The 72,089-nt window shown below is 45.5% G+C and overlaps 2 protein-coding genes and 1 pseudogene across 7 annotated transcripts in view; all 3 read right to left on the bottom strand.

Annotated features, from left to right (window-relative positions):
* Positions 1-5,629: 5,629 nt before the first annotated feature.
* On the bottom strand, positions 5,630-43,803 carry LOC123131639 (receptor kinase-like protein Xa21; annotated as a pseudogene).
* Positions 17,968-23,410, bottom strand: LOC123131640 (transcription termination factor MTERF15, mitochondrial). 6 transcript variants are annotated; one of them, XR_006464257.1, is made up of 4 exons: positions 22,567-23,410; positions 22,272-22,421; positions 20,949-21,062; positions 19,695-20,006 (listed from the first exon to the last, which is right to left on the bottom strand). XR_006464257.1 is itself a non-coding variant. In XM_044551308.1 (3 exons), exons 1-3 carry the CDS (start codon positions 23,020-23,022, stop codon positions 21,021-21,023), a joined length of 648 nt encoding a protein of 215 aa, XP_044407243.1. In that variant the 5' UTR covers positions 23,023-23,410; the 3' UTR covers positions 20,742-21,020. The 6 variants fall into 6 exon arrangements, 3 of the variants coding, with proteins under 3 accessions (XP_044407243.1, XP_044407242.1, XP_044407241.1); XR_006464258.1 differs by adding an exon at positions 17,968-19,330 and having other exon boundaries at positions 19,963-20,006; positions 20,949-23,410; XM_044551308.1 differs by lacking the exon at positions 19,695-20,006 and having other exon boundaries at positions 20,742-21,062.
* Positions 43,804-69,421: 25,618 nt separating the features above from the next.
* LOC123131641 (U-box domain-containing protein 52) overlaps positions 69,422-72,089 on the bottom strand; it is a 4,543-nt gene continuing 1,875 nt past the window's right edge. The window contains exons 6-9 of the mRNA XM_044551310.1: positions 71,758-71,957; positions 71,087-71,386; positions 70,114-70,860; positions 69,422-69,964 (exon numbers count right to left, since the gene is read on the bottom strand). Coding sequence (XP_044407245.1) covers positions 69,767-69,964; positions 70,114-70,860; positions 71,087-71,386; positions 71,758-71,957 — 1,445 coding nt within the window. The 3' untranslated portion in view covers positions 69,422-69,766. The remainder of the gene's footprint in view (positions 69,965-70,113; positions 70,861-71,086; positions 71,387-71,757; positions 71,958-72,089) is intronic.

Here is a 72,089-nt window from a genome sequence, read left to right on the forward strand (position 1 = left end):
TTAGAAGATGCCACCTTCAGCTTCAGCTTCACGTGGTTGCAGGACGCCCTGGAGCCTTACATGAGCAGGAAGGCGGTGGAGCTGCACTGGGGCAAGAACCAGTAGGACTACATGGACGGGCTCATCAAGCAGCTCGCCATCAGCCCGCTGTATGGCCACACCCTCGAGGACCTCATCAAGGAGGCTTACAACAACAGCAACCCGCTATCCGAGAGCAACGATGCGACCGAGGTAGTTTCAGCGTCCTATTTGCGCACACTCAGATTTCATCTTCTGGTAGCTCCAGCTTCATTGACTGTTGCAGGGAGATGAAACAGGGGGGTCCTGCTGTATTTTGGTTGCTGCAATTATCTGTATCATGTGGTGTGTTGGTCTGGAACCATCACGTCTTCTAGGAATCGATGCAGCCGGAAGGCGGTGGCTCTCCCGAGGCAGGTGCGCTGCAGCAGATCGAGAAGGATTTCGGCTCCTTTAAATTTAGGGAGGAGTTCATGCGCTCGGCATTGTCATTGTTGGGGTCCGGTTGGATTTGGCTTGTCTGTAAGTCTCCCTTAACTATTTCAAAGTGTATTCACAATAATAATTATTCAAAGTACATGCTATTTCTGTCCAAGAGCCCAGTTAATATTCTCACATAACTGAATCCTTTGCTTATTGCAGTGAAGAGAAGCGAGAGGAAACTCATAGTGGTTCAGGCACAAAATGCTATCAACCCACTTGCTTGAAAATTATTTGCATTTTGCCTACATCCCAGCAGAACTTGCTATTTATTTTCCCTCTTTGCAAGCAAGAAGCTTTGCCAACCACTTTCAGGTAAACCTCATAAATCCCCAATAGCTTTCCACCTAGTTTTTTCTGCATCCCCAGTAGCTGGATGTTAGCCTTTTTTTGTTCCAGCAAATAAAGTGACTTGTCTGAAACTTATATGTAAATTGCCTACATCACAACAGGACTTGCTCTCTAGCTCCAACTTATTCGCAAGCAAAAAATGTTTCACTGACAACTTCCAGGTAAACTTCACACAACCCCCAGAGCTTTCCAACATGTGTTTTTATGCATCCCCAGTAGGTGGTTGTTAGTTTTTTTGTTCAACAAAAAAGAGGAATTGCCTAAAACTTATATGCAAATTGCCTACATTACAAGAAGACTTGCTTTTGATTTCCCGTTCTCCTTTTTTTGGCGACAAACTAATAAGCTGGCTGCAAAAATAAGTTTTGACTCACAAAATTTGCATAACTGCAAGCACAACTTGATCCTTTTTGTGTCTGGTGAGTTGATGGCGATCGATAATTTTTTCTGGGTGCGACAAACCATTGCTCTACCTTGAAGTCAGACATTTATCTTGGCGATGTTTGAGAGGGGCACGGGTGGGAAGTTGTGAAGCAGAGGCTACGAGTTGCCAGATCTGCGGGCGTGAGTTGCCATATGTGCAGTACGAGTTGCGAGATCAATAGTTTTTTGAACTTGGCACTAGTGTGGTTCCCCCCTTTTCACAAAACTTGCATAACAATTGATAAGTAGTTGCTTGTTTTTGCTTTTTTGCCCAATGGTTGTCGTTTAAACATCAACCTGGACTAAAAATGAGGGATTAGGCAAGTCCACACTACTAGACCAGGCAAGTCAGAGTGCATTACATAGTGCATTGCAACTAGTGATGAGTAGGACTTGCTTGACGTTTGGGCCTCACTTGCTAGTATTAAGTATGTGACTTGTTTGACATTTGGAAAACCTTTTGTTCCTCTTAGACTGTGTATTTGTGTGTGATATCCATCCTATTTCTTATAATGAAACTTGAGTTCCTCTTTATTGCGTTTTGCAGAGAAGCAAGCATGATCACTTCTTTCTCTTCAAGAATTATCTTTTTTTACAGGTTACTACATCATCTCAGACAACTGTGTTCAGATTTATTTCCTTTTCTCAAGCATGTTTTTAAATTTTCTATGCAGTTTTTAATAACCAGCATGTATGTATTTGCATGTTTTACAACAGAGATTGCATGTTACAAAGCATAGGAGACTCGGGTGTTCTTCATGGTGCAGGATCACCTGCACAGGTATATGACTTTCCTTCTGGGCAAAATTTTCTGTTTTTTACCAGTTTTGTAGGCAGGCTGGAAGATACATGCATGCAATTCTTGGGAGTTTTTCCTGTATTTGTTCTCCTCCTTTTGTTGTTTTAGGTACTGGTGGTTTTTTGGGGGTGTTTATGTCAAGTAGTAACCATGCTCTGCACATATTCACACACTTTACTTTCTGCATCACCACTTAGTTGCCCGCAAAATCCACTTAGTTGCCTCCTGCATCACCACAAGTTGCCTAAAAACGCAGGGGGGGAGCGGCGGATGTCTTCAGGTTAACTTATCACCAGTTTTGCCTACAGATGCACACATACTTGCCCGCAGTTTATGTGCCAAGTTGCCTAGATGGCGTAACAATTATGGTTTAGGGTAAAAATGAACACAAAGCCACATGTTGCGTACAGACATTCATATACTTGCCCGCAACTCTTACGACAAGTTGCCTTAACAAATATGCTCCAAGGAATAGAAACACAGACCCACGGGTTGCCAACAGACATTCACACGCTCGCTTCCACCAAATGTGACAATTTTCCTAGCAAGAGACACAAATCGCGCTTGTGTCCACTGTTTTATGGAAGAAAAGCTCCTTCTTGAGTTGCCTATTCATTTACCACAAGTTGCCTAAATCTCATCAATGTTTTGTAGGCCAGAGGAGGAGGAAGAACTAACCCGTCGGCTGGAGAAGATGGGGCAGAGGTGGTTGCTGCAGGAGTGGCGACACTGCTGCTGCTGGATTTAGTCCTTGTAGGAACTTTGAAGAGTTAGATCCATGGATTTAGAACCATGGAGAAAAAGGGGGAGGAAGAAGGAGGGGAACGGGAGGTAGGGAGAGGGGTTCGCGTGGGACGCACGCTGGGCAGGTGTGTGGGAGCGGTTACAATCACAGGAGATTCGTTGTCGGCCATGTGCGGGAGCGGTTATACCCCTTTCCTTTTCTGTCGTGCCAACTGTTCAGGGGTTTTCACTTTCCTTTTTTGGGTGTGTGCCCTATAATACTAACTAGCCAACAGGTGCTCCCTAGTCACGTCCATATATAAATGCATGGAAAATCAGCACCCCTAACAATACTTTGAGGATGAGAAAATTGACGTCAATGAAATAATCTAATAGTCTTCCATTAATGGTGATCAGAATCATCAGCGTTGTTACTCCTAGACCCAGTCCGAGAACAAGCGACATAGGATTAAATGTTTGACCTAGACGCCATTCCTTAACAATTGAGAAAAATAGATAAATAGATTCCCTCGTTCTTCCCTAAATCCTAATCCAAAGCATGGAGGTAAAACAACACAGAGAGCCGCGAGGAATAGATTGAAGCTTGCTTGCGTACAGATTCTTTAGATGGACAACTGACGAAGACTTGAAGATGAGCCGCGAGGCGCTGCTGGCGGCGCCTAGACGGAGTTTAGATGCGTCGCAGAGACTTCTTTTTTTTTTTTTGAACTGGCGTCGCAGAGACTTCTATTCCTCGTGATGTGGCAACTGCCAGGAGACGGCGAGAGGATTACAGGCGATTAGGATGTTTTGTCATCCATCGAGCAGGCCTTTCGATGGGCTGTAACAGGCCCGTACGTATGGCTCATGTAACAGAACAGATTGTGGAGCAAAATTCAAGGCTGGGTCGAAAGAACTATGTATTCCGCAGGCAAGGAGGTGTTAGTAAAGGCAGTGGCACAGGCCATACCAGTATTTTCCATGTCCTGTTTTAAAATGCCAAGGGGCCTATGTGAGCATTTGAACACGTTGATAAGAAAATTCTGGTGGGTGGGCAAGAACGGCCAGCGCAAACTGCATTGGGTATCGTGGAAGGCAATGACTCAGTCAAAAAGCATGGAAGGTTTGGGGTTTAAAGACTTCGAGTTATTCAACCTAGCCATGTTAGCTAGGCAGGTCTGGCGCATGCTACAGGATCCTACTTCTCTTAGTGCGCGAATTATGAAGAGCATTTACTTTCCAAATAACAATATTCTAAAAGCTTCGCTTGGGAGTCATCCAAGCCAGATATGCACTAGTAGAAAAGGCCTATTTGCCCCGGTTCATAAGGCCCATCTGTCCCGGTTGGAGAACCAGGACTAAAGGGTCGTTACTAATGCCCTAGGCCTTTAGTCCCGGTTCTTATACAAACCAGGACAGATGGGTCTCCACGTGGCCGCCCCGGCGAGTCCAGGCAGGAGGGCCTTTGGTCCCGGTTGATAGCACCAACCGAGACCAATAAGCTTCTACGCGTCAGCATTTTAGCGGCTGGTTTTTTTAAAGGAGGTGGTTTAGGGGTTTTGGGGGTTTAGGGGTTAATTTAGGTTCGTACAGGTAGCTAATAGAGAGATGTGTCCTTTCTTATCTCCGTGCTACTGCTACTGCTATGCCTAAACATGACTTAGATTGAAGGGAGGCAACATGTGGTGCATGTCGAAAGTAATACTAATCCTAACTTCATCAAGTTTGGATTGTACTACTTTCGACATGCACCACATGCATGTTGCCTTCACTTCAATCCAATCCATATTCATTTCACCCACAGAATATAATAACTCTTCATGCTCGCATCATGCATCATCATAATAACAAGTCCTACTAATCATCATCATACAACTTCTACTCGTTATTAATAACAAGTCATACAATCATCATCCTCATAGTCATCGAACCAACCCTACTTAATTGTTCTTAGCACATGATCATCAGTATAAGGTAGGACCTAAATACTCTCTTTAAGGTAAAATAGCATAAAACAAAATAGACCCTGACTCTCCATTATGGAGAATGGAGATCATCCTGTCTCCAATTCTTGCGCTTCGCTTCCTTTTACTTCCAAGAACCTCCTTACGACTGTCCATATATTTTTTTCCATCATTTGATTTGCATGTCTCCACTTCTTTTAGAAATCTGGTATGGACAGTTGAGATTCGTAGGATGACCTGGCCGTATGTTCAAAACATTAAGGCTACCTTTCCGATACATCAAATGAGGCACACAATTCTCTGGAATTATCTGTTGAAAAACATAGTAATAACTTCATAGTTAGCAATGATGTACTAGTTTTAGAAGTATGCAAAAAATGCACGGATGTAGTAATAATAAAAAATCTTACCAGGGTATCTCCATGGTAGTTACCGTAGTTGAACACATGCACTAGTGGCACGTATTGACCATAACGTTGAGGGGTTTGATTATAGATATTGTAATTCTCAATGTCATTACAAAATCCGATCAGATGATTTTTTTCCTTGTAAGTTAATTCGGAGCCATCGGTGTAGTGGGTTTTGTCTACCATCTCCCGCACATTCTTTGAAGAATGAAAATAAGCTGTCAATGGAAATAAGCTGTCAACTATTTTGAAATAAACAATATAAATTAGCTAATAACTATGTTTGAGAAACTCACATAGCAGTAGAATTGGAGGCGTATCAACAAGGACCCAAATGTCCATATTGTCTTGCTTGATTTCAGGATCACCAAGATCCATGGTGACAAGCATACCCTCATCAAAACCATACATCTTGCAAAGTGCTTCCATTTTTTGCAACCAAAATGGATTACGCTCTCAGAATTGTACAGCTTTACTTTAAAATCCACATCATGATGACTTCTTAGGTGAATTTTCTTTGTTTCGAAACTTTCATGATCTTCAAAACTCATCCTTTTCAAGACATAGTGTCTTGCATGGCATGGGATAAGCTGCTCGAGTTGTAAAAGATGAAAATTACACGTTGAAATAGTTGTAGTCATGCTTAATTACGAAAAAACACTTGTCGTCGTTGCGTACCGTTTCAACATCGAAGGTCTCCTCAAGCTTAATGCCGAAGCACCGATCATCATCCAAGTGAGGCATGTCGCACAGAACTCAATCATCGTGGCACCAGCTGCACTCCCCCGGGAGACTTTCGTCGTCTGATGACGACATTTCCTACGTTCATAATTCAAATATTAAACTTGTACAATTAAATATATGTACTACAAAAACTAAATTAGATCATTATTATTCATCACGGGTTGACTATCGGTCTGTCGAGTCTTTTCTTGAAAACTCTCAGCTCACGTGGTGTATATATTCGACTCTCGGTGATGGTCGCTCCTCACTTTGTCCCCGCGTGCATTACACCAAAATGTCTAGCACACGGGAACGAAGGAGAAGCGACCCCCACGACAACAGTCGGGATTCTTTGTCCTCTCATATATATATGGTGGAACTCTCCCTCACTGATTCCTCTCTGACATTTGCGACCGTCGGTGATGGTCATTACTCCTTCTTCCCCTAGTGCATAACAAAGGTCTAGCACCCGGAGAAGAGGAGAAACGACCCCCACGACAATAGTCGGGCTTCTTCGTCCTTTCATATATGGTGGAGACTCGACAGACTTAAAGTCAACTCAAAATATCGTTTAATTATCTTTCTAAAAAAAGGATTTGGCTGGTCTCACCTCGAGGTCGGAGGGGGTCGGTGACGGGGACGACGGCGGGGATGATGGAGGGGGGCTCCTAGATTTCTGCGAAAACAAAAACCCTATAAGCTATCAACTAATCATATGCATACACCTTGCATAGTGCTCTCCAATTTTAGCATTCGAAGTAGGAGTAGTTTTCCAGTTTAAGCATTCAATAAGCAAAATCAAATCGCAAAATAAAGTAGTATTCAAATTAGGATGCATTCAATTATAAGAAAAACTACATCATCTCTTGCGTCCATACATCGTCGAATATTATCACTAATACACCTCAAATACTATCATACATATAACATCGCCAGTACAGCTAGAACCGTAGCGCCCGACGGGTATCGGCACGGGCGGTGGACACCCAAAGAGAAGGAACCATCACAGGATCGCTCCATTGAGATCCCTGAAGAACCTGTCAGATATTGTCGAATCTGCGCTCCAACGCAACCATGTAGCGACGGACGTGCTCATCCTCCTCGCTGACACGATGACGTACCACCTCTGCGGTGTCCGGAATCCTAGGCACCATCACTGGCCCATACGACCGCCACCAAACAAGGATCGGGTCAACGACGGGCTGGCTCCTCACCAACCTACGCCCTCGGAAGGTAGCACCTCCCAATACCAGCCCGGCGGAGCCCAGTCCCGGACATGGCCCCTCTGATCAAGCCGGCCTCCTCCGCCGAGTCGACGACGAGGATGCGGGATAGGCATCGTCGACGTCGATGCGGGAATAATTGCTTGAACTAAAAAATAAACTAATTCTATTAATTTTCTTGCTAAAAATAAACTACTTCTATAGTAAAATAAAGTAGTTTTTATTAAATCAACTAGTTCAACTACTAATTAAGCACTTACTATAAATAAAATAAAGTAGTACTTACTAAAAATAAACTACTTCTATATATAGTAAAATAAAGTAGTTTTATTAAATCAACTAGTTCAACTACTAAACACTTACTAAAATAAAATAAAGTAGTACTTACTAAAAATAAACTACTTCTATATATAGTAAAATAAAGTAGTTTTTATTAATTAATCAACTAGTTCAACTAAAAATAAACTAACTTTAAATGCACTAACAGTAGAACTAATAACCTAAAATGCACTAAATCAACTAACCTTAAATGTAACTTTTGCAACACAATTTTTTCCTCTCCTCTTCTAACCATAAACATTGAACAAAAATAAAACTATACAACTTATAAAAATGCTATGAACAAAAAAAAACTATGAACACATACACATACATCCATCCATATACATGCATATCCATCCATACATACATACATACATACATCCATATACATGCATATCCATCCATCCATACATACATACATCCATACAGGGGGGTAGCGGCAGCGCACAAGGGCGGCGGCAGCCGCGGCAGCGCACGGATCGGGATGGGAAGGGGCTCACTGGGGGCTCGAGGCATGACGGCGACGAGGCCGGTGACGAGGACGACGACGAGGCCGGCGACGATGACGGCGACGAGGATGGCAGGCTCGTGGGGGAGGGGTTACACACACGGCGAGGGCTCGGGGAGGAGCGGCTCGGGGGCGGCAACGGCGAAGGCGAGGACGACGTCGACGGCGGGTCAGGGGCGGGGCGACGGTGTCGGGGCAGGGGCTCGGGGCGGCGACGACGACGAGGAGGAGGAATGGCCTGACGGCGTTGGGGGAATGGGAGCAGTTGGCGAAATTTTCACAAGTGCTACCTTATATAGCAAAACCAATGGTACCGGTTCGTGGCACCAACCGGTACCAATGCTCACCTATGGTCCCGGTTGGTGCCATGAATCGGGACCAAATGTCTCTTTTCAGCAGCCGAAAGGGCGGGAACCTGAGGCCTATGGTCCCGGTTTGTGTCACGAACCGGGACTAAAGGGGGGGGGCATTGGTACTGGTTGGTGCCACGAACCGGTACCAATGTATGCCTTTAGTACTGGTTGGTGGCACCAACGGGGACTAAAGGCCTTGTGCTGCCCGCATCGCGTCACGGAAGTTTAGTCCCATCTCGCTAGCTGAGAGAGCTCGAGAGTGGTTTATAAGCCCCACTCCCGCTTCCCTCTCGAGCTCCTCTCAAATGCAGGCTTTCGGGCCTAAACACACTATATCTATATTGGGCCTTCTACGGGCTTGAATCCTGACACATGGGTGGGTTTCTAGTCGTATTCAGGCCGTGGTGGCACAGTAGGTTGCTTTTTTCCAGTTTATTTCTTTTATTTTTTGCTCTAGTTATTTTATTTTGTTTCTAATTACTTACTTATTATGTAATTTTGCTATTAAAGTTTCTAACAAAAAAGGTCTTTATGAAAATTATTTTTGCTTTTAATGATTTTGAACAGAAAATACTTTGATAATTTTATTTTATTTTTTTTATTTTTCCTTTTTTCCGTGATTCTTTTTGTTTCTATTTTTATTTATTTTATTAAAGTTTATTTTGTTTTATTTTGTTTCTACTTATTTGTTAAAGTTTATTTTGTTTCTACTTATTTATTTTATTTTGTTTCTACTTATTTATTTTATTTTATTTTTGTTTTTTATTTATTTTATGAAAATTCTTTTTGCTTATAATGTTTTGAACAGAAAATATTTTGATAATTTTAATTTCAATAATACTAGAGGTTTATAAAAGTTTTATGAAAATTCTTTTAGCTTATTATTTTTCTATTAGAGTTTCATAACAGTTTTCCAGATCATTCTTTTTTATATTAGTTCATTATTTGAGCTAAATGACCCAAAAATTGAAAATGCACCATTCAAAGCCACATCATCAATTTTCAACCCTTTTGTGACTTCATTTGTCATTTTTCATGCATTTATTGATTTTTTTTGAGCTATATGACCCTGAAAATGAAAAGCACTACAAATGAACTCTGAAAAGGTTGAAAGTTGGCATGGTATCATCATTTCACCCACATAGCATGTGCTAAAAAGTTGAGAGGGTTACGGCAAAAACTGGATGCACTTCATGTACAAAATGGACAATATCTTTCTAAGTATTAGGGTTTCATACGGAAACTCGTCTGTTACAAAGGGATTTCATTTTTTGAACTTATTTGAACTCCAGACTTTTTGTGTGCTCAAAATGCACCATTAAAAGTCACATCATCAATTTTCAACCCTTTCCGACTTCAATTGTTATTTTTCATGCATATACTGATTTTTTTGAGCTATATGACCCTGAAAATGAAAAGCACTACAAATGAACTCTGAAAAGGTTGAAAGTTGGCATGTATCTTTTCCACCTCCAATCCTAGAGGACATACAACCTTCTTTACTGCGTACGTACTGTCGGGCAATTCGTTATCCTTTGGAAGCTTCTTCTTTAATATTTTCAGTAGCTTCTCAAATCCTTTGTCAGGCACAGCATTCTCTACCTTCCACTGCAGTAATTCCAGTACGGTACCGAGCTTTGTGTTGCCATCTTCGCAATTGAGGTACAACCCTTTTTTGTGATCCTCTAACATGCGATCGAACTTCAGCTTCTTCTTTTTCACTTTCGCACTTTTCCCTTGCATCAACAATGACCCGACGGAGATCATCATCGGGCACATCGTCTGGTTCTTCTTGATCTTCAGCTTCCCCCGTTGCAGCATCACTGTATTCAGGGGGCACATAGTTGTCATCCTCCTCTTCTTCTTCGTTGTCTTCCATCATAACCCCTATTTCTCCGTGCATCGTCCAAACATTATAGTGTGGCATGAAACCTTTATAAAGCAGGTGGGTGTGAAGGATTTTCTTGTCAGAGTAAGACCTCGTATTCCCACAATCAGGGCATGGACAACACATAAAACCATTCTGCTTGTTTTCCTTAGCCACTTTGAGAAATTTACGCACGCCCTTAATGTACTCGGAGGTGTGTTTGTCACCGTACATCCATTATCGGTTCATCTGCGTGCATTATATATAATTATGTGTGTCAAAAGTAAGAAAATTAGACAAGTATCTATCTAAAGTAAGTTTTTTTCTTTCAGAAAGAAGATAAGAACAAGAGGCTCACCACGGTGGTGCCAGCGATGAGATCGGCGCGGGAGATCAACGGCGAACGGGGCGTGACGGACCGCTAAACCTAGACAAATCTCGGAAAAAATGGAGCTCTGAGGTCGAGCTTCGAGAGGAGAAAGCTTAACTAATGTGGCTCGGGCATTTCATCGAACACCTCACATGCATAAGAGGTGAGCTAGAGCACCCAAATGCCCTTCCTCGCCGGCCAGCAAAAAACAGAGCACTGTGGAGTGCTCTGCTCGCCGTCGATGGGGTATATATAGGAAGCTCATTTGTCCCGGTTCGTGGCTGTAACCGGGACTAAAGCCTAGCCTTCTGTCCCGGTTCGAGCCAAGAACCGGGACCTATGTTTGTGAGCCAGGAGCGAGGCCCATTGATCCCGGTTCGTGCCTGGAACCGGGACAAATGGGTCCATACGAACCGGGACCAATGCCCACGAGGCCCCGGCCGGCCCCCTGGGCTCACGAACCGGGACGAATGCATTCATTGGTCCCGGTTCGTGGCAGAACCAGGACTAATGGGCTAGCCAGGCCCGAACGAAAGCCCCTTTTCCTACTAGTGATGGCGAGCACTTGTCGAAGGAAGATACACTTTGAAACTGGGCCTTATCAAGCAAATTGGCAACGGAGAAAGTACCGATATTTGGAATGACAATTGGCTCCCTCGTCGAGTGATGATGAGGCCATATGGTTGTCTTACAAGCACCCCGCCGGCCACAGTAGCGGAGTTGATAGATCACACGAGCGCCACATGGAATAAGCAAAAGATTGATGCCACTTTTCTGGCTTTTGATGCTAAGGTTGTGCTAAGTATCCCACTGTGCACGACTCCAATGCAGGATTATTGGAGCTGGGCACACGAAAGAACAGGCCAGTTTACGGTCCGTTCGGCCTACAACATGTTAGGGACAACGAGGCAAAGGAGAGAAGCTTGGCTAGAGGGTTCTCGGGGCTCTGCATCAACATATGAGTCGGCCTCGTGGAAAACTCTGTGGAAGACGGAAGTGCCATCGAAGGTACGTATGTTTCTGTGGAGGCTCATGAAGCAGTCGCTGCCGACGAAAGATGTCCGGGAACATCGCAACATGTCAACGACGATCTCCTGTGGGTTCTGCGGCGCAGCGGATTCATGGCGCCACTCTCTCCTTGAATGCACCATCTCCAGGTGTACATGGGCGTTGGTTGACGATGATCTTTGCGGCACTTTGTTGGCTACAACTAAAACCTGCGCCAAGAGCTGGCTTTTCAATATGATGTGTTCACTATCGCATGAGTAATTCACCTTGCTGGTGGTGACGATTTGGGCCATCTGGACATCTCGGCGAAAGGCCATACACGAGGCTATATTCCAGACCCCACATGCTATAAGGGCCTTTATAACACACTACATCCAAGACTTGGAAGTACTGAGGAAGCCGAGGAAACTGAACCATGCAGCGACGAGAACCACACCTGTGAACACTCGACCGAAGACCCCCCTGGCAGGTTATGCAAAGATCCATGTAGACGCAGGGGTTCATCCACAGAGAGGGGGTGCAGCAGTAGCTATCTGCAGAGATAGCCAAGGAGTATTCATGGGCAGTTCAGCTTTGGTGTTGATCGGAGTTAGTGATGCAGCCACTCTGGAAGCCATCGCATGCCGTGAAGCTATTGCATTGGCGGAGGATCTTAATCAACATCACTATATCGTCGCATCCGACTGCAAGCAGGTGATCGATGACATTGCTAAAGGTACTCAGGGAGATTATGGAGCCATTATCAGAGAGATCAGATCAAGGGCACCATCTTCTACTAGTAGATTTACTTTTGAAAGACGTGAGGCTAATGTAGAAGCTCACAAGTTAGCCAAACACACACTAGCTTTACTTCCTAGGCGTCATGTGTGGTTAGGCCAGCCACATGATCCAATTTGTATCCCACATTCTGTGGATTTTGAGTAATAAAAGGTCTTTTCCCTAAAAAAAGCCGTTTTTCTGATTTTTCTTTGCTCTTTATTTTAATTCGAAAAATGGGATACTTTGAGATACGCGTATCCTAGGCGTATCTGTGTGTATCCCCGTCCTGGTGCAGTATTGTGCAACGATGCGGCACCTCCTTGCCATATCCCTGCAACGTAGAGTGCAGTTGGGTCAGTGACATGTGGGCCTAACAAACTGTTGTCCTGCCCTGGGAGGTGGACGAGGCCTTTCGCGGCTCGCAGCGGCCGAGCTGCTCGTCGCTGGGGAGTCCCCGCCGTGAGGAAGCTCCAGCTCCGGAAGCTGTGCGCGCCGTGACGTACATCGCCTGCGTCGAGGAGCTGCACGTGGTTGCCGGCTTGATGGAAACAACATCGTGAGTTGCTTCTCTCTGAACCAATGCGGGCTTGATGGAAACGTACTAGTTGTATGATCGAAACAATGCATGGCAATTTTACCGTCACCAGCTGCCATCTTGTTTGCCCTTTGCAACTTAGAATTTTTTTGATGCTTTTATCCCTGTAATGTGTGCATCTTATATACATAAATGCATGGCAAATTTGCTGCTGATGATGGACGCCGGCATATCTCGATTTGGAGCATTTTATCCATCAATTTTTGGGCTTCCTTGTACTGTTCCTGTCATCTGCATCCATGTTTTTTATGTGTTCGGTGAACATTCTTCATCTTTGGTTGCTGAGCCAGGCCAGGGATTGGTGTCTTCATTAGTAGATGAACAAACAAATAACTTTTGAAAATTTAAAACTTGAGCTTGCATTCACTAGAGTTCAGTATTCCGGAGGGGAAAATGGCACTTCTTTCATGCAAGAATTAGTTGCATGAGTGTCTGGTTAAGCTCAACTGAAATTGAGAGACAATGTTCAAATTCATGGATTATTTGGCCCTACAATTTCTAGTGCATTGAGCATATAATGGAATAGTCACACGACAAATGTGTTGCAATTTGATCTTCGTACCATTTTTATCTATACAGAACATGGCAAATTTACTTGTATTGCCATGGGCAAAATTTTCAATTTTTTCCATGCCAATTTTCTACTTTTGTTTTGCCATGGCAAATTTGCATTCATCGACGTGGATTTTTTTTACTTTTTTTTGTCATGTCAATTTTTCACTCATTTCACATGGCAAAGTACATTTATTGCCATGCAAAATTATTTAACACACACGGCATAATTTTCCTTTCGATTTTTTCCATGGCAATTTTTACTTTCGTCGAATTATAGATGATTTTTTTTACCATTGCAAATTTGCAATGTTAGCCATATTACAAAATGTGTTGCTTTGCCATGGCAACTTTTAGAAAAAATGTCTACATGCCTTTTGTTTACAAGATTAATTATTTTTGGCCGTGGCAACTTTTTCTTTTTATGACCATGGCATTTCTATTTTTTTTCACTCATGACAAATTCATACTTCACACCATGGCAAAAAAAATCTTAAATCATGGCAAACTATTTTTGTTTTGCACCATGTCACCTTTTATTTTTATTGCCATGGCAAATTTACCCTTATTCGCATGGCAAATTTACCTATACTGCCATGGCAAATTTTAAACTTTTATTGCCATGGCATTTTTCACTTTTTTATTCGCCATGGCAAATTTTACTTCACATACATGGCAATTTTTACTTTCATCTTCAAGGCAAATTTATTTAGTTATATCATGGAAAATTTTAAATTTTTTATTCCATTGCAAGTTTCTAAAACAATGGCAAACTTGCCATGTTTCAAATAGTTTGCCACCATTTCGTCACATGTAAATTATTTTTTATTTCTCTAACATGCAATCTTACTATATGGATCATAGCATACTTAATTTATGGACCATGGCAAATTTAATTGGAGTACCATGGCAAAATTCTTTTGTCGTATCATGGCCAAATTATTGTTACATACATTGTTGGGGATATAATTATTAGTATAACCCACCCAGGAGCGGCCGAGTCATACCATTGACGACTTAAAGACGAAGATGGCGGGTCATGAAGGAAGCCTATTAAAGGCCCAATACCCAGAGGCGACTTAAGGCCCAAGAGGCTGAACCGCCATATGTGTAACTTGTATTGTAAGGCAAGCTTAGTTAGTCACCGAGTCGGCCACATTGTGTATGAGCCGGCCGGGACTCTGTAAGCCGCCAGGCATCAACCTATGTATATAAAGGGGTGACCCGGCGGCGGGTTAACTCAAGAAACAACAAGTCAAGAACTAGGTCAAGCGTATTCGCTCCCTGGTAATCGAAACCCAAGCAATACAACCCCAAACTGGAGTAAGCCTTTACCTCGTTGCGAGGGGCCGAACCAGTATAAACTCTTTTGTATCTTTGTCTCGATTAACCCCTTTAAGCTAACCTACCTGCGATGGCTCCGCACCTAAGTCCTTTCGCTAAAAAAAAGGAAAAAACAAAAAATGAAAGAAAAAAGATAAAAAATAGAAAAATAGAAAACTTGGTTCAGGAACCTTATGGAAGGTTCCCAAAACCGATAGAAATACTGTACAGAAATCAAAAAAGCTCGCGCAACCCTCTGCGAAGCTATTTCTCGGCTTCAGGTAGACCCAGGAAATATCTCGCAGAAGGGGTCTACAGTAATGGGCCGGCTCCAAACGCACACAGTAAATACAGTAAATGCGCACCTAGACACTAGGGGCTTGGCTCGTGTTCGTGATGTACTAGTAAGGCGGCCTTACTTCAGTCGAAACAAGTTGTTTTTCCGCTGTTTCTTCTCCTTTTTTCTACGTTTTCTTTTTCTTTTTCTTTTGCTTTGTCGCTGAATTTTCTCTATTTCCATTTTATTTTTTAGTTCTTTTTTCGTTGTTTTTCTTTATTTCTTTCCTTCTTATTTTGTTTTCTTCTCCAATTCATCATTCTTTTCTTTTTTCTTCTCTGAGTTGTTTCATTTTTCTTTTTTTTCTTCTCCGTTTCTTTTTGTTTTTTCATTCTCCATTCTTACATACATCATCAACATTTTTTAAATACTTGTTCGCTATTTTCGAAATACTTTCTCAACATTTTTCAAAAACTTGTTTAATATTTTTATATACATGATCAACACTTTCAAATACTTGTTCAACATGTTTTTTAAATATTTGTTCAACACTTTTCAAATATTGGTTCAATATTTTTTATATACATGCTATTTTTTTAAGTGCTCATTTTACATTTTTCAAATACTTGTTCAATATTTTTATATACGTGATCAACATTTCTTCAAACGTTTGTTCAACATTTTTCAAATACTTGTTCAACATTTTTTTATATAGATGATCAATATTTTTTCAAATACTTGCTCAACATTTCTTCAAATACTTGTTCAACATTTAAAAAATACTTGTTCAACATTTTCAAATACTTGGTTAACATATTTGAAATACTCATTCAACATTTTTTGAATACTCATTCAACATTTTAAAATACTTTTTCAACTTTTTTCAAATATTTTTATGGAGTGTTTTTTAAAATACTTGTTCAACATTAGAATATTTTAAAGTATAAACAAAAAAACGAAAACAAAAAATATAAAAAAACAGGCTATGGCTTCCGGGCGCGTGGGCCGGCCCACCTTGCTCAACCCCTTCAGCGAGTCTAGAAGTTAGACTCGCTGAATGCGAGGAATAGGGGCGCCAGGGGAAACGAGCGGCGGCGGCGAGCAAGACTATAGTTGCGTGTCTGGGCGAACCGGAAAATGTGAGCGTAGTGGGCCTTGAAAACCTTTTCTTTTAACTAAAGTGATACTCCTTCTCAAAAAGAAAACTAGAGTGATACTCTCTAGATATTTGACTTTGTCAATTCGGTTACAAAACCACGAACAATTACATTCCTCCCTCTCACTAGTGGCGGCTAGGGTGAAGGTCCGTTCCATCCACGCTCTGCTGCTCGTGGACTCTCCTCACTTGTGTCTGCCGCTCCGGCAACCCACGGCGAGGAGGGGGGCCCCGGTACCTCAGTCTAGTCCTTGTAGGGCCGATTTTTGTGGGCATGAGGTTAGAGTTTCATGCCGTGAGTGCAAGGCGACGAGTTATTTGTGTCAGTTCAGATCAAGAAAATAGTTCAATAATGACAATTGTGGCTCTGGAGTGATGGCCCTTAGAGGCACATGCATGAAGACTTTTTGACTATCATCGACAAGGTCAGCCCAGCTTCGGTAAGCGATTGGCAATAGCGGTGCGTCGGTGGCTCGTCCTAGCAGCATAGTGGTTGTTCGCTGGTTGAGGGACCTCAATGTAATTCTTATTATGTTCGGGATGCTTTGTACTGGTGATGAACCTTTATAATAGATAAGAGTCATTTAAAATATCTGGTTACAAAAATCCATGTAATAATCAGAAAATCATTTATTAAAACTGTACACTCGAACATAAGGAAAACACCTTCTCCTCTGTGTCGCCACTCCCGTGAAAATATCGATGGAAGAGGAATATTCAAAAATTCAATACATATGGACCTATCTTTTGAACTTTGCAAGTATCATACTTTGGAGTTTTAGAGTATTCAAATGCAAATGCGATATTCTCATGCAATTAATTTGAATAAAAATGAGTATACTTAAATCTAAAATTAAATTCTTATTTTTTAGGTGAATAGAATGAGTTTACTGATGGTGCAAATATTATCTTTCAAAAGAAAAAGAAAAACACAAGGTGACCTCTCGTCGTGTCAAATTTTACACACGGTATGATCGTATCTATTTTCCACAACCTTTGTATAAACACCTCTCAATAAGAGTAGCCTTTTTGTATAAACCCCATTTAAGAGCGACTTTGTGACACGACCGGTAACGGACATTCTCAATTCAAGATTTTGCACACGAGTATGCACTAGACCAGGGCCAAATATTTGCTACAAACAAAATCGACACCTCCCTAATCCGACTTGAAGTCGAACACCGGAACGCCATCATGATCGAAAATGGAAGGTGTTGCGGCTCTTACCTTGCTTACGATCGACTCGTTGGAGTTGGATCCGTTTTCATCTCTAATCTCTAATAATCTACGGAAATGTTAACGTCCACACGTGTGGGCGCTGTCCAACTCGCCCACACGCCTGAATCATCGTTCACTGTCTTTTGCACGAATCTTGACACGAAAAGATGGATTTGGTGTGCCATGTAGGACGGGGCTGGTGTGTGGGCGTTGGAGAGTTTGCCCACACACCCGCACCATGCTGTTTGCCAGCTGAGTTGTGTGGGCAAACTGCTTTTCACCCACACAGCCACCACCTAGGTCATGCGCGTTTGGACGACCTGCTTTTCACCCACACGACACTCCTACCTTGTGGATGGCAACTGCAGTTATGCGAACGTGGCAACTCGGTACACATATGGCAACTGAACTGCAGTTACGCGAACGTGGCAACTCGGTACACACACATGGCAACTGTGATTCTTTGCTACACGGCAACTGCAGTTGCGCGCACGTGGCAACCAGATAAATGCACATGGCAACTATGATTAACAATACATGGCAACTATGGTTGGACCACACGCGGCAACTAGGTAAACACACATGGCAACTACTGTTTTGACCATATATGGCAAGTAGCTAATCACACACGGCAACTACGGTTTGATTACACGCGGCAACTATCATAAATTAGACATGGCAACTATATTTAACCAAAACAGATAGAGTTGCCATGCTTTTATAACTACAGTTGCCATACCGGATAACTACATCTGCCAACCAGGATGGCAACTAAACCGTCATCCCGCGGAGTACTTAATGTAGCTGCGCTATGACGTGTGGGCATTTTTGCTTCGTGCCACACACACGGGGTGAAGATAAGTAGTACTTGTTGGACGTGTGGCACGAAATAGCCGCGCCCACACGTGTGGGCAATTCTAATGTCCGCCCACACACAATCCATGTGGGCTGCCTCCTACGTACACCACACATGGTGTGTGGGCGCATGTCGTATATGCCACACGTGTGGCAGTTAGCGCGACCCATAATCTATATATGCATACATCGCTTTGCCCTGCTGCTCAATCGATCAGAACCAGATCAGGCACAAACAAGAAACAATCAGCACCATGAGCGACGGCGACTGCCCTGCTGACTGCGGTGACGGCGACTGTTTTGTCTGCTGTTGCTGCTCCGACAACGGCTCTCGGGGCCACACTCCCCACCGCTGCCTCCTGATCCTCCTCCTCCTCCTTCTCCTGGTTGCCATCCTCGTCGCGGCCTACGCCTTCGTCCTTCCCGTCCGCGTCCCCGTTGAGGACGCCTCGCTCGCCCACCTGGCCCTCACCGGCCCCAACGGCACCATGCTCGCCTACGACATCTCCCTCGCCGTCGCCATGCACAACCGGAACTGGGCCATGCACGCCAGGGTTGGTGCGCCGCTCGATGCAGAGCTGCTCTTCGCCGGCGAGCGCTTCGCCAGCGTCAGGATGCGGGGGGGGGGGGGGGGGGCTCGCACGGGAACATCCGGCAGTGGAAGACGGAGGTGTACAACGTCGCGTCGTGTCGCGTCGTCGGGCGAGAGCGCCGCCCCTCTGGGAAGCGCCGGGGTGGCGGAGTTCGTGAAGGAGAGCGCGGCGGGAGGTGTGTTCCGGCTGCAGCTGAAGCTCGCCAGGGAGGTCAAGTACCCGCCACACGGCGACGCGCACAGGCTGGAGGTCACCTGCCCGCTCGAGCTGCCTCTGTCGTCGCCGGCCAGGTTCGAGAAGATCAAGTGCGTCTAACCAATCATGCGTAGCCCCAGTTTTGTCCAGCAGCCAGCCAACGGCAGGGATGGATGCAGCCTCTCGAGGAGCGTGCTGCATTAGCTTTTGCTTCATTAATTTTCTTCAAGTGCTGCTTCACCCTCTCCATACTTGTTGTTGACTGATGCCTGCAACAAGTTGCAGTAGGTTTATGAGAAGACAAAACATTTTTCATGTTTAGAAATGCAGTTAATCTCAATGGCAAAAATGTGTAAAAATGGTCAACTGTTTGTGACATCTGAGCTTGTAACCACGCGTTTAGTTTTCAATGCTGCTTTCAACCATGTTCAAATGTCACGCATGATATTCAGTAAATTGAAAACTTTGAGTTCAGGTGATTTGGATTAGAGAATGGGACAACAACTCCAGTGCCCTGCCATGTCTTACCTCTCTGCCTTCCAAGGAATAAAGTCTAGTAAACTTAATACATGGTGAAGGCAGAGAGGTAAAGTCATCAAGAGCTAGCAGCGACCAAAGTAGCATGCAACGGACTAAAAAAAAGCCACTAGTAAACTTAATACATGATGAAGGCAAGGTGCTGACAGTTGATGATAAAATACAACTCCTGTTTTAACCCCGAAAATTATAACAATTGTCTCTATGGAACAGAGATGAAAAACTTCAGATTCGTTCTATTGTCTCGCATTTGCACTATACGTGTAACTCCACTGGTGCTTTGCATTGTTAACCATGCAACAATAAGTAGGACCATATAGTGCTCAGAAGCGAGAGAGAAAAGAAATCAGTCATTCTTCCTCACCAATATGTCACCCTAAATTGTTCCTCTCATTTTCCGTGTCAGATCTGCACAACCAACATTTAGAGAAAATATTGGAGAAAGAATTTCAGAAATAAGAACGATAAAATCAGCTAGCATTTGCAATTGGTATTCATCACATGCCTTCAGTACATTAGATACTAAAAATGCACACTTTAAATTATAGGGTAAAACAATTTTATTCGCACTAAAAAATGATGTTTCTCTTTTGCTGAACCTGTATGAAAATATGCCCATTTTAATAGACTGAATTGGACATTTATGAAAACTACAGAATGGCTTTTTGCTCAGAATCCTCTAATCATTGATATTTTTTAAGACGAGAACATGATTTGTCAACATAATTAGTTAACCACAGTCATAGAACAAATGTCATAGAGATGCCGCTGTGATAATAGAAAAATACTGAGTTGTGGCTCTGAAGAGTCTGAAGTGAAGCGTCTATTAATGTTAGCCGTATTAGTTTCTGGCAGCCAAATATAGAACATGCCATGTTGGAGGGAAAAAGTACAGTCAAAAAACTTTGTTATAAGATTGGTGTTAACTTTCTGCTCTGATTCAAGTTAAGATTTTTAAAAAGTACTATAGCTTCACACTTACTTGGGTGTAACCCATGAAGTCTGAATGATTTAGAGTTAACAATCAACTCTGATTCAAATTCAGAATTCAGAATAGAAAATTTACATCACGCTTTCTGTTTACATGCATGCACGATTCATTCATTTTTTTCAAATATAAGCACACGGAGCTCCAAGTATGAATTGATTAAAGCACAAGATGCTGCTACTTTATTCGACTTGCTATTTTGTTCAGTTTGCCTCACTCAGCTGAGCTGATGAATCCGAGAGGCATGCGACAGCAACTCGTCAGCCACCATGTTATAATCTCTAGTATAATACTAGAAGGTTTACTTTAACTTGCAAAATTCAAAAAAGAGACAAGTAGGAGCTTCCCTGAATAAAACTTACGCCAGCATCAGGCCATACTTGTCACTAAATCTTCAGGGCATCATCAACTTACAGAGCCTTCAGAATCATGTATTAGTGCATCAAAGCCATTGCCGACATGTTTCGCGTCGTTTCCTGGAAGAAGAAGAAAGCACCATCAACATGCAGTTTCAGCACATCTTCAATTGCAAAAATTCAAATACATTCAATCAGTATGCTCCTATTGCCCAGCCACTTTTTGCTTGAGGAAGAACCCCATATCTTGTCACCTGGTGGTAAGTCACTTCATCAGCCAACCTGTTCACTTCTCCTACATTTCATTAATGTTGATTCTATAATTTCAACAAGCACCAGAGAAGGGCGACACAGAGCTGATCTTTAAATGCAAGGACGCACCTGAGATCTCATTTCCTACAACTTCTACAGCCTCACATCAGGAACAAACAAAATGTGCACCATCCTCACACAGGTTGGTTTGTAGACTGAGGTACCTAGTAATTCCTATGTCTGAAATTCTGCAAGATTCCAGACTACATGGCATCCTATTCCCATTCCAACTTTCCAGATAGAAATTTGCAAAAGTGATGGTACATAAGACCCACTTTACTATCCTAAACAAATATGCTACAGGATAAAGATGCCCTCACAATCTATATGGAATTATGGATAGTGCTTTTATGGAATAAAATTAGCTAAAAGATATAGCAGAAACTAACATGGTAATGCCATAACCCTTTTTCAGGTTACCATAACATAACTTCCCTTGTTGTATGAAATGCCCTCTGTTTGTCAGCACCATGCCATTACCATGCAAGCGGCAATTTGCTTCTCCAACAAAAGCAACGGGGCGTTAGAAATATCTGTTCACGTGGTGATGTACTCAACTATTCAGTTTCGAGATCAGATGCCCCTAGAAAAGTACCACCCAGAAGGTCATCCAAAACTACAAGAGACAAAAAAAAAACTGATATACAAACTACTAGTCAACAATGGCCTGCTTTCAGAACAGTTAATATCTTATAAAGAAAGCTACTAATAAAGCTACTCCAGGCAGAAGGAATATTTCAGCTTAGAAGAACTAAAGCAAGCAAGCAACCAACAAACTAGATCAAAACTGGATCCTCAACAGTGATCAGCACATCAACAAATCCAAAATTGTTTCCCAAGGAAAAAGAGGTTCAAAATTTCCATCCAAAGAAAAGTAGAGACTTCATATCATCTTTATGGCCAAAATGAGACCATTCTTTCATGGAAATATTGATTGAGGATTGCATTCAAAACTGAAATGGCCATTTCACAGCAGTGTGATGGTTTCTTCTCTACTGAATGACATAATGAACATACCAATTTTCTTATTAGTCTTGGTTCATGTAAAACTGAATCTAGCTGGAACCTCCCCTCTGCAAGCTGTTGCATAATCTTCAGCGAGATGCGGTGCAGCATCCTTATGAGGGCATATGAACTTCTCGACGAATACCTTCTCGCTGATCGTGACTGCACCAAAGTAGCCCCGGTCATGATCTAGCAATCCACTTTCCTTGAGAAATTTGACAACATAGTACCGGGGTCTGAGCCGACCCTCCAAGCTATACGTGAGCATTGCCGGATGACAAGCAATATATGCCGGTTCCAACCCCACCTTGGAGATGAGGAACTCAGACCTGCGCTGCAGCGATTCCTTGGACCTCGTCAGTATCAATGGGGCCTTAGAAACAGCAATGCCCACCTCAGCATCCGTCCACATGAACGTGTTCTTCAAGTAGTCCACCCTGGCCGCGATCTCCTCTTTGCTGAAACACGCAACAGCATGCAGCGCGTGGCTGAACATCCCAGAACCACAGGGCACACCTATGTTTTCGGCATATGCCACCATGTCCTGGAAGCGCTCTGGATTGATGACGAGCAGACCTGGTCGACTGATGCATAGCTTGGCAATATCACAAGCACCTAGCCCGCACTCGTGCAGATAAGCGACATTGGGCTTGACCACACCCTCAAGGTCAGACGAGAGAAGGTAGGGGTTCCTCTTGAAGGCCCGGAGGAGGTGCTCAGAGGACCCAAAGAGAGGCAAGTAGTATTGCAGCTTGGAGACCATGGATCTAGAGCGGAAGCGGCCACGTCGGCGCCGGAGAGGCCGAGGCCGGCGAGGAAGGCGAGGACGGCGTCGGGCTTGGCGGGGGATTTGAGGTGGGAGAGCTTGGCGGAGGCCTTGGCGGCCTGGGGTCGGATGAGGCCGCAGGTGGCGACGAGGTACTCCTCCACGGCGAAGCTGCTAGGGGTGGGGGAAACGGCGGGCGCGGCGGCGGAGATGAGGCGGCTGAGAGGGGAGATGGCGGAGGCGGAGGCGGAGGAAGAAGGTAGCAGTTGGGTGAGGACGTACTTGTGGAGGCGGAGCATGGCGTACTGCTGTCGTCGGCGGCGCGGTGGCGCCGGCGGCGAGGGAGAGAGAGAGTGATGGGGATGGATTTGCGTGGTCTGGTTGGACCTTGATGCTGGGCTATCAGTGTCTGTCGCATACTCGCATCTAATAATGGGCTGGGCTGGGCTGGGCTGGGCTGAAGCGACTCATATGCCAGAAAAAAAACATACTGCACCCTGTCTCCTAAAAATAACCATAGAAACTCCGTACATACGAGTTTTTGTTGTCGTAAAAAAATATTTGAGTTTTTTTCCTTTATCTTTCTTTATTTATGATTTATTTACATAGACTAAAAAGACACCCTTGATAATATGTTGTCCAATAGAGAATGAGCATTGATCCGGCCAAAGACGGCAGGCGATGTAATGCAATCGAGATCTAAAGCTCGTTCGTCGAGTGAAATAATGCCGAGCAAACACGATCGTAATGCGTAGGAAGCGTGGTGGCACCTGGTGCGCTGGGGGGCGCCGGGGAAAGCGATTTTTGCGCGAACGGGGATGGGCCCGCCGAGTCAGCGAGACACCGTTTCGTCGTCCTCATCGCCTCGGTTCCCGCGGGAATCAATGGCAAGGCTGCTACGCTGTCACCATGTATTTAAGAGAATTGACCATGTATTTGTAAAATGCTCATTGTATATTCGTAAATATACATCAAAGTAGATATATAATGCTCGTGTGTTTAAGAAAGAAAATCTGATAATAAAATGGAGAAAACGAAAAAGAAAAGAAAGAAAGAAAGAAAGAAAAAATTAATACGTAAATAAAAATGCCTAAGGAAAATGTAAATTAAAAATAAACAAAAAGGATATAAAATGATAATATAAATTACGGAAACATAAAATCAAAAGAGAAAAAAAGATCTAGACAGTAGAAAATTGACCATTGCCCGAAAGAGATTAACAGAAAAGCTTAAGTTTGTTATGCAAGTGGGCATGAATACAAAAAAAATCAGTTACTGGGCGCCCCGCATGAGACTAGAGGTGGTTTTTAGAATCATGAACATCTTTCAAACTTGTGAATATTTTCAAAAAAATCATGAAATCTAATTCAAATTCACAAATATCTTTTGACTTCGCAAAAGTTTTTTGAGTTTGTGGATATTTGTTCAACTTCGCAAACAATCTTCAAACTCATGAATTTTTTTAGAACACCTTTTAAATTTGCTAACATTTTTTGAGCTCATGAACATTTCTTTCATTTTATTGAGTTCCTGATCTTTTTTCAAATTCATGAACATTTTTTAATATTCAAAACATTTTTGGAGTTCACGATTTTTTTTCAAATGCAAGAAACCTTTTCAATTTTGCGAACAATTTTTTAGTTCGCGAACATTTTTCCAAACTCCTGAGGATTTTTCAAATTTAAGAATCTTTTTTATTTCCGATTTTTTTCAGATTTGCGAACATATTTTGTGCTCACGAAATTTTATCCAAACTCCTGAAGTTTTTTCGTGTTTAATAATATTTTTTAATTTCCGATTTTTTTTCAAAAGTCCCAAAGTTTTTCGTATTTAATAATATTTTTTAATTTCCGAACATTTTTTCTGATTTGCGAACATTTTTCAATATCATGCCTAATTTTTTAAATTCATAAAAAAGATTATGGATATTTTTCAGGCTGGCCGGCCCACTAAAGAAACGAACTGAGAAATGTAATCCCAGGATCACCGCTTTCCCGGTGCACCAAATAGCTCCAAGGTTTAATTTAGACCGGGATTGATAAGTTCAGCGTACCAACTATAGGGATTCCGAATTGAGGGTTTGATTTAGCTAAGCTCTATAAGTTCAAGGTTTATAATGGACGTTTTCCTCCATTTAATAACGAAACATCCTGAAACACTCCTGCGACGTGTCTAGAAAAAACGAGCACTAAACATGGCAGCTCGCTGCGTCCCTGCAGAACAGCGCACGACGCTTTCAAAGGGTCGCTCTTCCATCGGCCCGATCAAGATTCTCAAGTGCTTTTCGCCGGCACAATTGTGAATTTCATAGGTGCAATCTCGTTGCTTCGGGAACTGGGTAAGATTGCTATTTGAATCTCAATAACCTTTAGAGAAAGAACAGTACTGGTACATCAGTACTGATGAAATTGTTTTGGCTGCCATTAGAGAATAAAAATCAGACTTCGCCAATTAAGTTCAAGAGATTCAGAAACAACTTTCACCTACTATAGATAGCTTGTTCACTTAGGTTGTAGCTCAGGAAGGAAAGATTCAGAATACAAGACTTTCAGCTCCGACGTTGAACGCAGATCAAACATGTCTTCAGCAAGAGGAAGCATGGAGCTTAATGTGCGAAATAATCAAAGCAAGAGGAGCCAACAAAGAATCCGGTAGGCAACATCAACGCTTGTGTGCCTCCTTGCATGTCACACATTAACTGTAGTACATACATAGCAAGCAACCGATCACCAGGAAGGAAGAAGAAAGCAGAATGCATCTACACTACATCCAGTTTCAGCGCATCCTCGCCGTGTCTGTTTTCTGCAAGGTTCAAATGCAAAACATGCAAGAGCATGGAAAACCATGGTTACTAATTCGGATTAAACTCATGCATTTTGGTTCTTAGACCTCGCTCTAATAATTAAAACAATAACATTTTGAAGAACGAAATATCCAATAAACCGACTCACTGAGAAATTAGCGCTTAATGGTTTGTTGCTGTACATTGGTGCATCGGAGGGGATCAGTTTGTAGTAATGGGTATCATCAGTGTTTCCTCATACCAAATGATTTCGACAATTAAATCTGAAGTGATGGGTATCAGTATACAGGTTCTTGGCCTGAGTCAAGATTGGTATTTTTTTTATTTAAGTGTACAAAAAGGAAAAGGAATTAAAAGGATACGTATGCATCAGCCCCATCCAGGATACATGTACCATTTGGGTAAGCCTAGCTAGTACTTACTTCACAAAGTTTCTCTCGAGGTAGAAACTTTGGAAATTTTCTGAGAAAGATTTACCAGGAAAATGGAGCTGAATATTATCATGTGGCGATGATTTGGGTATGGAAGAGTGCTCAAAAAGTTTTAGGGTAATAGAAGGGGTCTAGATAGTACTTGCTTTGCAACGTGTCAATCTGGCCATAAAATATAAATTGAACTTGGGCTCACATAGATGATTTAAATGAGTTGCAATTTGGAGGAGGGTGATAATTTTGGCATATGAAGGAATTGTATAAATTTCATGTCATTTGGATATATAAAAATGATACTTCCTTCACAATGCTTCTAGGTGAACAAAAACTTTGGAAATTTGCCGAGGAAGATTTGCTAGGAAAATGGAGCTAAACTTTTTTATGAGGCAACGATTTGGATAGGAAAAAGTGCCCAAAAATTTCGAGGGTAATCAAGAATATATAACTAGTACTTCCTTCATAAAGTGTTGTTCTGAACAAAATAGGAAAATGAATATTTTTGAATTATTTTTGAACTAGGCAAGGAAGGTTTTTCTTTACATATTTGACGAAGATATGACCCAAAGAATTTATGAGATTTTTTTGAGAATTTTGGGAATGACAGAAATATAGGTTGCTTCACAACCTAGGGCAAAAACTGCCACATGGACATGACACGTAGGCAAAACTGATGAGGTGGCGCCTAGTCATAGCAACCCACCATAATTTACAAGGTTATGACCATCTATATTGGTCATGATCAGTTAGAAATAAGGCAGCGGACCAGTGCTATCTGCTTTATGACCATTTCGTGTAAGGAAATTACGACCTTTGTGACCAAAATGGTCGTTACAGTTTAGGGTTTGGAGCCCCCCGAACAGCTTTTGACCAATTGGTCTCAAATAGTCATAGATATATGACCAATTCTTCCAGGGTCACTGACAGAAGGTCACTAGTTGACATATTTCTTGTAGTGTCAGTGCTCCTCTGAGTGTTGGTCCAACCTGTCAGCCGCCGGTGGCCACCAGGGGCAACTCTAGGCTGGTATTTTGTAGTGATGATAGCAATAGCAACGGAAAAGTAAATAAGCGAAGAACAATATATGGAAAGCTCATAGGCAATGGATCGGTGATGGAGAATTATGCCGGATGTGGTTCATCATGTAACAGTCATAACCTAGGGTGACACAGAACTAGCTCCAGTTCATCAATGTAATGTAGGCATGTATTCCAAATATAGTCATACGTGCTAATGGAAAAGAACTTGCATGACATCTTTTGTCCTACCCTCCCGTGGCAGCGGGGTCCTTACGGAAACTAAGGGATATTAAGGCCTCCTTTTAATAGAGTACCGGAACAAAGCATTAACACATAGTGAATACATGAACTCCTCAAACTACGGTCATCGCCGGTAAGTATCCCGATTATTGTCACTTCGGGGTTAACGGATCATAACACATAATAGGTGACTATAGACTTGCAAGATAGGATCAAAAACTCTCATATATTGATGAAAACATAATAGGTTTAGATCTGAAATCATGGCACTCGGGCCCTAGTGACAAGCATTAAGCATAGCAAAGTCATAGCAACATCAATCTCAGAACATAGTGGATACTAGGGATCAAACCCTAACAAAACTAACTCGATTACATGATAGATCCCATCCAACCCATCACTGTCCAGCAAGCCTACGATGGAATTACTCACGCATGATGGTGAGCATCATGAAATTGGTGATGGAGGATGGTTGATGATGACGATGGCGATGGACTCCCCTCTCCGGAGCCCCGAATGGACTCCAGATCAGCCCTCCCAAGAGGTTTTAGGTCTTGGCGGCGGCTCCGTATCGTAAAACGCGATGAATTCTTCTCTCTGATTTTTCTCTCCCTGAAACACAATATATAGAGTTGGAGTCGGAGGAGCTCCAGGGATCCCACGAGGTAGGGGGCGTGCCCCCCACCCTCGTGGACAGGTGGTGGGCCCCCTGGCCTTCATCTTTTGCAAGTATTTTTTATATTTTCCAAAAAGTTGCTCCGTGAAGTTTCAGGTCATTCCGAGAACGTTTTGTTTCTGCACATAAATAACACCATGGTAATTCTGCTGAAAACAGCATCAGTCCGGGTTAGTTCCATTCAAATCATGCAAGTGAGAGTCCAAAATAAGGGCAAAAGTGTTTGGAAAAGTAGATACAATGGAGACGTATCACGGAGGCGCGAGTACAGGCGACGAGCGACGGACGGCGCCAGCAGCATGCGGCGGTGCTGCAGCTAAGCATTGTGGCCGGAGGCGGGAAGCGACGGCTAGAAGTGGCGGGAGCAGGCGACTGCGGCGGCAGCAACAGACAACGGCATAGGGCGGCAACGGCATGCAGCATGGCAGCGGGAGAACGAGGGCGCAGGGCGCGCATGGGCGTGGCCACTACGGCGGGCCCAGGGCGCGACTGGGGCCAGCCGGAGGCGTGACAGCGAGCGTGGGGACATCTACGACAACAAATCAAGACGAGGAACAAGAGGGAAATGGAGGGGATGCTCACGCAAGTCTGATGGCGAGGTCGGGAGCGCAGGGGTGGCCGGATGTGACGATCTCGACGACGAGATGCGACGATGGTGGCGGAGAAGACGACGCGATGGCGAGGCAGCAGGGCGTCCGAGCTCGAACCGATGCACGTAGTCGGTGGAGTCGATGGCACTAAAGCTCCAGGGCATGCTCTCAGGTGACGGGGATGCCGGTGGCCGCGGGATCGACACGGCAACGACGACCATGAGTTTCAGGTGATGAACAAACGAAAGAGAGAGAGCGCGAGGGGATAAGTGAGGATTAGGGTTTGTCTATGGGGTCGGGGGTCTTCTTATCCATCTCGAGGAGGTAGTGGATGCTTGACACGGCGACGATCGGTGGCGTGGACGGCGTGCACGCACTACCAGCGCCATGGATGAACAGGAGAGGAAGACAAAGGCACTGGTGGGCTGGGCCTGCGCCTTGTCGGTCTAAGGCCCACAGAAAGCGGGGGAGAGGGGTTCCCTTTCCTTTTTATTCTGCGTTTCATCTTTATTTATTTCTGTTTTACTTTTAGCTATTGTTTTGCTATTTCTATTGAAGGCAAAAGATTTTGGGTCCAACAAGTTACTTGACACATAAATACTATGCAATGTTATGAGCTAGCACAGCAAGTTTCAAGTTATTTTGAAACGTGCAAATATTTATTTAAATTGAAAAGGATCAATTAAAAGTTGTTGGTCCAATTTTAATTAGTTTAAGGGCATCTTAATTATTCATAAAATGTTGGTTTCTTTCAGGAAAATTGTTAGTGGACTTTTGCAACCCAGTGGACATTTTTGTTTTACCGTTTGAAGAAATAAAAATTTGACTTCGTTTTCAATTCGAATTCGTTTTGGATCAAAGTGAGATTTAGGAATTTAATTGCGATGACATGGCATCATTAGTGTGTGGTTACTGTAGCTTAACTACCGAGGTGTTACACCGTCGCCGCCCCGAGGTCGTCCCCGCGGCTGCACCGACTCGCGAACCGCCGTTGCGTCGCCCCTTCGGGCCGCAGGGTCGCGGCCCACGGTCCCCGCTGTCGCCCCGACCCGCCTGCCGCCGCTGCGTCACCCCTTTGGGCTGTAGCGCCGTGGTCCACTCCGCCGGCACCGCACGTCGACCTTCCGTGGTATGCGCCGCGCTGTCTCCCTTGGCGCGGGAATGCCACCGCCCGCGCCGGTCTTCGTCACGCTGTCAGGGTTCTTCGCCTACTTCGAGCACCGCCGCCGCACTCCTAACCTAGCCGCCGCCGCTGCTCTTCTTTGGCCGCTGCCGCCGCCCGTCCACCCCCTTCGTCTTCGTCCAAGCACCAGCCCGTCGCCAGCGTCGCCGTCATCTACCCCGACCACTTCGTCTACACCGACCACCGTTGGTGACATCGGCCCCGCGCCGATGGACGCTGCAATTGTCGTCGAGTTCTTCTCTGCTGGCCCCTCCGACATCTCCGACATGGCATACAGCTCGTGCAGGTCCCTCATCTACGCATGCCCGGTGCTGGTAACACCGATGTGTGCCTTCATCCACGACATGTCCCCGGGCCTGGCATGTCTGGTCGGCGCTTCGTCAAGTTCGTCTTCGTCCGTCTATGCATGCCCGGTGCTGGTAACACCGGTGCATGCCTTCGTCCACGATGTGTCCCCGGGCTTGGCAAACCCGCCACGACGCGTCGTCAACAACATTTTCTTCCCGGCGCACCCCTACTTCGACACCACTGCGCCCATGCTAACTCGGCGCCCCCTTGCACCCACGGTTCCACGGCGACTTCCTTGACACCGGCCACCACGACTCGACATCGACCGCGGCATTCTTCGCACAGCTACCTCGACAACGGCTCCACCACCCACGCTCTTGACTACATCGACAAATGGCACAAAGGGCTACCGCCTGCTTGAGCTGTTGGAAATATGCCCTAGAGGCAATAATAAATTGATTATTATTATATTTCCTTGTTCATGATAATCGTTTATTATCCATGCTAGAATTGTATTGATAGGAAACTCAGATACATGTGTGGATACATAGACAACACCATGTCCCTAGTAAGCCTCTAGTTGACTAGCTCGTTAATCAATAGATGGTTACGGTTTCCTGACCATGGACATTGGATGTCGTTGATAACGGGATCACATCATTAGGAGAATGATGTGATGGACAAGACCCAATCCTAAGCCTAGCACAAGATCATGTAGTTCGTATGCTAAAGCTTTTCTAATGTCAAGTATCATTTCCTTAGACCATGAGATTGTGCAACTCCCGGATACTGTAGGAGTGCTTTGGGTGTGCCAAACGTCACAACGTAACTGGGTGGCTATAAAGGTACACTACGGGTATCTCTGAAAGTGTCTGTTGGGTTGGCACGAATCGAGATTGGGATTTTGTCACTCCGTGTAAACGGAGAGGTATCTCTGGGCCCACTCGGTAGGACATCATCATAATGTGCACAATGTGACCAAGGGGTTGATCACAGGATGATGTGTTACGGAACGAGTAAAGAGACTTGCCGGTAACGAGATTGAACAAGGTATCGGTATACCGACGATCGAATCTCTGGCAAGTACCATACCGCTAGACAAAGGGAATTGTATACGGGATCGATTGAGTCCTTGACATCGTGGTTCATCCGATGAGATCATCGTGGAACATGTGGGAGCCAACATGGGTATCCAGATCCCGCTGTTGGTTATTGACCGGAGAACATCTCGGTCATGTCTGCATGTCTCCCGAACCCGTAGGGTCTACACACTTAAGGTTCGATGATGCTAGGGTTATAAAGGAAGTTTGTATGTGGTTACCGAATGTTGTTCGGAGTCCCGGATGAGATCCCGGACGTCACGAGGAGTTCCGGAATGGTCCGGAGGTAAAGATTTATATATAGGAAGTCCTGTTTCGGCCATCGGGACAAGTTTCGGGGTCATCGGTATTGTACCGGGACCACCGGAAGGGTCCCGGGGGCCCACCGGGTGGGGCCACCTGCCCCGGGGGGCCACATGGGCTGTAGGGGGTGCGCCTTGGCCTACATGGGCCAAGGGCACCAGCCCCAAGAGGCCCATGCGCCTAGGGAACCCTAGAGGGAAGAGTCCTCAAGGGGGAAGGCACCTCCGAGGTGCCTTGGGGAGGATGGACTCCTCCCCCCCTCTTGGCCGCACCCTTTTCTTGGAGTAGGGGGCAAGGCTGCGCCTCCCCCCTCTCCCTTGCCCCTATATATAGTGGAGGGGTGGGAGGGCATCCACACCTGAGCCCTTGGCGCCTCCCTCCCTCCCGTGACACCTCCTCCTCTCCCGTAGGTGCTTGGCGAAGCCCTGCAGGATTGCCACGCTCCTCCATCACCACCACGCCGTTGTGCTGCTGCTGGATGGAGTCTTCCTCAACCTCTCCCTCTCTCCTTGCTGGATCAAGGCGTGGGAGACATCGTCGAGCTGTACGTGTGTTGAACGCGGAGGTGCCGTCCGTTCGGCACTAGATCATCGGTGATTTGAATCACGACGAGTATGACTCCATCAACCCCGTTCACTTGAACGCTTCCGCTTAGCGATCTACAAGGGTATGTAGATGCACTCTCCTTTCTACTCGTTGCTGGTCTCTCCATAGATAGATCTTGGTGTTACGTAGGAAAATTTTTGAATTTCTGCTACGTTCCCCAACAGTGGCATCATGAGCTAGGTCTATTGCGTAGATTCTTTGCACGAGTAGAACACAAAGTAGTTGTGGGCGTCGATATTGTTCAATATGCTTGCCGTTACTAGTCTTATCTTGATTCGGCGGCATCGTGGGATGAAGCGGCCCGGACCAACCTTACACGTACGCTTACGTGAGACCGGTTCCACCGACAAACATGCACTAGTTGCATAAGGTGGCTGGCGGGTGTCTGTCTCTCCCACTTTAGTCGGATCGGATTCGATGAAAAGGGTCCTTATGAAGGGTAAATAGCAATTGGCATATCACGTTGTGGTTCATGCGTAGGTAAGAAACGTTCTTGCTAGAAACCCATAGCAGCCACGTAAAACATGCAAACAACAATTAGAGGACGTCTAACTTGTTTTTGCAGGGTATGCTATGTGATGTGATATGGCCAAAGGATGTGATGAATGATATATGTGATGTATGAGATTGATCATGTTCTTGTAATAGGATTCACGACTTGCATGTCGATGAGTATGACAACCGACAGGAGCCATAGAAGTTGTCTTTATTTATTTGTGACCTGCGTGTCAACTTAAACGTCATGTAATTACTTTACTTTATTGCTAACCGTTAGCCATAGTAGTAGAAGTAATAGTTGGCGAGGCAACTTCATGAAGACACGATGATGGAGATCATGATGATGGAGATCATGGTGTCATGCCGGTGACGATGATGATCATGGAGCCCCGAAGATGGAGATCAAAAGGAGAAAAGTGATGATGGCCATATCATGTCACTATTTGATTGCATGTGATGTTTATCATGTTTATACATCTTATTTGCTTAGAACGACGGTAGTAAATAAGATGATCCCTTACAACAATTTCAAGAAGTGTTCTCCCCTAACTGTGCACCGTTGCGACAGTTTGCTGTTTCAAAACATCACGTGATGATCGGGTGTTTTATTCAGACGTTCAAATACAACGGGTGTTGACGAGCCTAGCATGTACAGACATGGCCTCGGAACACACGCGAAACACTTAGGGTTAACTTGACGAGCCTAGCATGTACAGACATGGCCTCGGAACACGGAGACCGAAAGGTCGAGCATGAGTCGTATAGAAGATACGATCAACATGAAGATGTTCACCGATGATGACTAGTCCGTCTCACGTGATGATCGGACACGGCCTAGTTTGACTCGGATCATGTAATCACTTAGATGACTAGAGGGATGTCTATCTAAGTGGGAGTTCATAAGATGAACTTAATTATCCTGAACATAGTCAAAAGGTTTTTGCAAATTATGTCGTAGCTCACGCTATAGTTCTACTGTTTAGATATGTTCCTAGAGAAAAATTAGTTGAAAGTTGATAGTAGCAATTATGCGGACTAGGTCCGTAAACTGAGGATTGTCCTCATTGCTTCATAGAAGGCTTATGTCCTTAATGCACCGCTCAGTGTGCTGAACCTCGAACGTTGTCTGTGGTTGTTGCGAACATCTGACATACACGTTTTGATAACTACGTGATAGTTCAGTTAAACGGTTTAGAGTTGAGGCACCAAAGACGTTTTTGAAACATCGCGAAACATATGAGATGTTTTGAGGGCTGAAATTGGGATTTCAGGCTCGTGCCCATGTCAAGAGGTATAAAACCTCCGATGACTTTCTTAACCTGCAAACTAAGGAGAAAAGCTCAATTGTTGAGCTTGTGCACAGATTGTCTGAGTACAACAATCATTTGAATCGAGTGGGAGTTGATCTTCCAGATAAGACAGTGATGGTTCTCCAAAGTCATTGCCACCAAGCTGTTAGAGCTTCGTGATGAACTATAACATATCAGGGATAGATATGATGATCCTTGAGGTATTCGCGATGTTTGACACCGCGAAAGTAGAAATCAAGAAGGAGAATCAATTGTTGATGGTTGGTGAAACCACTAGTTTCAAGAAGGGCAAGGGCAAGAAGGGATACTTCATGAAACGGCAAATCAGCTGCTGCTCTAGTGAAGAAACCCAAGGTAAAACCCAAACCCGAGACTAAGTGCTTCTGTAATAAGGGGAACAACCACTAGAGCAGAATTACCCTAGATACTTGGTAGATAAGAAGGCTGGCAAGGTCGATAGAAGTATATTGGATATACATTATGTTAATGTGTACTTTACTAGTACTCCTAGTAGCACCAGGGTATTAGATACCGGTTCGGTTGCTAAGTGTTAGTAACTCGAAAGAAAAGGCTACGGAATAAACAGATACTAGCTAAAGGTGAGCTGACGATATGTGTTGGAAGTTTTTCCAAGCTTGATATGATCAAGCATCGCACGCTCCCTCTACCAAAGAGATTGGTGTTTGCGTTGAGCATAGACATGATTGGATTACGTCTATCGCAATACGATTATTCATTTAAGGAGAATAATGGTTACTCTGTTTATTTGAATAATACCTTCAATGGTCTTACACCTAAAATGAATGGTTTATTAAATCTCGATCGTAGTGATACACATGTTCATGCCAAAAGATAGTAATGATAGTACCACCTACTTGTGGCACTGCCACGTAAGTCATATCGGTATAAAACGCATGAAGAAGCTCCATATTGATGGATCTTTGGGCTCACTCGTTTTTTTTTGAAAAGTTTGAGACATGCGAACCATGTCTATTGGTGTATATGCATGAAGAAACTCCATGCAAATGGACCGTTTTGACTCACTTGATTTTGAATCACTTGGGACATGCAAATCATAACCACATGGGCAAGATGACTGAAAAGCCTCGTTTTCAGTAAGATGGAACAAGATAGCAACTTGTTGGAAGTAACACATTTTGATGTGTGCAGTCCAATGAGTGCTGAGGCATGCAGTGAATATCGTTATGTTCTTACTTCACAGATGATTCGAGTAGATGTTGAGTATATTTACTTGATGAATCACGAGTCTGAATTATTGAAAGGTTCAAGTAATTTCAGTGTGAAGTTGAAAGATCGTCGTGACAAGAGGATAAAAGATCTATGATATGATCATAGAGATGAATATCTGAATCACGAGTTTGGCACAGAATTAAGACGTTGTGGAAATTGTTTCACGACTGATACAGCCTGGAACACCATAGTGTGATGGTGTGTCCGAACATCATAACTGCACCCTATTGGATATGATGCATACCATGATGTCTCTTATCGAACTGCCACGATAGTTTATGGGTTAGGCATTAAAGACAACCACATTCACTTTAAATAGGGCACCACATAATTTCGTTGAGACGACACCATATGAACTATGGTTTGGAGAAACCTAAGTTGCCATTTCTTGAAAGTTTGGGGCTGCGACGCTTATGTGAAAAAGTTTCAGGCTGATAAGCTCGAACCCAAAGCGGATGAATGCATCTTCATAGGGCACCCAAAAACAGTTGGGTATACCTCCTGTCTCAGATCCGAAAGCAATAAGGGATTGTTTCTAGAATCGGGTCCTTTCTCGAGGAAAGGTTTCTCTCGAAAGAATTGAGTGGGAGGATGGTGGAAACTTGATGAGGTTATTGAACCATCACTTCAACCAGTGTGTAGCAGGGCACAGGAAGTTGTTCCTGTGGCACCTACACCAATTGAAGTAGAAGCTTATGATAGTGATCATGAAACTTCAGATCAAGTCACTCCCAAACCTCGTAGGGTGACAAGGATACGTACTACTTCAGAGTGGTACAGTAATCCTGTCTTGGAAGTCATGTTGCTAGACAACAATGAACCTACGAGCTATGGAGAAGCGATGGTGGGCCCGGATTCTGATAAATGGCTCAAGGCCATAAAACCCGAGAGAGGATCCATGTATGAAAACAAAGTGTAGACTTTGGAAGAACTACTTGATGGTCGTAAGGCTGTTAGGTACATATGGATTTTGAAAGGAAGACAGACAATGATGGTAAGTGTCACCATTGAGAAAGCTCGACTTGTCGTTGAGATGTTTTTCGACAAGTTCAAGGAGTTGACTACGATGAGACTTTCTCACTCGTAGCGATGCTAAGAGTCTGTTGGAATTATATTAGCAATTACTGCATTATTTATGAAATCTTGCAGATAGGATGTCAAAACATTGTTTCCTCGACGATTCTTGAGGAAAGGTTGTATGTGATACAACCGGAAGGTTTTGTCTATCCTGAAATATGCTAATAAGTATGCAAAGCTTCAGCAATCCTTCTGAGGACTGGAGTGAGCATCTCGGAGTTGGAATGTATGCTTTGATGATGATCAAAGATTTTGGGTGTATACAAAGTTTATGAGAAACTTGTATTTCCAAAGAAGTGAGTGGGAGCACTATAGAATTTCTGATGAGTATATGTTGTTGACATATTAATGATCAGAAATGATGTAGAATTTCTGGAAAGCATATAGGGTTATTTGGAAAGTGTTTTCAATGGAAAACCTGGATTAAGCTACTTGAACATTGAGCATCAAGATCTATAAGAATAGATTAAAATGCTTAATAGTACTTTCAAATGAGCACATGCCTTGACGTGATCTTGAAGGTGTTCAAGATGGATCAGTCAAAGAAGGAGTTCTTGCCTGAGTTGTAAGGTATGAAGTTAAGACTTAAAGCTCGACCATATAGAGAGAAAGGAACGAAGGTCGTCCCCTATGCTTAAGACATAGGCTCTACGGTATGCTATGCTGTGTACCGCACCTGAAGTGTGCTTTACCATGAGTCAGTCAAGGGGTACAAGAGTGATCCAAGAATGGATCACAGGACAGCGGTCAAAGTTATCCTTAGTAACTAGTGGAGTAAGGAATTTTCTCAATTATGGAGGTGGTAAAAGAGTTCGTCGTAAAGGGTTACGTCGATGCAAGCTTGACACCTATCCGGATAGCTCTGAGTAGAGATACCGGATACGTATAATGGAGCAACAATTTAGAATAGCTCCAAGTAGAACAGTTATTTGGAATAGCTCCAAATAGAACGTGGTAGCTGCATCTAGGAGATGACATAGAGATTTGTAAAGCACACACGGATCTGAAAGGTTCAGACCCGTTGACTATAACCTCTCTCACAAGCATAACATGATCAAACCCAGAACTCATCGAGTGTTAATCACATGGTAAATGTGAACTAGATTATTGACTCTAGTAAACTCTTTGGGTGTTAGTCACATGGGGATGTGACCTTGAGTGTTAATCACATATCGATGTGAACTAGATTATTGACTCTAGTGCAAGTGGGAGACTGTTGGAAATATGCCCTAGAGGCAATAATAAATTGATTATTATTATATTTCCTTGTTCATGATAATCGTTTATTATCCATGCTAGAATTGTATTGATAGGAAACTCAGATACATGTGTGGATACATAGACAACACCATGTCCCTAGTAAGCCTCTAGTTGACTAGCTCGTTAATCAATAGATGGTTACGGTTTCCTGACCATGGACATTGGATGTCGTTGATAACGGGATCACATCATTAGGAGAATGATGTGATGGACAAGACCCAATCCTAAGCCTAGCACAAGATCATGTAGTTCGTATGCTAAAGCTTTTCTAATGTCAAGTATCATTTCCTTAGACCATGAGATTGTGCAACTCCCGGATACCGTAGGAGTGCTTTGGGTGTGCCAAACGTCACAACGTAACTGGGTGGCTATAAAGGTACACTACGGGTATCTCTGAAAGTGTCTGTTGGGTTGGCACGAATCGAGATTGGGATTTTGTCACTCCGTGTAAACGGAGAGGTATCTCTGGGCCCACTCGGTAGGACATCATCATAATGTGCACAATGTGACCAAGGGGTTGATCACGGGATGATGTGTTACTGAACGAGTAAAGAGACTTGCCGGTAACGAGATTGAACAAGGTATCGGTATACCGACGATCGAATCTCGGGCAAGTACCATACCGCTAGACAAAGGGAATTGTATACGGGATCGATTGAGTCCTTGACATCGTGGTTCATCCGATGAGATCATCGTGGAACATGTGGGAGCCAACATGGGTATCCAGATCCCGCTGTTGGTTATTGACCGGAGAACATCTCGGTCATGTCTGCATGTCTCCCGAACCCGTAGGGTCTACACACTTAAGGTTCGATGATGCTAGGGTTATAAAGGAAGTTTGTATGTGGTTAACGAATGTTGTTCGGAGTCCCGGATGAGATCCCGGACGTCACGAGGAGTTCCGGAATGGTCCGGAGGTAAAGATTTATATATAGGAAGTCCTGTTTCGGCCATCGGGACAAGTTTCGGGGTCATCGGTATTGTACCGGGACCACCGGAAGGGTCCCGGGGGCCCACCGGGTGGGGCCACCTGCCCCGGGGGGCCACATGGGCTGTAGGGGGTGCGCCTTGGCCTACATGGGCCAAGGGCACCAGCCCCAAGAGGCCCATGCACCTAGGGAACCCTAGAGGGAAGAGTCCTCAAGGGGGAAGGCACCTCCGAGGTGCCTTGGGGAGGATGGACTCCTCCCCCCCTCTTGGCCGCACCCTTTTCTTGGAGTAGGGGGCAAGGCTGCGCCTCCCCCCTCTCCCTTGCCCCTATATATAGTGGAGGGGTGGGAGGGCATCCACACCTGAGCCCTTGGCGCCTCCCTCCCTCCCGTGACACCTCCTCCTCTCCCGTAGGTGCTTGGCGAAGCCCTGCAGGATTGCCACGCTCCTCCATCACCACCACGCCGTTGTGCTGCTGCTGGATGGAGTCTTCCTCAACCTCTCCCTCTCTCCTTGCTGGATCAAGGCGTGGGAGACATCGTCGAGCTGTACGTGTGTTGAACGCGGAGGTGCCGTCCGTTCGGCACTAGATCATCGGTGATCTGAATCACGACGAGTACGACTCCATCAACCCCGTTCACTTGAACGCTTCCGCTTAGCGATCTACAAGGGTATGTAGATGCACTCTCCTTTCTACTCGTTGCTGGTCTCTCCATAGATAGATCTTGGTGTTACGTAGGAAATTTTTTGAATTTCTGCTACGTTCCCCAACATGAGCAACCTTGTTGGTTTTCACTCCAGCCACGGCTCCGTGATGCGTCGACCGTTACGACTGTGGGGGGTGTCTGTCGGCTTGCCTTCGGATTCTTCTCCAGTCTCACTATCTGCGTCGCTACCGTTGTGACTACGGGGGGATGTTGAGTAACGTGATTGTATTAGGAAACATAGATTAGACTAGGAAATATGCTGGCTTGCCTTGTACTCCAAATAGATCATATACTCCTATATATATGCCCACAAGGCTCAAGAAATACAACAACTATTCCACCAAATCTCTCTCTCCCTTCTAACACTTCGGACACGTCGGCGAGGCGAGGCGTGCATGGTGGCCACGAGAACAACGAGGGGCGGCGATGGTGGCACTCGGATTCATGCGAGAGAGCGAGCCAGAGGAGGGGATGAGCATGGGGAGGAGCTCGAGGGGGTCCAGGGGGTGTCGTGGCGCTCTTAGGGGCCTCCAGGCGAGGCGGGTAGGTAGGAGGTGGCCACGCACCTTCGTCCTCCTGGCAGGGGAGGAAGATGACAGGGAGGAGGCTGCTAGGCTGGGCCAGGTAGTGGGCTGCCAGGTGAGTTTTCCCTTTTATTATTTTTCTATTTTTCTTTTCTGCTGTTTGTTTTGATTTAGTAAAAATATGAAACCATTTTTATTTCTTTTGATAATTTTTGTAGGGACTAGATGGACTATTCCAGAGCACCTCACAACTTTTCAGGATTATTGGAGCTATAGATTAGCCCCATTTCAAATGCATTATGGGTTAACTCAAAGACCAGAAATTTCCTAGGTAAATGTGCAGCATTCTGGTTTAGGTTTCCACCTTGTGCCATAATCATGAACATTTTTAGGACATTTTGGGTGCACTGAAAATATTTTTAATTAAGTTGAACCTATTTGAATTCCATTTGGTACTAGGGTTTGATCATCCCCAATTCAAGTTTCATTGAATTTAAACAGGATGCAAACAACATGCTAACACTAGGTGCATACCAGAGTAGGGATGTGACACCGGCCAAAACCTGATTCAAACAATAAGAAATCTCTCCAAAAAGTACATATAAAGTAGATACCTCATTGTTGCAAATAAAATGGGCCCGATGACAAACAAACACAAACTGAAGTGACATACATACACACATCTATTGTTGCAGGCTCATATCATTCTAGCTCAAATGTCTCAAGCCGAGGCCCTCCATGCTCCCCTATATGCTTACCAGCAAACAGGAGGTATGCATCTCTGATTGCATGCATCTCTGCCGCTGCATCTCTTGTCGGTGCTCGGTCTTGAGCTCGTGTCTTTGAGCAGGATATGCCAAGCCTCAAGACTGAAAGCAAGCACTCCTGGATTCTAATACTTGTAGTGTTATCCTGTTGTCCGTTGTGTAGCCATATTGTTGGGTCAGCTATCTCCAAGGTTCTATCTGGAAGAGCATCCTCAGCAAACTTATGCAGATCCAATGAATCTCTGAACATGCCTTCCGTTGGGCTCCTTCCGGTAAACATCTCAAGCAGCAATATGCCAAGACTATAGATATCGCCGGGTGTTGAGACAGCAGATCCTTCTCCGTACTCTACAATTATGAAAAAAAATGGTGGTTAGCATGCCATATTGGAGCGAAAAGTAAAATATAAAATTAGAAGAGTCCTAGTCACCTGGAGCAACATAGCCTATGGAACCTCTAATTCCAGTTGAACTATATGAAGTTTGCATCCCCTCACTCGTATTTTCTTGAAGGATCCTTGATATGCCAAAGTCACCAACTCGTGCGCTCATGTCTTCATCAAGAAGAATGTTGCTTGGCTTAAGGTCACAATGGATTACCAATGATTGACAGTAGTTGTGCAGATATTCTACCGCATCCATAATATCGACAGCAATATCAAGTCTCTGGGCAAGGCTGAGCGTGTTGTTTATAGTGGGCTCTTGTGATTTTGGATGAAGCCAACCATCCAAGCTACCATTGGGCATGAACTCAAAAACTAATGCCTTGAAATCTTGACCTTGGTGGTTGACGCTTGAACAAGATGTAATGATCTTAATGAGACAACGGTGTCGTATCCTTCTCATGGCCTCACACTCGACCTGAAAACTCTTGGAATACCTAGATTGATTGAGATTAAACACCTTGACAGCCAATGTTCTTTCTTCATTGTCCAAAATACACTTATAAACCACACCATAACTTCCTCTTCCAAGCAAGTTGGCTTCTGAAAAATTGTTAGTTCCTCTCAATAATGCATGATAGGGGATTCTCTTGTAATGGTCATCAGCAATTGAATTTTCTGCTAATATCTTCTGGCTTGGTTTGAGCTTCTTGCAAAGTATCCAAACAAGAAGAATAACTGAAAGTGAAAACAAGATTGCTCCAGCTGTCACTAGAGAGATTACAAAAGACTTTGGCATCTGTTTTTTGTTCTTTCTTATGGAGCATGGAGCCAAATGAAGTTGAGGTGTACCACCACACAAATTGGCATTCCCATTAACTGCTAAGTAAGTGATGTTTCTGAAAACACCTTCATTTGGCACCTCACCTTGCAAATTATTGAAGGATATATCCAGTTCAGACAATGATGTCAAATTCTGTAGAACTAATGGGATTGACCCAGACAAGTTGTTGTGTGCTAGGTACAGTCCCTCCAGGTTTCTAATGCTACCAAGGGCCTCAGGAATATTACCAGAGAACTTATTCATGGTTAGGACCAGTATACGGAGCCCCTTTATATTTGTCACTGACTGAGGTATGCTTCCCTCAAATGAATTGTTGTATAATCTTAGAGATTCCAATACTATGCAATTCTGAATGCTGTCAGGTATCTTGCCAGACAACCGGTTTCCTGATAGAACAAGTCGGTTCAGATTTGACAAACTACCAACTTCATTAGGAAGGGGTCCCGAAAGGGAATTATATGACAAGTCCAAGTACCTAGAAAGGCTAGGCAATTTAAAAATCCCTCTAGGTATTGAACCATTAAGTCTGTAGTTCATTGACAGATCGAGTACAACAAGTTTTTTCAACTCCCCGAGGCTTGCCGGAATTGGCCCCTCCAAGTTGCCATGGTATGCAGAAAGGATACTCAATTGCGAAAGGTTCCCTAGCGATGATGGTATGAGGCCAGACAAGCTATTATTATGCAAGACTAGCTGGATCAATTTTACTAGCTTACCGATGCTCTTGGGAATCACTCCGGATATCGGAGTATTTGCTATCACAAGCAATTCCAAACCAACCAAGTTGCCGATGTCCGCAGGTATACTCCCAGAGAACCTATTGTCCTGTAAGTTTAACCACTGGAGAGTCGTTGAGAGGTTCACAATTGAACCCGGTAGTTGTCCTCCAAAGGAATTTTTGGGTAGTGCCAATTTCTGCAGTTGGCTGCAATTTGCCAAGGATGTTATAAATTCCCACCCCTTGTTGTCATTCGCTTCGATTTCATTGTTACCCAACTCCAGATATTGGAGAGCTCCGAGCCACCCCAATGTGGGAGGCATATACCCACTAAATTTGTTCTGTGTGAGGTCAAGTGATATGAGGGAAGATATGTTGGATATTGAGGAAGGGATGGTTCCTGTGAAGTGATTGGCATGCAAGCCAAGCCTTTCCAACTTGGGGAGCTTGTTTCCGATATCATCCGGAATGCTTCCGTACAACATATTCGACCCGACATCAAATACTACCAATGACGACCAGTTGTAAAGAGAAGGTGGGATCATACCGTGGAGGTTGTTTTCGGCGAGATTGAAATATTGCATGCTCTGGAAACTTCTGAGCCCTGGTGGGATTGAGCTCACAAGATTGTTTCCGAAGAGACTGAAATATCGCATGCTCTGGATGGTTCCGAGCCCCTGCGGGATTGAACCGGTGAAATGGTTATAAGTGAGTTCGAGGACCTGTAGATGGGAAAGATTGGCCAGTGACGCCGGGATGGACCCTGTGAAGCCGTTGTTTCTCAGCGTGAGCACTGTCAGGTACTTGAGCTTCTCGCCAAGCTCAGTCGGGATGTGCCCGCCAAGCGTGTTGTTGTCCAGTCTCATTTCAGTCATGCTGATGCAGGAGCTCAGGTTCGCTGGCAATGTGCCGGAGAAGGAGTTCTTGTCCAAGTAGAGCCACCGCAGGCGACGGAGGCGGCCGAGGCTTGCTGGAATGTCCCCGTATAGCGAGTTGACACCAAGGTTGAGCATCCGCAGGAACGTGAGGTTCCCGATTGCCGGGGAGAGCGCTCCGGTGAGCCCGGCGCCGCTCAATCTTAGTTCCACCACCCGCGCTGGCCTCCGGTGGTTGCACGTCACGCCTTCCCAGCTGCAGAAGTCGGTGCTGCTGTTCCAGGAGGCCAGCGAGCCGCCATGGCTGAGCTGCGCTTTGAAAGCAAGCAATGCGGCCTCATCGCCGGCGCTCACAAGGACGATCAACAGGACAGCAACAAGTGAGCATAGCAAGCTCATGGCGATGCGATCACCTCTATTTTTGTGTCCCTCTTTGCGTGTGCTGTTGGTTTGGTTTGGATGAAGCATTTGCGTATTCCATATATATGCTAGCTTAGCTTTAGTTGGTCATGTGGGTGTTGCAAGTGCTGTGGTAATAATATTTCTGTCCGTTGGCACAGCTCTCAAAATCTCCACCTTGATGAAGAGTTTTCTACCATCTGTCAGGCTGGTTGTAATGAGGAGTATCATATACTAGTATCATGCATATGATATTAGTCTATGATACTACCTTCCTAAGGCTGGTTGTAATGGGGAGTATCATATACTAGTATCATGCATATGATATTAGTCTATAATACTACATCCATAATGCATAGTATCATATGTTGGTATCATAGAGGACTATATTTATTGCCATGCATGACACAAAGTAGCACATCATTTAATATGATACGGTATCATAATATGATACTCAAGTCTCTCTTTCTTCATTTAATTCTATGCCACTTCATCAAAATTGCTTAGTTGGCATGCATGATACTACCTATGATACTTCCATTACGGGCAGCCTAATGCATAGTATGATAAAGTAGTATCATAAAGTAGTATCATAGATGGTCTTATTTATTGCCATGCATGACACATAGTAGCATAACATTTATTATGTTATGGTATCTACCTATGTTACTATGACCCTCTCTCTCTTCTTTAATTTTCTGCCACGTAAGCATGTTTGCGAGTCCCAAGTATATGATACTAGTTATGTTACCCCCACTATGGCCAGCCTAATGCATAGTATGATATATTAGTATCATGTAGTATTTTATTTATTGTTATGCATGACACATAGTATCATAGCATTTATTATGATATGGTAGCATGATATGATACTCAACCCCCTCTTTCTTCATTTAATTTTATGACACCTTATCAAAATTGTGTAGTTGACATGCATGATACTAGTCATGATACTATCATTACGACCAGCAAAGCAAAGCAAAGCAAAGGCTGCTAATTACCATGGTTGAGCAAAGACTTGATGGTTTCGAAAAAGTTGGTATGCCCATAAGTCCGTGTAATCTTCCCGTCTCCGATGTCTTATAATTAACCTTAGGTATACCGGTGGAGTCTGGGTGAAATAAAAATAATGGCATGTTGCACTTGATAAACGGAGGTGAAGAGCAGGTTTTGCCGGCCACGCGCGTGGCCACTACAAGCATCTCATCATTACCGTGGATCAACATCTACAAGAATAATGTTGCAACAAAATATGTACGTCGCCTGCCCCATCATCGGATATAATATATCGGCATGACTTGATCGCTTCGAAAAGTTAGTATGACCATAGGCTTATAGTTTACATTGGGTCACATGAGGCCGGCACAGTTGCAGTCTGGAATAAAATTAAAAAATAAAAATAATGGCCTGCGGCCGGCCCTGATGGGCATGTTGCACTTTATAGACGAAGGAGGTTGTGAAGACAAGGTTGCCGCCCGCGCATCTCGTCGTCGCCGTGCATCAGCTTGTATACAAAAAATAATGATGTTGCAAGGAAACATAGAAGCAAGAGATTTTTTTTTAAGGAGGATATCCCCAAGTCTCTGCATCAGAGTGATGCATGCAGTCAATTTATTAAATGAAAAGCCTTCCTGCCTACACGCCAGCCGAATCTTTCGGCCAGTCACTTCGTCACGCGAGACGCTGGCACATGGGACTCGTAGAAGTTTTTTTTTGGCACGACTCACTACCTTCACGCGGATGGCCGGCAAGCGTGGGCGGCCGGGGGCGACGAGCGCGGCCGGCCGCAACGACGAGCTACTGCCGCAGCATCGCCATGGAATCCACTCCGTTAGAAGCTGCAACCGTCGTCGAATTTTGCTACCACCGACGACGGATTTTCTACATCCACCACGTCGGAGCTGCGACCTACTACAGCGACGGCTTTTTTTGTTGTTGCAACCATCCTCAGATTTTGATACTACCAACGGGGATTTTTGCTACATCCGTTATGCAGAGCTGAGACCGGCAACGGCGCTTGCAGCAACCGTCTTCCGATTTTGCTACTATTGGAGGATTTTTTTTCCTACATCCATCATGGCGGAGCTGAGACCGGCGACAGCGACGAGATGATTTTTGCTGCAACCGTAGTTGGACTTTGCTCTTACCGGCGAGGTTTTTGCTACATCCATCATGCCAGAGTCGCGACCCGCGGCGGCGACGACGACAGATTGCTGCAACCATCATTCTTTTTTGCTACGATCGGTGTCTTTTTCTGCTACATCCATGAAACGGCGTCGAGTCTTGGCCGTCGCTCACGCGACACCGTGCAGCGAGCTTCGACAACGAGGGGACGGCGGCACATCGGGAGCTACCATGGAGCGAGAGTAGGCGGTGAGGAGGAGATGCGGCAGTGAGGAGGAGAGAAAGCAGGGGGTGGTGAGGAAGATGCGGTGGTCATGGCGGCCGACGATGACAACGCCGTGTGACCGGCGAGGACGAGCAAGGCGATGCAGGGGTGGCAGGCGAGCGCGGGGTCGTGCGTGGCCGTCGGCCGCCGACACGGGCGAGGAAAAAGACGACTCGGGGGATCCAAATCCAACGATGGGATGTGACTAATCTAGCGGCTCGGGGCTGACCGGCCGAAATTTTTGGCCAGCACGCCGGCACCTAGTAGCGCCCTTTATTAAAACAAAAACAAGGTCTCACGTCTAGTACTGGCTCACAAAAATAGCCCAGAAATAATAAGAAGTAAAAAAGATGCCACTGCCTGCAAAAAATATAGGCTACGATGACTAACCACCTAGCCTATTATTAGCTCGCCATTCAAATAGGTTGAAGATAACCCGTGCTACCATCTCCCACCGGTTGCACCTAGTAACCAAAAGCTTTCCGGAGTCCGCATGAGTGAGTAACGATCACGTACGGATCCAAGCAGTGGTTCTGTAGATAACCTGCAGAAAGCTGTTAAATTTTTTCCCGTTAAAGATGATATCATTTCTGCAATTTCATATAGCCCAAAATAATGCACATATCCTTATCCGAATTTGTCCCACAATATTTTGATCCACTCCATATAGCCACATCCCAATTAACATGTTGGTGCTAATAGGAGGATTATTCACGGCTATATGAAGAGTACGCCAAAAAAGTTTGGCTAATGTACAGTGTAATAAGAGGTGTTGAATCGTTTTGTTATGGTGAAAAAGTAACATCGGGAACTACCGACCAATCTTGGCTTTACCAAGTTATTCTTAGTTAATATCACTCCTTTGTGCACAAATCATATGAAGATTTTAATTCTAAGCGGTACTTTAATCTTCCCGATGTGGAGAGACTGCGGAATTGGCCCAGAATCAATTAGGTCCAAGTACATAGATTTCACCATCAAACTACTGTTCCTAGGCAGTTTCTAATAAACGGTATCTGGTTGGTCCGAAAGTTGAACATCCATCAACCCGCGGACCAAATGCAACCAAGAGTTCCATCGTTCCCCCACCAAAGACCTCCTGAATTAGATATTAAGGGGGGCCGATTGTAGTACTGTAGCCACATAGGCTTCCTTGCGTTTTAGAATATTATACAATGGGATATTATATGGCTAAGGGTGTCTAACCTAGCCATGCATCTTCCCAGAATCTAGTCGTGTTACCACTGCTAATAATGAATTTCACCCTATGAAAAAAGGTTTCGTTCATCCTCATTAACCCCTTCCAAATGGCGAATCATTAGGTTTAGCATTAACTTGGGCCAAAGTCTTGGAATGTAGGTACCTATTACACACAATTTGTACCCATGTTCCTCAGTCTCAACAGATTATCTAAATAACCATTTGATTAGGAGACAATTATTTTTAAATTCTAAGTTCTCGATTCCTAACTCACCTTGATCCTTGGGCCTGCAAATGATATTCAATCTGGTCCATCTGTATTTCTTCTTAACCTCATCAGATTGCCAGAAAAAACAAGATCGGTAGAAATCTAATCGTTTCCATACCCCTATCGGTACTTCAAAGAATGATAGAAGGAACATCGGCAAGCTAGAGAGAACCGAGTTAATAAACACAAGCCCTGTGACGCCCCCGATTCAATCGTACACTAATCATGCATGCAAATGTGTACGATCAAAATCAAGGACTCACGGGTAGATATCACAACACAACCCTACAAATAAAATAAGTCATACAAGCATCATATTACAAGCCAGGGGCCTCGAGGGCTCGAATACAAGGGCTCGATCACAGACGAGTCAGCGGAAGCACCAATATCTGAGTACAGACATAAGTTAAACAAGTTTGCCTTAAGAAGGATAGCACAAACTGGGATACAGATCGAAAGAGGCGCAGGCCTCCTGTCTGGGATCCTCCTAAACTACTCCTGGTCGTCGTCAACGGGCAGCACGTAGTAGTAGGCACCTCCGGTGTAGTAGGAGTCGTCGTCGAAGGTGGCGTCTGGCTCCTGGGCTCCAACATCTGGTTGCGACAACCAGGTAGAAGGGATAGGGGGAAAAGAGGGAGAAAGCAACCGTGAGTACTCATCCAAAGTACTCGCAAGCAAGGAACTACACTACATATGTATGCATTGGTATCAACTGGAATAAGGCTATCATATGTGGACTGAACTACAGAATGCCGGAATAAGAGGGGGATAGCTAGTCCTTTCGAAGACTACGCTTCTGGCAGCCTCCGTCTTGCAGCATGTAGAAGAGAGTAGACTGAAGTCCTCCAAGTAGCATCGCATAGCATAACCCTAACCGATGATCCTCCCCTCGTCGCCCTGTGAGAGAGCGATCACCGGTTGTATCTGGCACTTGGAAGGGTGTGTTTTATTAAGTATCCGGTTCTAGTTGTCATAAGGTCAAGGTACAACTCCAAGTCGTCCTGTTACCGAAGATCACGGCTATTCGAATAGATTAACTTCCCTGCAGGGGTGCACCACATAACCCAACACGCTCGATCCCATTTGGCCGGACACACTTTTTTGGGTCATGCCCGGCCACGGAAGATCAACACGTCGCAGCCCAACCTAGGCACAACAGAGAGGCCAGCACGCCAGTCTAAACCTAAGCACACAGGGGTCTGGGCCCATCGCCCATAGCACACCTGCATGTTGCGTACGCGGCCGGAGAGCAGACCTAGCAACCTCCATTTCAAAGGAAGTCACGTTACGCGGTCCAACCCGGCACGCGCCGCTCAGTCGCTGGCGTCACGAAGTGCTTCGGCTGATACCACGACATCGAGTGCCCATAACTTTCCCTGCGTAGATGGTTAGTGCGTATAGGCCAGTAGCGAGACTCAGATCAAATATCAAGATCTCGTTAAACGTGTTAAGTATCTGCGAACGCCGACCAGGGCTAGGCCCACCTCTCTCCTAGGTGGTCTCAACCTGCCCTGTCGCTCGCCTCAAAGTAACAGTCGGGGGCCGTCGGGAACCCAGGCCCCACTACCGGATGGAGCCACCTGCCCCTTCAGCCCCATCCCGACTTTAGTCACCACATGTATCATGTATAAAGTATATAGTATATACCCGTGATCACCTCCCGAGTGATCACGGCCCGATAATATAGCATGGCAGACGGACAAGAATGTATGGCCACTGATGATAATCTAGCATCCTATACTAAGCATTAGGATTGCAGGTAAAGGTAACAACAGTAGTAGCAAGGACAGGCTATGCATCAGAATAGGATTAACGGAAAGCAGTAACATGCTACACTACTCTAATGCAAGCAGTAGAGAAAAGAGTAGGCGATATCTGGTGATCAAAGGGGGGGCTTGCCTGGTTGCTCTGGCAAGAGAGAGGGGTCGTCAACACCGTAGTCGAACTGGGGTCGCCGTCAGCCTCGGGGTCTACCGGAAAGAAGTAACGGAGGGGGAATACAATAAATAATAGAGCAATCAAGGTATCACAAAGCATAATGAGGCAATACGCGGTGCTAGGTATGCCCTAATGCGGTATTAGGTGATACCGGCGAAGGGGGAAACATCCGAGAAAGTATTCCCGGTGTTTTGCGTTTTCGGACAGCTGAACCGGAGGGGGAAAGTTGCGAGTTGGATATGTTAGGGGTGTGTGGTGGACGAACGGGTTGCGTATCCGGATTCGTCTCGTCGTTCTGAGCAACTTTCATGTTGAAAATAATTTAATCCGAGTCACGGATTAAAAGATATGATTTTCTAAAGATTTTATTAATTTTTGGAATTTAATTAATTATTTAATTTAACTCGAAAAAGGATTTATGACATCAGCATGATGTCATGCTGATGTCAGCAGTCAACAGGGTTGACTGGTCAACCTGACCAGTGGGTCCCACTGGTCAGTGACACATTTTAATTAGACATATTAATTAACCTAATTAGTATTAATTAGGTGGGGGGCCCACTGTCATACTAATTAATTAATTGACTAACAGCTTAATTAGTTTAGTTATTTGATTAGTTTAAATAATCAAAATTAATTAAGCTAATTAATTCTTTAATTAATTAATTAATTAATTTTTTCCTATTTTTTTATTTTTATTTTTATTTAAACGTTCTGTGGGGGGTAGGGCCCCACATGCCATAGGCCAGAGGGGCCTTGCGGGCGCTGGGTTAGCGCTAACGGGCGCGGGCACCCAGCCCGATTGGGCATATGCCCGGGTCAACAGGGGCGGCCATCGGCACGGCGGGGCCGGTCGCCTGAGGTGGCAGCGGCGAGGCCGTGGACGGTGATGGCCACCGGGCGCTGTGGGGCGCCGGCCAAGGGAAGCGGGGCCGCAGCAAGCAGCAAGGGGGGCGACGCGGGGAGGAGCTAAACAGCGGCGGTGGTCACGTAGCGGGGCAGCGGGCGATGCGGCGCCGGGAGGGAGGGGGCGCAGCTCACGTTCGTTGCCGAGGAGAGGGGCGGTGAGGCGCGAGGAAGCGGCCTGGGGAGGAGGACGAGGAGGACGGCGGCGATCCGGCGGGGAGGTTTGGCGACAGGCGATGTTGGCGACGGGACCGATGCGCCGTTCTCGATGGGGAGGCGATGAGGTCGGCGGGGGTGGCGACGGGGACGTAGGGGCACAGAGGAGGCCCTGGGGGCGGCACCGGCGCTGGCTGCGGTGGCCGTAGCTGAGTGGTGGCTTGCGTCGGGCGCGGCCGTGCGGGAGGAGATGAGGAGGCGGGCGTCGATGGCAAGCGGCGACGCGGCGAGGTCGGAGCGGGCTGCGTCGGGCGGCGGCGGCGATTGGCGGGGCCGGCAACGACGGGCGTCGGGGCGGCCGTCTCCTCCCGATCCAACCGGGAGAGATGGGAGGAAGGGAGATATTTCTGCGGGGAGGAGTGGGGGTGTCGTGGGGAGAGTGGGGTGGATGGGGTTAGGGTTTCTGGTAGTGGGGGGGGGGGGTTATAGCCGGGGGTGGGCCGGCTGGGCTAGGTGGGTTGGCCCAGTTGGGCCACGGCCCAGGGAAGGGGGTGTTCTTCTTTTGTTTCTTTCCTTTTGTATTTTCTTTCTTTTATTTATTTTCTTTCTGTTTTATTTAACTTAAAACCATCTAGCCATTTTATAAAAATGTGTTTGTTGCATCATAATTACCCTGGTAATATTCGGCAACCACTGAACATTTTTGTTTCAATTTTTGAAAACTTTTATTGTTGTCACTAATTTGAATTTGAATTTTGAACGGTTTCGAATTTTGCGAGGATAGCAACAGTAACTGAGGTGTCATGGCACGATTAGCGTGGGATTACTGTAGCAAGATTATCCGGGCATCACAATTCTCCTCCACTACAAGAAATCTCGTCCCGAGATTTAAGAGGTAGTGAAAGGGGGAAAGGTTTGGTAACGAATCTAGCGGGTCTTCTCATTCTGACTTGCTCTTCTCGAAGAGGTCTATCCACTACGTTGATGTCTTCACTTCTCTGTTTCAGGTCATCATGATGAAGCCGGCATCCTTTCTTCAGGATCTCCATCGTACTTACGAAAGAATAAAGGGTGGTTATTCTGTAAGAACGGACCTCTGCAAGGTTGACTACCTGGTAGTTAACATCGGGGAAGGTGGCAGAAAGTAACTCTCGAATTGAAACTTAAGAAAATATCGAGAGCAAAGTAAGGAGGCATCATGGGAAGTTTCGAGCGGGCAGGCAATCGTTCGATGCCTGAAACAAAGTGTTGAATGGGTTTAGAGCAATGTGATTAAGCATTACATCTGATACCTGAATAGATCAACAGGCAGGTGGCCCGTGAATTACATACCAAGTCAAGCACGAGGAATAACTTTGACAACAGCGTGTACAGGAGAGTCAGGTTTCGATCCTGTGAAACTGTGGGTTATGGGCCCACCATGTGGGTTAAAATTAGGAGCAGCGTCATCTTGCACGGTCATGATAGCAAGGCATGTCAGAGCGTGGCACGTCAGTTATGTCGGCAACAACGTCGGTACCAAGGGCGAGGGACGAAGAGAACCATTTTTCCTGCTCGTGGATCGAGGCGGACCAATAGGCAAAGTTCTCGTTCATCGGTGGCTACTGAAATGTCATCAACAATAGCAACAGGGTCTTACTGACAGAGTGGTACAACGAGGTGTTTACATAAGCAGGGAAATATTACTGCTTATATAATATAAATCACAAGGAGGTTTAAACAAACTCATGGAAAGGAAAAGTAATCATCAGGTTTAAACAGAACAATGGAAAGGAAAATGTGTATACAGACATATTTCAAGGGTATATCCTTCCCAAGGACAAGCAGAGCATAATATCCATGACATGATATAATGTAGAAAACTCTTTGAAATATGTTCCAACCATCATATCTGACCGGGGTTCAGATCTGATTGGTGTCAGGATACCTCAGACTCGGGATGAGAAGAAGAGGTGCAACACATTGACGGGATGGCTTTGCAAGATTCTCGTGAAATGAACTATGAAGGCAAGTCATGAATCATGAGTTCACCATTTAACCAAGGAGAGGATGAAGGGGTGGCTAATAAACTCAGCGACAATTCATTGAGATTTTCCAAAGGATGGATTTCCACAATTAGGTGAACAAGGGGATGACAATTCTCAGTTAAAATGATACAATGAGGTTGCTCGAGGAAACATACCCATTTAAACATTGGTTGAAAGGTGCACCCGAAATATGGGCTGGGTCGCACGAACAATGTTAAAATGGTGACTTAATGAACAAAAGAATTAGAATGAAACTATCGATCATTCACTTCAAGCAATAGGGTTGCTAGAAGTTTTGAATTCACACCTCAAAGTTCAATTGCCGGTATTCCGATTAGAATCGACACGGGGACCAAGAATTAATGGTGATGGTGAAGTATCACTTATATCAAGAATTCTCAAGAGGTGGTGAAATTCTCACAACATCCTTGACATCAAAGATGGTAATACTCCAAGGTAAAGAAGAATAATTACTGGATAGCACGGATCTCCAGGTATAACACAAAACATGAACAAGTTTGTGTTGGAGGGAAAGCAATAATGTTGTCGGTGATAACACAAATCATCGAGGGGCAAGGATGGTACTTCTCACCATGAATTCGACCGATATCTTGGAAGACCTCAAAATGTTGATGATGATCACAACACAGTTGTCGAGAGGTTTCAAGAAGATGTAACCGGTCGGCGATGACATCAAGTCAACGGAATGATGAAGCGAAAATTATTGGAACCACGAGTACGACACAAACTCGAAATCAAGCTTGTTGTTCAAGGCGAATGATATGACGAGGAAAATCGACGTAAGCTTAGCTCATCGTCAAAAGTGGTGCTCCGGAGATAAGGACCAGGTAGCACAGTTAAAAATTAGCCCAATAATGGTATAGCCGATCAGGCTAGGAATGACGGGAAGGATTATTAAACTCATAAGCAACGAAAATTAATTAGGGTTATCGAACCGGAATGAGGCATCGGTTCACATATCGGTGTTCTCGGTTGACGACAACCCAGAACCCAGAAAAATTGAAATCGGTGAGAAATGACAGTTGATGAAGAACCCATAAGAAGTTATGCAGTCCCGTGATGATCTCGAGATACCAGGGTGTAGTACTCGATGAAAGATCAAAGTAAAGGTTGGACAGGTGTATTGATCCACGGAAGACAAGTGCTTAAACTTGCCCGAGAAATGGGATCAAAGAAGAACATATGGTCGGAACCACGATTGCAAAGGATCAATTCACCGATACCAAGGATATTATATCAAGGAAATAGTTATTATTACAAGAAGCTTCCATGCTAGGATCTACATCATGTCCATGGGCATGAACACAAAGGTTCAAGGTCGACTCCCACTTCCTCAATGCATAACCTTCCATTCACCTCCTCGTATTTCGAAAATGACATTAGTTGTTGGGAGTTTTACTTGGTGCAATACCAGACAAGTATGACCCGTGAAATCTTTCGGGTTCACATAGATTAGGGAAGGCGTTGGTTCAACCCATCGGGGGATCGTGGAAACATATATCACAAGCTTCAATACTAAATATCACCAGCTCGAAAGTAGAGCATGGTTGGCCAAATCAAGAAATAAGATTTACCAAAGGAATTATGTAACAGGGAAAGAACTTCCAGAGTGATTGAATATGAAGGACGTTGTCGGATAAAATCCAACAAGGTTCTGATGGTCCATAAAGGATCTGATGTGAGTATCGGCTCACAACCAGAAGAAGAATCAATGCAAAGACATTGGGTTATAGAAACAACTGACTGATTCGATGCTTAGAATCAGAGGTATTATGATTTCCAAATCAAGGGATCAGAAGCCAACGGTCTGATTAAGAATGGATAAGTTGAATATACTTAGGGGTACATTCGACAGCAATTTGATTGGTCGATAACCAGCTCATGTTCAAAATAACATCTGAGCCGGAAAGATAATTTAAAAGGATCAACCGATGATTGCGTGCATTCGCACTCATGTTGAATCAGAAGGATCAAAATGATGGTGCCTAAGGATACTAATGAATATTGCCAGACATATGGAAAGCATCCATCATGCAAGCAGACAAGTATTGTAGAGCAATAAGCTACTAAGGATTTTTGGAGGATCGAATAGTATTTCGATGACCATTGTGAAACACATGAACAACTGGGGAATGAGCGGATACTCGATAAGTGCGAGAATTATCCGTAGGGGTATTCAGGTGACAAAGAACAGCAAGGCAGTAAGCCCAAAGGATTATCGAAAAAACAACGAGTATTTCGGAGTATCTTGTAATAACAAGACCAACTGGGAATAAAAGTAAGAACGACAGGTGTAAGTATTTATCCATAGGGATTTTTCGGTGGTAGGGAATTGCAAAAGCAACAGGCACAAGGTATCGAGAAAATTTCGGAGAGTATTGTCAGAATCTTCTGTTGAAGCAGTCGATCATCCGTAATGAAAGGGTTCTCCGGCAGGAAGTGGTAACGAGAACCTAGAGTTCGATTTTAGCAAAATCATTTAACCCGAATAGAAGAGAGATCAGAGTCCCAGATTATAGATCGAGGAATAAAAGATCCTAATATCACCCGATGGCGACGTGGGCCCAAGGGCCGCACAACCAAGTTAGTAAAACAATTTTCATCGACTAGACTCAACTTCGGCCAAGGAGTGTGGAAGGGGGATTCCTACAGACAGTCGGCTCTGATACCAACTTGTGACGCCCCCGATTCAATCGTACACTAATCATGCACGCAAATGTGTACGATCAAAATCAAGGACTCACGGGTAGATATCACAACACAACTCTACAAATAAAATAAGTCATACAAGCATCATATTACAAGCCAGGGGCCTCGAGGGCTCGAATACAAGGCTCGATCATAGACGAGTCAGCGGAAGCAACAATATCTGAGTACAGACATAAGTTAAACAAGTTTGCCTTAAGAAGGCTAGCACAAACTGGGATACAGATCGAAAGAGGCGCAGGCCTCCTGCCTGGGATCCTCCTAAACTACTCCTGGTCGTCGTCAGCGGGCAGCACGTAGTAGTAGGCACCTCCGGTGTAGTAGGAGTCGTCGTCGAAGGTGGCGTCTGGCTCCTGGGCTCCAACATCTGGTTGCGACAACCAGGTAGAAGGGATAGGGGGAAAAGAGGGAGAAAGCAACCGTGAGTACTCATCCAAAGTACTCGCAAGCAAGGAGCTACACTACATATGTATGCATTGGTATCAACTGGAATAAGGCTATTATATGTGGACTGAACTGCAGAAAGCCGGAATAAGAGGGGGATAGCTAGTCCTTTCGAAGACTACGCTTCTGGCAGCCTCCGTCTTGCAGCATGTAGAAGAGAGTAGACTGAAGTCCTCCAAGTAGCATCGCATAGCATAATCCTAACCGATGATCCTCCCCTCGTCGCCCTGTGAGAGAGCGATCACCGGTTGTATCTGGCACTTGGAAGGGTGTGTTTTATTAAGTATCCGGTTCTAGTTGTCATAAGGTCAAGGTACAACTCCAAGTCGTCCTGTTACCGAAGATCACGGCTATTCGAATAGATTAACTTCCCTGCAGGGGTGCACCACATAACCCAACACGCTCGATCCCATTTGGCCGGACACACTTTTCTGGGTCATGCCCGGCCACGGAAGATCAACACGTCGCAGCCCAACCTAGGCACAACAGAGAGGCCAGCACGCCGGTCTAAACCTAAGCGCACAGGGGTCTGGGCCCATCGCCCATAGCACACCTGCACGTTGCGTACGCGGCCGGAGAGCAGACCTAGCAACCTCCATTTCAAAGGAAGTCACGTTACGCGGTCCAACCCGGCGCGCGCCGCTCAGTCACTGGCGTCACGAAGTGCTTCGGCTGATACCACGACGTCGAGTGCCCATAACTTTCCCCGCGTAGATGGTTAGTGCGTATAGGCCAGTAGCCAGACTCAGATCAAATACCAAGATCTCGTTAAACGTGTTAAGTATCTGCGAACGCCGACCAGGGCTAGGCCCACCTCTCTCCTAGGTGGTCTCAACCTGTCTTGTCGCTCCGCCTCAAAGTAACAGTCGGGGGCCGTCGGGAACCCAGGCCCACCTCTACCGGGATGGAGCCACCTGCCCCTTCAGCCCCCATCTCCGAACAGTATCACAGGTAATGTAACTGTGTAAAGTATATTGTATATGCCAGTGATCACCTCCCGAAGTGATCACGGCCCAGTAGTATAGTTTGGCAGATGGACAAGAGTGTAGGGCCACTGATGGAACACTAGCGTCCTATACTAAGCAGTAGGATAGCAGGTAATGGTAACAACAGTAGTAGCAAGGACAGGCTATGCATCAGGATAGGAATAACGAAAAGCAGTAACATGCTTCACTACTCTAATGCAAGCAGTATAGAGAAGAGTAGGCGATATCTGGTGATCAAAAGGGGGGGCTTGCCTGGTTGCTCTGGCAAGAGAGAGTGGTCGTCAACACCGTAGTCGTACTGGGTAGCAGCGGCGTCGGTCTCGGTGTCTAGCGAGAGAAGAGGGGGAAGAAACAATAAATATAATGCAAACAATTGCATGACGATGCATGACATGACAAAGCGTGATGCTAGGTGTGCCCTAACGCGGTACGAGGTGGTACCGGTGAAGGGGGGAAACATCCGGGAAAGTATTCCCCGGTGTTTTGCGTTTTCGGACAGCTGAACCGGAGGGGGAAAGTTGCGAGTTGGATATGTTAGGGGTGTGTGGTGGACGAACGGGTTGCGTATCCGGATTCGTCTCGTCGTTCTGAGCAACTTTCATGTTGAAAATAATTTAATCCGAGTCACGGATTAAAAGATATGATTTTCTAAAGATTTTATTAATTTTTGGAATTTAATTAATTATTTAATTTAATTCGAAAAAGGATTTATGACATCAGCATGATGTCATGCTGATGTCAGCAGTCAACAGGGTTGACTGGTCAACCTGACCAGTGGGTCCCACTGGTCAGTGACACATTTTAATTAGACATATTAATTAACCTAATTAGTATTAATTAGGTGGGGGGGCCACTGTCATACTAATTAATTAATTGACTAACAGCTTAATTAGTTTAGTTATTTGATTAGTTTAAATAATCAAAATTAATTAAGTTAATTAATTCTTTAATTAATTAATTAATTAATTAATTTTTTCTATTTTTTATTTTTATTTTTATTTAAACGTTCTGTGGGGGGTAGGGCCCCACATGCCATAGGCCAGAGGGGCCTTGCGGGCGCTGGGTTAGCGCTAACGGGCGCGGGCACCCAGCCCGATTGGGCATATGCCCGGGTCAACAGGGACGGCCATCGGCACGGCGAGGCCGGTCGCCTGAGGTGGCAGCGGCGAGGCCGTGGACGGTGATGGCCACCGGGCTCTATGGGGCGCCGGCCAGGGGAAGCGGGGCCGCAGCAAGCAGCAAGGGGGGCAACGCGGGGAGGAGCTAAACAGCGGCGGTGGTCACGTAGCGGGGTAGCGGGCGATGCGGCGCGAGGAGCGGCATAGCGACCGAGGGGGAAAGAGGGAGGGGGCGCGGCTCACGTTCGTTGCCGAGGAGAGGGGCGGTGAGGCGCGAGGAAGCGGCCTGGGGAGGAGGACGAGGAGGACGGCGGCGATCCAGCGGGGAGGTTCGGCGACGGGCGACGTTGGCGACGGGACCGATGCGCCGTTCTCGTTGGGGAGGCGATGAGGTCGGCGGGGTTGGTGACGGGGACGCAGGGGCGCAGAGGAGGCCCTGGGGGCGGCACCGGCGCCGGCTGCGGTGGCCGTAGTGGAGTGGTGGCTTGCGTCGGGCGCGGCCGTGCGGGAGGAGATGAGGAGGCGGGCGTCGATGGCAGGCGGCGGCGCGGCGAGGTCGGAGCGGGCTGCGTCGGGCGGCAGCGGCGATTGGCGGGGCCGGCAATGACGGGCGTCGGGGCGGCCGTCTCCTCCCGATCCAATCGGGAGAGATGGGGGGAAGGGAGATATTTCTGCGGGAGGGAGTGGGGGTGTCGTGGGGAGAGTGGGGTGGATGGGGTTAGGGTTTCTGGTAGTGTGTGTGTGTGTGTGAGGGGAGGGGGGGTTATAGCCGGGGTGGGCCGGCTGGGCTAGGTGGGTTGGCCCAGTTGGGCCACGGCCCAGGGAAGGGGGCGTTCTCCTTCTATTTTTGTTCTCTGTTTTCTCCTTTTGTATTTTCTTTCTTTTATTTATTTTCTTTCTGTTTTATTTAACTTAAAACCATCTAGCCATTTTATAAAAATGTGTTTGTTGCATCATAATTACCCTGGTAATATTCTGCAAACACTGAACATTTTTGTTTCAATTTTTGAAAACTTTTATTGTTGTCACTAATTTGAATCTGAATTTTGAACGGTTTCGAATTTTGCGAGGATAGCAACAGTAACTGAGGTGTCATGGCATGATTAGCGTGGGATTACTGTAGCAAGATTATCCGGGCGTCACACAAGCCGACCTCCATAAGACATAAGCTTTCCTTTCCAACAACTTAGTCTTTTTTTCAAATCGATCTTCAATACACTTCCACTCCTTATTCGATAATTTGCGGTGATGAATTGGAATCCCTAAGTAGCTGAACAGTAGGGATACCATTTCACAACCAAGAAATTGTCTATAAGCATCACGTTCCTCTTTAGCTCTCCCAAATCAGAATAACTCACTTTTGTTGAAATTTATTTTGAGTCCCGAGAATAAGCAAAGTACTAGCTTCATATTTGTAGACATTGCGAGATCATGTTCCATAAAAAAATAGTGTCATCCGCGTATCATAGTATGGACACTCCCCCATCCACAAGTGCGGAACTAGCCCTCCTTCTTGGTCATTTTCTTTAGCCCAACCAATAAGAACTACTAACATGTCTGCTACAATGTTGAACAAGACAGGAGACATTGGTTCTCCTTATCTTAAGCCCTTATGTGTCCGGAAATAATGACCTATGTCATTATTCACCTTAATCCCAACACTAACTTTCTGAGTGAAGGAGTCCAGCTGTTTCCTCCAAGCTTCATTGAACCCTTTCATGCGTAACGCCTGCTGCAGAAGGGGCCATTTGACCTTATCATACGCCTTCTCGAAATCCACTTTGAAAATAAGCCCATCCAGTTTCTTTGAGTGAATTTCATGAAGAGTTTCATGTAAGACAACAACCCCTTCCAGGATATGTCTTCCAAGCATGAATGTCGTCTGAGTTGGTTGCACCACCGAATGGGCAATCCGCATCAACCCTATTCGTGTTCACCTTGGTGAAGATTTTAAAACTCACATTGAGTAGACAGATAGGTCTGAACTGCTCAATGCACACAGCCTCCTCCTTTTTTGGCAACAGCGTAATTGTTCCAAAGATGAGGTGGAAAAGTTGTAGATGCCCTTTGAATAAATCATTTAACATAGGCATAAGATCTCCTATGATATGCCAACATTTCTTGTAAAATTCTGCTGGAAAGCCATCAGGGCCAGGCACTTTATTCTGTTTCATCTCTGACCGCATCAAACACCTCTTTGTTTCATCTCTGACCGCATCAAACACCTCTTTGTTTCATCTCTGACCGCATCAAACACCTCTTTCTCAATAAACAGAGCAGACAAAACCTCGTTTTCTTTTTTGTTGAGTTGAGGTATGTCAGCGACTGCGTGCTCATTGAGCGACACAAAATTTTCTTCGGGGGCCCCAAAAAGTCGCTTATAATAATTAGAGATGTACAACTTCAGGTTCTCGCGCCCCATAATTGTACCCTCATCCAGCTCAAGCTGATTTTTCTTCTTCTTTCTATGTCTTCCATTCGCTATCATGTGGAAGAAATGGGTGTTATCGTCACCTTGGACGACCTTTGTCATCTTAGCTCTGAGAGCCCATTTGATCTCTTCTTCTCCAAGAAGAACACACAGATTATGCTCAGCCTCATTCTTAACCGCCCGATCCGACACATTAAGAATGTTAGACTCAGCTTTTAGTTCTAACTCATTTATAAGTTGTATAAGTCTCTTTTTGCACCTTGTAAACCACTCTGATTTTTGGCCCATCTCCTCAAGAACTGGTGCAAATGTCAAATTTTATTTTTTTCCATCTTTCAACACTGGAAATCCCACCTGACTCCTTGGTCCATTCTCTAGCTATGTTTCCATGAAGCCTTCCCTCTCGAACCATCCTAGTCCGAAAGAGAAAATGTTTTTGTTTCCCACATGGGTCGCTTCCCCGGAATCGACCAACAATGGTGTATGATCAGAGATTGCTCTCTGAAGCGCACGTACAGTTACCAAGGGAAACTTTTGTTCCCACTCTACATGTGCGTAGTGCTACTGCATTGTCCAAATGAGCAATCTGCTACAAATGTGCACTACATTTCAGAATCTGAGAGAAAAAATCATACGCACTATAAAATAAAATGGAGGGAGTATTATATATGGTTGGTCAGCAGAATCAAGATTCTCAACTGTTTCGCAAATTCAGTTCAAATGTTATGCTCATGCAAAATTTTGCAGAAAGTCTCTAGTAGGGTTTTGCGAAAAGTTTTGAGAACTACATTTCCTATAAATAATGTCTGAAGACCTGAAGCATCTGATGTGGCCCTGAAGAAAAGTCTATCTCTATCTGACCATCACAGTTATGTTACATACATCGTGTAAACCGAAGTCGCTTTCACATAGCTAGGTACATGTACTACTTTACAAAATGATGGCATCGATTGAAAATAAAGCACATACCCACCAACCTACCTGATACCATCCACATATGGGCATGCATATATACCACGCCAAGTAGCAGCAAGCTCAACAATCTACCACTGATAAGAACGATGGGAGGTGAGAGGGCGAGACTAGAAAGGGAGGATGTGAAATTAAAACTATTAGGGAGTAGGAGACACCAGGAAAGAGGACACTTGTGTTCAGTTGAGAGCACGATGAGGCAAAACTGCTGCGAGTAGCTACTATGCTCATCAAGGCACCAGTGCTCGATGAAGAATGCAACAGTTCAGTAATAAACATGCATGTACTACTATGTTAAATCTTATCTGTTGCCAAAAGTACAAGCTTTAACTACCTACCATTCTTTGTAACTAGCTAGCAAAGTGGCCCGTTCAATGCGCGGGCTACAAATGTAATTTAAATAGTCAATATCCTAAGAAAACATATTTTCCGACTTGACTAAATAAATTAGGAGCAAATTTGGTGACAGAACCATGCCTTGAACATAAGAAGGCTATCTTGCTTCGATTTTACATGATAGTGTGGTTGAATTGGGGACTAGCCCTACTGCTATTATTCCGTTAGTGCGCGCGCGCGAGGAGGCACAAGCTGCCTTGGCCGAGGCGGCGGCGCGGTGCCATGCCTCGGATGCACAGAACAACTGCCCAGGGGGTCAGTTGGCAGTGGTGGTGCCCGAAGGGGAGGCAGAGCCAAGGGAAGGTTCTGACATCCCCTCTTCCAGCCGTGCGCCGGCTAGGAAGAGAGTGCAAAAGGCGGTGAGCTCGCGAGGAGTTCGCCTTCGTAATCAGGTGCTGTAATGTGGTTTTTGTTTTGGAATATTCGGGGCTGTGGGCACGTAGGGCGTCGCACGCAGCTCAGGGAATACATGGCCAAGGAGCGCATTGACGTGCTTGCGTTACAGGAAACCATCAAGGCTGACTTTTCTTCCTGTGATTTACTTGCGATCGACCCGTTACAGCGATTTGATTGGCGTTGGGTTCCTGCTTCGGGCCATTCGGGTGGCCTTCTGATGGGTTGTAAAAGTGATGTATGTGATGTAATGTTGTGGGAATTTGGTGTATTTTGCATTATGGCCACGATTAGGCACCGTGCTTCCAACCTGGTTTGGGTAGTTATTGGTGTCTATGGGCCTGCGGATCATTCGAAGTCTGCAGGTTTTCTAGATGAGGTCTCGGCGATGGTGGGGGCCAAACGGGCAGCTAACCTCCCGGTCATTATGGGAGGGGATTTTAACTTGATCCGATTGGGTTCGGACAAGAACAACGGCATTGTCGACTGGGCTAGGGTGTCCCTTTTCAACAACGCAATTGCGGCGGCCTCATTACGTGAGGCTGCCCGGACCGGGGCGAGATATACATGGACCAACAAACAGCTCCGTCCGGTTAGGTCAGTTCTTGATCATGTATTTTTTACCCCGGAGTGGGAAGCGCTTTTCCCGATGTGCTCGTTAGTGGCAGAGACTAGGATCGGATCTGACCACATCCCGCTGATCTTTTCCTCAGGGGAGGAGCAGATTCGTCGTAGTAGTAGATTCTTTTTCGAAACAGCATGGTTTGAAGCAGAGGGCTTCGAGAGCATGGTGCGCGAGAGGTGGGATTCTATTGTGTCTCATATGGGCCCCCAAAGGGGCCCGGCCGAGTTTTGGTCGATAGCCGCGGCTAGGCTTCGTGCGTTCCTCAAGGGCTGGGGAGCCAATTTTGGTGGCGAATCCAAAAAGGAACGCACCAAGCTGATGGATCAAATCACGACGCTTGACGCGGAGGCGGACGTGCGAACCTTCTCTGAGCAGGAGTGGGCGCAGAGATACGCGCTGGAAGACCAAGTGCTCTCCATCCTGAGAGCCGAAGAGGAGTATTGGCGCCGTAGGGGCGGCATCAAGTGGGTGACCAAAGGCGACGCAAATACATGTTACTTTCATGCGTACGCCAACGGAAGAAAGCGTAAATGTGCTATCCTTCGCCTTAATCATGGGGATAGGGTCTTGGTCATCTAGGCGGAGATCAGTAAGCACATTTATGACTTCTTCATAGGGCTGTTAGGGACGGCCGAGGAGAAGCGGCTTTGTCTTCGGGAGGATTTGTGGGAGCCTCCCGAGCGGGTCTCTCAGGAAGAAAATGCAGGACTAGTCATGTCTTTTCTCCCGGAGGAGATTGACCGTGCGCTTGCCTCCATGAAAGTGGGCACGGCCCCGGGTCCTGATGGGTGGTCGGTTGAGTTTTTCAAAAAAAAATGGTCGAGCCTGAAACATGTGTTTCACGCAATCGTCAATGGCTTTGCGCTGGGCCAAGTGGATCTGGCCCGTTTAAAAGTTAAGGGCGCGGATTGCATCAAGTTATTCAGGCCTATCACGCTAATTAATATTCCTTTTAAGCTGTGTGCCAAAGCCTACGCCGACCGGCTGACACCTATTGCTCAACGGGTGATTAGTAGGTGTCAGACCGGGTTCATCAAAGGGCGCAACATATTGGAGGGACCAATTGCACTCGCGGAGATCGTGCATGAGCTAAAACGAACAAAAGAGCAAGGGGTTCTGCTCAAGCTAGATTTCGAGAAAGCCTACGACCGCGTGAACTGGGAGTTCGTGCGGGAGGTGCTGCTCAAAAAGGGTTTTGATGCAGGCTTTGTTCATAGGATTATGCACCTGATTAGTTGTGGGCAAACAGCGGTGTCGATCAATGAGGAGATGGGCAAATTCTTTCGAAACAAAAGGGGACTCCGGCAGGATTGTTTACATGCATGTGTGACTCGTTAAAATTGTTTACATCCAAGTGAAGATCCAACAAAATGTACAGAATTGATGAAAGCACCAGATGCTAGAAGGATTATTCAAATCTATAGTATATACAATACTAGAAGGATTACTTAACTTGCAAGATTCAGAAAAGAGAAAAGTAGGAGCTTCCCTGATTAGAACTCATGCCATCATCAGGCCGTACTTATCACTGAAGCTTCAGGGCACCATCAACTAACAGAGCCTTCAGAATGATGTATAGTACAGCAAAGCCATTGCCGCCATGGTTCCTCTCGTTTCCTGAAAGAAGAAAAAAAGCACCATCAACATGCAGTTTTAGCACATCTTCACCTGGAAGAAAGAAAGCACCATCCACATTCAGTAAATCAGTATGCTCCTATTGCCCACCCACTTTTTGCTTGATGAAAAACTCCACATCTTCTCACCCGGTGGTAAGCCGCTTTACTGATCAACCAGTTCCCCTCGCCTGCATTTCATTCATATTGTTTCTATATTTCAACAAGCACCAGAGAAAGGGACATATAGCTGATCTTTAAATCACATCTCTTGGCCAGTATAGCATGGACTTATCCTTTGCCTTACTGCAAGCACACAGCTGAGATCTTCCAACTTCTACAGCCTCAAATCAGGAACAAATAGATGTGCACCATCCTCGCACAGGTTGGTTTGTAAACTGAGGTACACACTATTCCTATATTTGAAATTCTGCAAGACTCTATTAATTAAGGACAGTATAACTGCACCTAAAGCGAGCCTTCTCAGCGATTAGCGTTTTCGGCCGTCCGTTTTCCCGATTTGGGACTTCCTGAACGTTCGATTTCATGCGTTTGGCGACCTGTTCCTCGATCTGTGTTAACTGGGCCGGCTGTCCTGTGGGCTGCTGCTCCACGGGCCGAAACGGGCGCCTGTGGCGCATTGGGCCTTGGGCGAGCCGGCAGCCCATTCGAAGGAGGGACCCGAGAGCGACCGCGTCGGCTTTACTCGAGAGCCCAACCTAGCGAACCCTAATCGAGTCCCGATCCAGGAGGCTAAGGGGAACGGGAGCGCATCGATCTGGAATTGAGCCGGCTCAATTCCAGATCGAAGACCGTCGGGGTGCGTCCGTCCATAGGGATGGGATCGAGTCCGGTCGGTCCCAGCGACCGGAGGAGCGGGATCCAGGTGAAGACGAGTCCATCCGGTCGATTCCAGTGACCGGCGGAGAAGGATTCGGGTCGAGCCGATCCAATCCAGCGCAAGGTGTGAGGTGCGTGCGAGGGAGAGGCGCCTCGTGTACTGGTAACTTCTCTCCTCTCCATCAAGCTCGCAATCATGGCATTGTTCTGCTGGAAACTGCCATGCTCCCCTTCAAGCTCGCGATTATGGCTATTATCATTCCTTAATTCAGGTCATTTGCTTAATGTCTGGTAAAGTCGCAAACCTCGCAGGTAGTACCATATAATGCTTCCCTTCTTGGCTGTCTATGCACATCTTACTCCAGCAGCAACATCTTCTTCGGCGACATGCTCAGGTATGGGCGAGGCTTGGTGATTCGGGCCTAGATCGATGAGGCGTGGTGGCCATATAGATAGGTCGCGGGCAAGAAGAAGCCTGGAGCACCAGCACAAGGACGAGGTGGGGATGCTGTGCAGGAGTGGCCAGATGACGCAGATCGGCGGCTGGACAACGGCACTATGGAAGGAGTTTGGGATTGTTTTGTTCTTGTTCTTTCGATTCTCTCCCTCATCCATCGCTCCCACCTTTCTCTGCAGTCAACATGGCCAGCGACTGGACGACGTGGTGACCGCCAAGAAATTAGAAATAGAGAATCTTCTTTCAGTGTGCTGGTGGTCAGCATGCATGGATCCAGCCATGTAGTAATAGGTAATTTAGATTAGTGGATGTACGTATTTCACTATGCCATCAGTTATGTCGGTCCTATAGTTATCTTCCAAAATTTCTTATCGGAAATCCAAAGTCTGCATCTTACCTCATGTGAAATCGGTTCTGTTGTTAGTGTTTCTTCACAGGGTTGATCCATGGGATTTGCATCTCATGACTATATATGTTGGCAATTGGTTATCTTATCAGTACTTCACAATTAAGATGTTTCATCCCCGTCATTCTCTTTGCTTGGTGCTCATTGTGTGGTAACTATTTTATTCAACTACCCAAGATGTATTTCTGGCCACTATTCTGAATCTCTAAAATTGTTGGGGGTACTTGAAAATGACATGCTTAGAAATTCAGTTTAGTTAGATTTTCAATGTTTTAGTTATTTAAAAAAAATAAATATTAGTGTTCATATCCTCACATCTCTTTTTTTATGCTGCAAAAATTGGGATTTGCATTCTTTTTTTATGCACACACACGTACTACTCACACACTCACTAGTGTATCACATGCACACATTAGTAGCAATAGTAGTAGTACACAGAACTTGAGGCTTGGAGCACACACGATGGTACTAGAAGGAGGAAATGCCTGGTATTACAAACTTGGAATGGCCTGGTTACAACCGATGGGGCACAGGTCCTTTTATAGGCTACCTGGTCAAGCTAAAGTAAACTCCTAGCTAGGAACTACTACGTACATGCACAGCCCTTGCGTGATCACCACCACGTAAGTGCATAGCACTTTCCTATCCATGCACTAAGAAACTACCAGGAACATGCACAGGTACTACCACCTACTTGCATGTCCAGAAGCTACTAGGGAACTACCAAGTAATTACCAGGAGACAGGGCTCAAATTATCATTTCCATCACAGTTAGCAACGATCAACCCAGCATCTAACAGTCATACAACAGCGGACAACCAGCACACAGTTACATCAGAGCCCGTTCTTGGCTTATGTGGATCTGAAATTAGTGGGCACCTCCCCTTTGCAAGCAGCAGCGTGGTCTTTTTCAAGGTGTGGTACAGCTTCCTTATGAGGGTGTATGAACATCTTGTTGAATGCCTTCCCGGACTCCTTGAAAATAGTAAAGTAGCTCGGGTCATGCTTGAGCAATCCATTTTCCTTGAGAAACTTTACGACATAGTACCGGGGTCTGATCCGGCCCTCTAAGCTGTAAGTGAGCATTGCCGGACGATAAGCGATGTATGCCGGTTCCAACCCCACCTCAGAGATGAGGAACTCGGACCTGCGCTGCAGCGATTCCTTATTCCTCGTCAGCAACGTTGGAGCCTTAGAAACGACAATGCCCACCTCGGCATCCGTCCACATGAACGTGGTCTTCAAGTGCTCCACTTTGGCGGTGATTTTCTCCTCGCTGAGGAATGCAACAGCTTGTAGTGCATGTCTGAACATCGGAGATCCACGGGGTACACCAAGACCATTGATGCATGCCACTGCTGTCCGGATGCGTTCCGTGTTGATGCTGAGTGGCGATGGCCTAAGTACGTAGAGCTTGGCAATATCGCAATCACCTAGTCCGCACTCCTGCAGGAAGGCGACATTAGGCTTGACCACCCGCTCGAGGTCAGACCTGAGAACGGAGTCACTCTTAGGACCCGAAGGAGGTTCTCTGAGGAGCCGAAGAGGGGCAAGCAGTAGTGCAGTCCGGAGACGATGGATTTGCAGCGGAAAGTGGTGCCGGTGATCGAGACGAGGCGCGCGATCTGAGAACGCAAGAGAACGAGGCCGATGAGCTCCGCGACAATGGGGGCCAGGGTGCCCTCCATGCTGGCGCAGAGGAACTGCGGGTCCTTGGCGACAAGGGCAGCGACGTTGGTAGCGGAGAGGCCGAGGCCGGTGAGGAAGGCGAGCACGGCGTCGGGGTTGGCGGGGGACCTGAGGTGGGAAAGCTTGGCGGAGGCCTTGAGCACGTGAGGTCGGGTGAGTCCGCAGGTGGAGACGAGGTACTCCTCCACGGCGAATTCATCAATGTTGCAATTCTAATGTTGATCTCAAAACAAGCAATTCTAATGTTGATTTCAATTTGAACTACAAAAACGTCTTATATTTTGGTGCGGAGGGAGTTGTGTGAAGTTGAGACTCGTGCACTTCCCCTGAATGATGGATCATCACTCACTGCCCAAATCAGCGGATCAAAATAAACAGAAACAATACTGGGATGAAACTCTTCGTTGGCCCATCGTCTTGTGCAAGCAGTTAACCAAGCTATGGAGATCCACTTGGCTGCAAAAACATGGCATGCATTCCAGCAAGATAAAGAGAATGCCTCCCTCCAGGCACAAATTAACTAATTAATCATGGTTACCCGCCATCATACAGCAATTTTTGCAATCCTTTCTTACACTGGAATATGGTTAACCGTCTTGATCTGTTTACCCACCATTCCTTTATAGAGTCCTCAAGGTGCCAAGTACATGTGTCAAGGTCTTCAACATGTAGCACTAGGACTGTCTGGATATCATGATTTGCACTCTACACAAGGATTTGAATTGCCTGGATATGATGATTTGATTTGCAAGGGCAAGCTAACACCAGCACACAAGGAACTTGGTGACAGTGAGGCTCCTAAGAAAGCACCAAACTGGACGCCTTTTTAATCTTAATAATCGAGAAGCACCAATTATCCTATAAATTAGCTGCTTTTCTGCATGGAATTATTTTCCCATCATTCAGCATTGTGATGTCCTAGTATCCAGGCATCCAGCACACCAGCTTCAAAATGATTCTATGTTTTGGGCATCATGCATCAGAAGGTTTCTTGGTTTGATGATCCTTCTACTTCCAGGTTTGGGCATATAAGATACAAGGTACGTAAACCCAACTGATGGAAAAGACACTACAGCAGAAGGGCAGCTACACCACAAGATTAAACTTGCTACTAGCTCTCAACTACAGAAAAAAAACATATGAGCCATGGTGTAAATAGTACAGCTAGGGATTCACCTACCGCTTCGTCTACACAAACTAAGAATAACCAACCGATGCAGCACTGCAAAACCAGAAAGACATATGAGCCATGACACAAAACAAACCTAGCTATCTCTGAACTACTTGCAGAGCAACAACCACGCCAAACTGCACACAGAGGAGCAAAAACACAAGGCCTAAATAGCCTAGAGCAGCCCCCAAACCTAGCAAGCTATCCAATCGGGGGCAGCAAAACACAAGCCAAAGCAGCTCAAGGACACCAAGCGACAAAACATGACAACCATGGGTTATAATGTGCAGACATAACCGTCCAGACGCGAACCCGTGAAACAGAAAACGAACAACCCAACAGTCAGCTGAAAATTAGCAACTCTGTAACTTAATCCCGCACCCAAAAAAGATATCCACATTCTATTCGTCTCATCTCAATCTGGCTTCACAGCACAAGGCCAACAACAACAAAGGACAAAGCCATATATCATCCAAGAAGTTTCAATGCCATATATAACCTCGGCACCCATCCAATCCAACCAAAATTCTCCGTATTCTCTATTTTTAAGACCAACTCAACTCAGGGTTTCCTCTCCTGGACATCTCCACGACTTACCTACTCTAGTATGATAGTATCGTTGCAAAATTGCTCCTTCACGTTATGCAGACACCAAGTCCCCATGATATGTGCAGTCTACTCTCTGTACCACCAATACCATCAGCCTTCTCTCCCAACCCAACCCAACCCAACCCAACCCAACCAAGCCCCCATGATATGTGCAGCACTCTGTTCTGTTAGACTAGCTTAGTAGTAGTATTTACCATTAGCCTTACTCCTTGACAGGCCTCCCCCCATCGGCCACCCACCTCACGATGGCGCTCTTGAGAGACAGGTTAGGCAACAGCGTCTTGTCACGCAGCCGCGCCTTGGTCACCGGCGACACGTCCTTGTCGCACAGCCACATCTCCATCGCGCTGCGCTCGTACGTGTACCCGTCCGACGCGATGCATGGGTCATACATCACCGTCTGCAACCAAACACAAACACACACAATAAGCTATCAATCCACACATCCACATGCATGCTAATTTTAACCATATCATCAGTCTATCTATGACACACACACACACACACACACTCACACACACTCACTGGGACGACATTAATCTACTGTACCTTGAGTATTGGGCACTTGAAGTGACTGGGTGACCCTGGCAACGCCACCCCCGACACGCTGGCCGCGATACGCTTCAGCCGCCCCAGCTCCTCCAGCACCACGCTGTTGAGGTCAGGCCGGTCCTTGCTCCGCATCTCCAAACAATTCAGGCCTAGCTGAGCAAGGTCATGCGCTTCCCTCACGGGCCAGTCCCCCGCGCTCTCATCCAAGACATTGCTAATCTGACCGTCTTCCACTGCTTGCTCCACCACCTCAGGTAGTCCGATCGGGCACCTTGCCGTCAGCAGCTCAAGGATCACCATGCCAAGCGCGTACGTGTCCGACTTCACCGACACCTGCCCGGTCCTCTGGTACTCCGGGTCCAGGTAGAACAGTGTGCCCGCCAGGCCCGTCTTCTTGTACACCGTGCGGTTTGACAGAGTCTCCTTGGGTGGCATCAGGGTCGACAGGCCCACGTCACCAATCTTGCTCACTAGGTTGCGGTCGAGGAGGACGTTCTCAGGCTTCAGGTCACGGTGGATGATTGGGCTGGGCTTTGTGCTGTGCAGGAACACCAGGGCTGACCCAATTTCCCAGGCAATGCGGAAGCGATCAAACCATGGGATCGGCGGTGTGCCCTTTCTGCGCTGCAGACGATCCGCAAGGCTGCCGTTCTCCATGTACTCGTACACCAAGCAGCCCCTGTCCGGACAGGCTCCCAGGAGCATCAGCAAGTGTGGGTGGCGTATCTTGCTCAGAACCTCAAGCTGCAGAAACAGAGTGCACTTGCATCAACTTTTTTTGAACATTGTCACTTAAATAACTTTTTGACATAAAAATTTCTCAAGATGGGACGCTAGCTGCTTCACTATGTCATGATGAAAAGGCCATTAAAACACACACACACACACAGTGCTGCCTAATTAAAAAACAGTTCACTAGAAGTAGTAGAAGAAGAAGCACAGGATGAATTCAGCAAATACATAATACTACCTCTTGGTTGAAATGCCTGGTACTGGATTTGTCATCAGAATGAAGGACCTTTATCGCTACATCCAAGTGATTGAGATGGCCCTTGTATACCGTTCCATTAGACCCAGTTCCGATCTTGAGTGAGAATGACGCTGTAGCATTATCAATCTCTTCCCAGGTGAACATTGAGTACGAGTCGCTTGGAAGTACAAGGGGCTTCTCCAGCCTCGACTCCCTATCAGCGTCCTTGGATGCCGTTGCCAGCAGCCTATTATGACTCGGTTCAAGGTTCAGCTTTCCAAGCTCTGTACTGACATCATCCTGCAATGGGACAGGTTATCAGATCAGAGCAGAGTTAAGAGTGCAATCCCCAAAACATACCATATATTCCATTCACCTCTTTTTTCCAGAGCAACAGTCAATTGGCCTAATTAAGGAATGCATCTATAATAATTCAAGATCCATAACGCACGTGCCAACTCCATAGTAACTCGTTATCAATCAGATTGGAGGGAAAGTAAATTACTGTAGCAAAGTTAGCAAACAAAAAACTGTGGAATTTGTTATATATGAACTATTATCTAGGGAAAAAATCAAAGCAAAAGGTATGTGTTTGACGCGTAACTATAGTTTCAATGAAGACGTTCATATAATTAGAAGTCAGTCAAGAACCAAGAAATTGTACCACCAACCTTGTTGTCTGAAAGCATTAATTCCTGCAGTGAACTTGTTGGCACCTTGTCCGAACCCCGAAATTGACTTAATATAGAGCTTTCAGCACCAGTGCGTGAGGCAATTCTTCTCTCCTTGTCAGCATATACTGGTGCATTTCCAGTGAGATAATCGTTCAGAGTAAAACTAGGCAGGCCCGGCGCTGAACTGCCATCCAAATCTGATGAGACAGGGGAACAGGTAACATTCAGATGATGAGAAGGGGAAATAAGCAACTCCAACTTGTCTATCTTTGCATTTGAGATTATACTTTTAAGCCAAGTACTAGAAACAATAATAGGCTTATGTCTTC

This window comes from Triticum aestivum, chromosome 6A (assembly GCF_018294505.1).
Source record: "Triticum aestivum cultivar Chinese Spring chromosome 6A, IWGSC CS RefSeq v2.1, whole genome shotgun sequence".
Classification (NCBI taxonomy): domain Eukaryota; kingdom Viridiplantae; phylum Streptophyta; class Magnoliopsida; order Poales; family Poaceae; genus Triticum; species Triticum aestivum.

What these genes read in the sequence shown, in the direction of transcription:
- LOC123131640 (XM_044551307.1), bottom strand. Translation starts at nt 23,022, where the DNA reads ATGGTCTCCAAGCTGCAATACTACTTGCCTCTCTTTGGGTCCTCTGAG. An exon ending in CTGAGTTCCTCATCTCCAAG is followed by an intron (nt 22,422 to 22,566) that starts GTGGGGTTGGAA and finishes ACTTTGGTGCAG; the next exon opens with TCACGATCAGCGAGAAGGTA.